Source organism: Pinus tabuliformis, chromosome 7, assembly GCF_031772625.1.
Source record: "Pinus tabuliformis cultivar Carrire ecotype Pingquan chromosome 7, CPIR1, whole genome shotgun sequence".
Lineage (NCBI taxonomy): Eukaryota > Viridiplantae > Streptophyta > Pinopsida > Pinales > Pinaceae > Pinus > Pinus tabuliformis.
Window position 1 is genome coordinate 400533011 of NC_142293.1, and position 72089 is coordinate 400605099.

Genomic DNA, 72089 nt, shown 5'->3' on the forward strand with positions numbered 1-72089 from the left:
CCTTTATTGAAATAGCTTACAAGAAAACACAAAAATGGTCAATTGTTTATAGCAGAGAGCAATAAGCTAATTCTGATACACTTTTGACTATTTTACCATTTAGATTTAAGATCCATGAAACATTGAAACATGTAGAAAACACATAAAATTACAACGATAGAATACTTATTTGTGATCACACTGCACAAGAATATGATGAAATGTCTTCAACTTTCATTCCTTTTCCATCAAATAATCCAAGTTTTATTACAAAAGCTTTATGAGCTTGATAGCATAGATTTACAGAAACGTAATAGAATCCACCCATAATACTTCGAATGGAGAAGTATTTATACAAAAATTACATCAAAATATCTCGTAACTATATGATATTTATTCTAGGAACTACAAAATATCTCTACAAAAATATAGAGGCAGATGGAAAACTGATTGTTGTTGTCCCTTTATTCATGCATGAGCTGGAGTTTGAAATTTGGATTTGTCTCTTATTGTTGCTGTGGTGGTTATGTGATGGATCTTTGTTTACTTATCCCTATTGATACTCTTTACTTGTTTATCAGCCTTTACCTTAGTAAAAAATTTCTAGTTACCTAAGAATTACCATAGTAAATTATAGGATGTCTGTCATACTAGACCAACATTCATTATTTGGTATCTTCATCCTAATTAATTTCCTGTATATTTCGTCAACCTCAGTGTATTTTTCAAAATTGGGCTAAATAGTAAATAGGTGCTTCACTTCATGTTCAATGTAAAAAAGGTTCTCCAAACCATCATAAAACACTTTTCCTGTAGGCAATGCTTTCACTGTGGAAGAGCTGGCTTGACTCTTAGCTTGCTTGTGTAGTTTCTCAACATAGTCTTCACGAGTCATTAGTTTATCATTTATAACCATTGGACTTGGTAGGCCCTTTTCTCTTAGAATGCCATATTTTAACATGAAATCATTTATGTCCTCCTGAATGCTTTGGCATCTTCTTTCTAGGTTCAACATTAAGTTCTTTTCGTTAAGAAATTTTTTAATTTCTAGGATAACCCCAGTCCTATCCTCAATATCCCATTTTTCTAGCTGTTGCCTTCTTTTGCTATTCAAAATTGATTAATTTGTTTGCCTCTTCAAGCTTCTCTCCCAATTCTTCCCTAGTCTTCTTTATGGCCACAATAGCTAGCTTTACTAACTCAGTTTGTTCAAAGATGATCTAAATAAATGACCAAATATCACTGATAGAATCAATGATATTGCTCCATAAGATTTCTCTGATATCTCTCAAAGGCTTTTCCATGGTTAAATCATTCTCTAATGTCCTAATTCTTTCTGTCATCCTCATGTTCTTTCTTTCTTCTTCAGTGTAATTAATTTGTGACAGTTCATAATTACTTTCCAAGCTGCTAACCATTTCTTTCAATTTCTTGATTTCAATTGCTTGGATTTTCATTTCTTCTATGGAATTTATTAAGTCCTCTGTCTACTTTCCTAGGTCTACTGTTGTTTCTGATGTACCTGCTGGTGTTGACACTAGCTGAGCTGTTGCTAAAGGAATGTTTGCTGCCAAAGCTAATGTAATAGTAGATAGCACTACTGTAGAAATTATTGGTATCATAGTTGGAGGCAACGTGGTCGACTCACCCTGTTTGGACTATAAAGCCTTTTCTAGCTCTTGTTATATTTCCTTTAACTACTCATTCAACTTAAGGACCAAGTCCATAAGTTCTTCCTCAGTTTTCTTTTCAATTACCTCTGCTACTTGTGGATGTACTAGGGGAGGAAGTTTGAGCTGTTTCCTAAGTGCAACAATATCATCATTCTTTTTCTTTATCAGTTTTTCTGCTGCCTTAACATATTTGGGATCATGTCCCAACTCAATTACCAGGTCTTCCAATGATTTGATCCTAATATCCTTAGCCTAGGAAGAGGCTCTTTCTAATTGTAGCTATGTTGTAGTATTAGTTAGAGAATTCTCCAACTGATGTGCAGTGATGGATTTATTGGTTAGTGTTGAATAGACCATCTCACCCGTTTGCTTATGGAGCTCAATCTGATCAATTGGGTGGATGCGTTTGGCAAGCACTTCAAAATTTGTTCTAAAATAATCAGCCATGGACTTTGGCTATTGTATCATTAGTTTCAAAAAACTCATTTGCATCTTTCCCTCTTTGACATCAAAAGCTGACATCAATCTGGTCTGATTTGTAGGTGCCATTTTCAAATAATGGGCATAGGTTTGAGCTTTGAGCTTCTCATTTGTAGCCTTAATTTCTTTGTATTTCTCCTTTAAATCCTCGCTCTGTTTTGAAGCTTCTCTCATTGATGACACTTCTACACTTTAATGTCTACTTAATGCTTGTGTTTGGGACGTAGATGGTGTCTCCCCCACTAATGTAGTCTGCACTGTGTCACTTCTGGTTTCTTGATATTCCTCTTGAGACAGAGGATTCAATCTTTGCCTTTTTACATACACATGGTCCAATGGTACTGTAGAGGGGCTGGCCTCATTTCTTCTTCTTTTCTAAACTCTTTCCTCATTAAGAGGAGTTTGAAATATTGGAGGATTGCCCATGTTTGTATCATTTTGGGTCAATTCCTCAGAAATACTTTGGGAACCTAAATCTCTTTGTTGTACTGAAGTTTCTGGTTGTCCTGATGTCTCTGGCTGTACTGAAGTTTCTACACTATGCTCCTGTGTTGGCCTTTGTGATGAATCTTCAGGCACCTATTCAAAGGAATCTAGATAAAGTCTCTTTTCTAAATCTTTCATAACATTTTCTACTTCAACTTGAGTACTATCTTGATCTATGAGTGTTCCCTCCACCCATTCATTCTGATTTGCATATTGTTCTATCTCTGGAATTCTATGATGAATATAGGGGGATAGTCTATGTTTCTGTCTTCTGTCACATATGAAGCTATGGGGATCATAAATCCATATGAAACTCTTCTTTAATCTCATTCTCTCAAGGATTTCCTCTGCCTCTTTCCCTGCTTTTCTGTTGTTGCAAATGAATGGTCCTAGGTGATCTTTTATTCTTAACTGGGATTTCTTCTTAGCCTTCATGAAGTGGATTTCATCGGAGTTGATCATTTGCTTGTATTACTCGAGGGAAAATAATCTCATGGAAAGGTACTCAGGCAGCTTAAAGGGAGGCAATTCACATCCATAAATTCTAATCTCAGTATGGTTCTGGTATAAATACCATACTCCAACCTTGTATTGCTTGGATAACTAAAGAATTATTTTGATATCATCACTGATTCTAGGAGGGGGACTTCCTATCAACATGGTAGTGACTGGATGCACAAAGCTATCAATAAAATATGTATAAGGATACGGAGAAGAAGGTGAATTGTCGAAAATGGATGTCCAGAATATGACTAACCCAGGGTTCCCTCTGGTGTCAAGCTTTTTCACAGATAAAGGGAATTTATCACTCTGATAATAGAGGAAAAGATGATAAAGGACTGAGGAATATTTAAATACTCTCTCATTCTCTAACCTCATGAATTGGTCATGCATTTTGTCAACAAGGAATGTGGCATAGTCAAATTTGAATGCAGGAGTTTGACTAGGGGTGAAAGTAGACATGTAGGCCAAGGTCAACTCATCAACATATTCACTGGTAGTAAAACCCAAAATGCAAGAAATCATGGTAATGATATCCTTGCCTAAAGTTGTAAAGAAGATTGACATATAAGGAAGGGGGTCTTTGGGCCCGTATTTTTCCTCCATGAAAGTCTGATAAATTTGGTTGATTTTAGAATTGGACAACCTTGAAGATTTCTCAAGTAATTCAGCAATAGAAAGAGGATTTTGGTCCTGACCAGGATGTAGCTACAACATCTCATTTATAGACTCTGTTGTAATAGTAAAAAGGATTTTCTAGTCAAGGGACATTACAACTCTCAAATTTGGATTGTAGTTTGAATGGCATTGGTGGACAATTTCTGGGAAGATATGGACAGTGGGGAACTGATACTTAGGAAGGTTTGACTCCCAAAGTCCTATTTTATCATCATTATTTAGATAGTTGTCCCGGTATTTACAAAACCGTTTCAAGGGGGTTTCTTCAAAGGTAAGGTCTTTGATCTGAAAATCTTTATTGGCTAAGGGAAGGTGGTCCAAATCCCTGTGGGGAGTAGTGATTGGAGTGACATTTAGGGCAACAAGAGCTTCCATCCTTGGTTCTTGTGTATTCAAGGAAGAAAGTTTAAGTTTTTCAAGGTTTTCAGGTAAAATAGGTGTTTGGGGAAATCTTGGGACCTAGGAACAGCTTAATTATACTGAATTACTTGACGTTTAGATTAATTGGGAGGAATTTCAGTAGAAATTGGGGTTTCTCGGTAGAAATATGGTAAATACCTAGTTTTGGTGGACTGTAGGGGCAAACAGTTGTCGTGAAAGCTCTGCTGGGTTCACACAGTAGTCTGCAGTGGCTCAGAGTTCAGCAACTGATGGCGATTGGTGGTGGGAAGACAGACACTGGTCTGGACGTACTTTGTGCATGCATGAACAGAAGTTTCTTTTCCTCGGAAAAAAGAAAAAGAATGAAGATTTTTTTTTATGCACAAAGTCAATGACTTTTGGCGGGTGAATGAGCACAAAGACAGCCGACGTCAACTCACGATGGGACATTTTGTCGTTTATTGGAGGTGGTAAGCGGGATTGATTGCATTGCTTATGGGAGGTTGGTGGTTTTAGCGGAGGGTGGTAGGATGCCACAAACTAATTGACACGTAGCATCGGCAAAAAGGTCAATACCACTTGTATATCGTGGTTAATGTTTGGCCAAAAGGTCCGCATGATATGAGGTGAGGACCATTGGATGAGGGGAGGGAGATCGTATGGTAGTCGGGGGTAGAAAATGTTAAGGAATTAACGGTGGGGGCCCAACGATTTAATTATCATAATTAAATGACGTTAATTATATTGGGGGTAATATGATTGGATGAATAAAGGATTAGGAAACTTTAATGATATTGGGGATGACATGATTGGTGGAGAGACTATTAATTAATCCAAATGATTAATTAATCCTGTTTTAATATGGCGGGAGTTTGGCTCTTAATTAATCGAGGTCCGATTAATTAATCCAAATTAATTACCTTTATTGGTGGCTTATTTTTCAAACCTTTGGGATGGGGATATATATTTATTTTGGGGTTTTTATTAATAATATATACAGGAAAGGGCAATTTCTTTGGGAGTTAAATAAATAATAAAAATTAAAGTTAATATGACTATGAAAATGAAATTGTGCTAAGTTAATGTTTTCGGAATACACATTCATCTTTTAACATTTTAACTTAGGCTAAAATGTATTTTGGGGGTTTTTGTGAAGAACCTTCATTTTCCTAAGTAAAAGAGTGATTTTAACTTAGGAAAATAACTGAAAGAGAATGAATGAAATATGGAGGGAGTGAATCTTGATGAATGGGGCTTTGGCACTTAGGCCTTACAAGTTATTGGGCTGAGGATCCGGTCCCTCTAGAAGTCAGAGAAATGCTCTGAGCCGCTTTAACTTTTAGGTTGTTGGTGCTTTTAGCACTTATGGGAAATTAGTAAAATTTAGGGAAAAATGAGTGAGGAGGTTAATTAGTTTGACTTTCGTCCATGATGTAAATGTCTTCATTGTCATCCATTTCTTTGCCAAAGTAATGTAATGATGAAATCAAATGATTTTGAGCCTTTAACCTAACCATTCATCATACATAATTCTGCAACCATTCATCTACTTACCCTACCTACTTATCCTACCATTTTTACTTCTCTTTATTAGGGTGCACTTAAACTGGAAAACCCTTATCAAACGTTTCTTTTATTTTACAATATAATTCTATCTAAGTCTATCATTATTACATCCAAGGGCTCGGATTAAACTTTTGAGCTCCTTTTATTCACTCTACCTATCTACTTATCTGCCAAGATTAAATAGTTTGGTCAGACTTTATTCTCTATCTCTAAGCATGAAATTCAAAACATGAACTAACCAAGATTAAACTGTTTGGTTACCATGGATTGTGGCATAAGTAACAAATTGCACACAATCATTTATTGCACAAAAAGTAAAATATTAGTGGCAATTGGACTTGCACACTTTCCTGGTCTTTTTTTTTTCTTAGGGTTCATTTTTCATCTTTTTTGACCTTTTTATTCTTTTTTCCCTTTTATTTTTCTTTTAGGGCATACCCTCTTTACATTTTTAATTTTTTTGAATTTTTGAATATGGAAAACATTTACAACAAGTAAAGATATGTACATATTACAGAACTAAACCAAGTCAATCATGATATATGACACCTATTGGTATAGGAACATAACACAATCTATGCCCAACAACATATTATATGGTCCTAATGGTAATACATTCAAATGTGTTGAGGTAGGCATACTATTCAAATCAAATGTACAATCTCTTACCCAGTGATGAAATCTCTTCTTAGTACCTGTAGCCAAATTCACTAACCAACACTCTGCATGCACTTCTTTATTCAAACCACACTTATCCACCTGGTCATGATTAACAAAACTATAATTAGATTTAGGTTCAACCAAAATAGAAACACAAATCTTACATTCCATCTCAATGATAGATACCTAATGTTGTTCCTGCCTCTTGTCTAGCATCGCATAGATATAAGGAATGATCTATCCAACATCCCCAATAGTTTGTGCCTCTTCTGCACTATAGATTTGTGGTCTACCACCCTGATGTTGTGGAAAATATCTCCTACAATTATCTCCTTCACATGTCTAATGCCACATAGGTTCCTTATTTACACCCTTATTATGCTCCTAAGACTGAAGTCCTTGTCCTCCTCCAAATGTATTGAACTTCTTAGTGGTGCAACATTCTCTTTATTACCTAAATCCTGATGTCTTGCTCACTTCTTGTCCAATTTTCCTTCTTATCATTTCCCTTTCAATTTTTCTTAGTCTTAGACATGCACTTCAATTGCTCATAGCAATTATTTAGCTTTCAAGTGGCCTCCTCCAATGATCTAGGCTCGTTGAACTCAATCATGTATTTGAATGCAATCAATAATCCACTAATGAATCTATGAATCTTGTCCTTCGCCTTCTTGAAGTAAGGCACATACCTCAACAGCTCTAAGAACCTACTATTGTACTCCACATCTATCATCAATCCCATCTTTATCTCATAGAATTTATTTTTCCTTGTCATTAAAGTATCTCTCTGATAGATACTTCTTTCGAAATAGCCTCTTGAACTCACTCCAAGTCAAGTAATCCTCCTGAATGCCTCTGACATTCTTCACATCTTTTGAAAAAATATTTTCTTTACCTTTGAGACTGAATGCATCTATTTTGGCTTTCATGTTCTCTAAATAGCCATGCAACTTGAAAAACTTCCTCAGCATCCTATGATTTCTTCATCTCTCCAACAAATGTAGGTGGCTTTTCTTTCTTAAGCTCATCATCTAAATATCCCCTTTCACTCCTCCTATAAGTATGATAACGATGTTGATCATAATGCTTGCTAGAACCAGAACTAGAATGGTACATGCATCCATCACCTCTCCTATTCAAAGTATCCAAGGACCTTCCAAATCTGATTGTGTCCTCTCCATCCAACCTATAATTACCAATAGACCTGCTACCATATGCCCCATTAGTTATGTCCTTCTTCTCATGGATGATTTGAAGTGGTCCTTGTCGCTGCAATTCTGATAAACTCTAAAGTATCACTACATTTACCTCTGCTTGTTTCTCCTGTGCTTGTATGATTCTATCATTGTCTGCCTTACAACTCCTTATTTATGTCATTAATCTTCTCATTTTGTCTACTGAAATAGAAGAGAGCCCAATGCCACGTTGCTCATCTCATACACAGGGAGAGTTTAAGGAACTATAGTCTACCATCTTGCTAATCATCTTTGATATTCTTCCTGCAAGATATATCATGTCAGCTAAACCAAATCATAATAAACCAACTTAGATTAGCATAATTCAGGGAGGATGCCTCCTCTACCAGATCAACAAATTAGTGTAATACATGTGTAGCATACTCATGACAGCATATATAAATATAAAACGTAAGCATATAACCATCATTCTAGCTAGGGTTTTGTCATCAATGCATGACCATATCAACTACACATACCATGACCTCATGCATGACAACAACCACCACATTACTATATAGTTGAACACATTTGAATACTAACGTGCATAAACAATGCATAATCAACCATACACTCATGGAAACACACTCCACAATATCACCATCAACTTCACATGATCACTTCACTGCAACCATAACCCATACCATACAAATGCAACAAGCACACAGTGTTACAACACAAGAAAAAAATATGCAACTAAGATGAATAAATGGCCAACACACAACCCATCTAGTCTCAGAGGTGAACCATCCTTTAATACCACCCTGTAACACCCTTTCCCACATTTACGCAAGTAACCTGCCAACTAGGGTAAACATATGATCAGAAGTTACTATGATATGATTCGTCTCCCTATGTGTCAGTTAAGGAAGTGAAACTGGAAGAACATGTCACACGGACCTTCCACATTAGCAATAGAACTCCCAAGAGCCATCCCAACAACTCAGGTAACTAGCCTTTGAGACCTCTAGACAATCCCTTGATATGGACCAAGGTGCATCTAGGAGGCTCTAGATGCTCCTATAACAAGGGAAAGGGAGCGTCTAGGAACTGTTTTCCCCAATGTTGTGTCTGCACCTTTGGGATTTGTGCCACGTTTTCAGGCCCATTGCCCATGTCACTACCTAAAACTCAATGACACCTTCAGAAAGGAAATTTCATAGTAGAACAAATATACATTTGTAAAAACATCAACAAGGACTAGACTAGACCCTTACTAGCCATGATAGGCATTTCGTCAAACATGTCACAAACATGAAAGCTACAGGTCTTAATAATAGAAATGAGCCTAGGGGTCTCATACTTATTTGAGAACCACTAAGAAGCATTGATATCTCAACACATTAGTTGTAATTTCATCTATTAGGCCAAAGAAATATTTTTCATTCATTTACAAGTAAAAACATGATGAGAGCCATACATAGCCACTATCATAATACATGTTCATAATTAGCATAATAACAATAGAAATACCAAGAAAACAACAACCATATAATCCACATATAGATCAGTATAATACTCATAAATTAACAAGGAGAAATAACCTCATATTAATGATGCAAAGGCCAACCAGGTTTGGAACTTCCACGAACCACCCAACCATAGACATGGATGAGCCAAATTGATCTTTAGTCAGTGACCCCTATGCCATATTCCAAGCATGAATGTGGGATCTCATGGAACAATCCATCAAAACCAAACTAGGTCTTCTCGAGGCCAAACAACCTCAACCCACCAAATAGGGATTCCACCTCACACTTGGACATTGTAAACCATCACCAAATTGATCTTTACCCATGTTATCTAGGGCTCTAGAGAATTTGTTCCAAAAAAGGCTCGAGGAATAGTAACTGAACCCACAGATGTCACCCAGATCTGGAGCATTTGTCCAACCAAGGATACAAGACTAGTAACTCAACCCACCAAGGGCTCTAGAGTGTTTTTCCAACCAAGGCTCCAGGACTAGTAACTCAACCCACCAAGGGTGCCAGAGCGTTTATCCAACCAAGGATCCAAGAACTAGTAATTCAACCCACAGCCAAAGGAATATGAAAACCAACCAAAAAATAAAAGGAAAATGAACCCACAACACCATGGCTATCTAGGAAATGGCAAGGATAGGAAAATTCAATCTCAATGTAGACAATCATCCACGCCAATGACATATCATAACCAAGAAACCACATCCATATGCCATGCATGCGAAAACTAATGAGGAAAACTTACACGGAACTTGGTACCTACAAGAAAAACCCATTGTAGTGGTTGATCGCAATGTCCTGTTGATATTTCCTTCTCTTCCTTTTCCTTCTTGCTCCAAAACTCCAAGTATGCCACACTCCTCCAAGAGTTCTCCATGAAACTCTAAGTGTCCAGAAGTATGAGAGAGAGAGAATAGAGAGAGAGATCCAAAACTGAACTGATAAAATTCTGTGAACTGATCTTCAGATGCACTTTTATTAATGAGGCTTATATTTTATTCATTTTCCATTATTTTCCTTCTTTTCCCTCCTCACATGCAACCTATGACTTTTCACCTCCCCTTTCTCCTCATTTCCATTATTTTCATAAATAAATGTGCCAAAATGCCATTTTGCTTTTCCAAATCCTTTGCCATTGCCTTTGCCAATTTCCTTAGCTCACCAATGATCTCCATCACTATACTTTTTCCCAACATTCAGCTAGGAATATGTGTCCCATGACCTTGGTAAATATTTTTCCTTTATTAACTTTTACATATATTTTTTACCACGGTTTTTACATTAGTAATCCTTGATACCTAGTTACCCTTTTTTTTATTATTATTTATTTGATTCAATAAAATTCAAATACACCTTTAATAAAATTCATCGTGGCCAATTTATCGAGACATTATAGGGTTTATCCCTAAGTATATGCATCGACAATTGGAGTGTTGGGTGCTTAAAGGTGTCTTTTAAAACTCCTAATTACCTCACATTAATTATCAACCTAGGTAAGTCTTTTTGTTTCAAGAGTGTACACAATATATGAAAGCTGTAAATCTAGAGAGTAATTCTTTTTAACTTGAACTATAAAACTTTATACAAGAGTAAACGGATGCATTTATACAACTCAAGCTACAACTGTTAACGGAAATATACATCCAAGCATCAAGACTTAATCTTCAACTGGAATCATAATCAAATCTGAAGCAAGCAATTCAATTGAAGATAGCATCAACTGAGAGCATAGTAGCATTAACTAATCTCTTTTAGTTGATTCTATATGAATCACACTCTTTCTCAATTAAGCAATTCGAATGGAAATGATGTCAAACGAGAGTTTAGTAGTATTAACCAATCTCTTTCAGTTGATTCTATACTAACCACACTCTTATCATAATAAACCAAAAATCAATGTCTTAACTGATAATTAATTAAACTTTCAATGAGCACAAATGAAATCAAATGGAAAAGTTGCGAAGTACATGAGATCAAAATAAAGGAAAGTAAACTAACTGCAATGTAAACTCACAGGAAATCATAAGATATCAAACAGGGTAAACTTAGCAGAAAATGGAAAAACACCAAACTAATTAGACTCGCATAAATTAGAAAGATATAACACGAAGGATAATAGTTTGATCCACCAAAGGATGGGCCCTAGCCACCAGTGAATACTACTGATCTACTTCAGAGAATATGAATGAACAGCAACATAGATTATGTATTAACCATTGAATTCAATCCTCATTACAATACGATCTCCTTCAGAATCACATTATATATATTGAAATTAAAATTAAGGTCTAGAGCAAAAATATAAATCTCTCCATTAGCCCCTTTCCTCTTATCCTATCATATCCTATCTATCTCTGATCTCTATTCTCATTTAAATACACAGAGAGAAAAGAGAAGTTACAATTGAGATGATTAAAATATGAAACCCATTACAAAATTGGATTTTTCACAACAAATTGATCAGTGAGATCATATCTGAAATATCTTTCCATCAACATTCAATAGGAACAGGTCGAATTTGGTATTGCAACCGAGCTAATTTGGAAAACGGCCGCAATAGTAAATCTAAGAAAATTTTCTTCAGAAAACCTTCTGTTTCCCTTAATATGGACCGAATTTGAGAAAACTACATAATATAAAACTAATTTGGTCCATTCTGGACAAAACCCATGTTTCGGATTTTCCAAATTCTTCTCCATTTGCCCAAAATGTCCAATACAAAACTGTCACTTCTTATTTCAGTGAATTTCTAAGTTGGAATATTTAATGATGAGCTGGAGATCAAATCTGCAATCTGGAAAATATCTTGGAGGCTAAAATGGTGAGTGATGTTACAAAAAATTTATTAATAAACCATTATTGGTAAAATCATGCATAATAATAATTAATTTATTAAAAATAAAGGAGAAGAAATAATTTTTGTCCATAAGAGCATAAATAATTATAAAATTGAATTATAAGATAAACCATGATAAATGACATGATAAAGAATGGTAGAAATAGATGAAATGGGCATTAAAAAGTGATAATAATAATGATAAACTAGCAACCCAACATACCCCCAAACTAAATATATTGCATGTCCTCATGCAACCCAAAGACTCTGTATTAACCAGGCAATAATAGAGGAATTGTTCATCCCAACTCATGAAATGGATGGGACAAATGAATTCTTCCTCAAATAATGAATATTCAATTTTAGCAATGTTGATGAAGACGCAACAATTTTTATATTGATGTTAAACTATATGTATATGAAGTTGTTGCAAAATATGATATAAGTAACAACAAACTTCATTAACCATTTTCTCAAAAAACTACAAACTAGATTTTGCTGAAATTTTTCAAGTAGATTTCTACTATATTAATGCTTCTATAATCCAAAAATCAAATCGTTGTGGTGCATAGATCATGAGATATAAACAAAATGATTGTAGGTGACAGTGCATGATTTCTTAAATTTGACAAACTAATTTAACTTGAAATTTTCTAGGTTTGTGTGTTTTGATGATACCTCTTTGTTTTCTAGAAATCACAAGAATTCAGTTCATAGTTTTAAAGATATATGCAAATCAGTATCTGCACTGTATGAAAATGAAATTGTATGTCTTAAATGATAAACAAAGTAGAAAACATCCATCATGTGTAGCAATTCCTCCCCCAAACTGGAGAATTAGCATGCCCTCATGCAATGCAAGAAAACAAATGGAGGTGGTTGCTACAAGTTGTTGAAATCTATGCTTGGTGTAAAACAACATGGAATAAGGGAGGTGTTGAGAATGAATAATAAGAGCAATGGATGATAAATAATAATAATGGTATGGTCATAATAAAGAAATAAATTAAAGGAACACTCCCCAAAACTAAAAGATTATATGTCTTTGAAAAATGGTAAGCGGTAAAGATGTGGAATGAATGATGATAAATAATGCTCAATGGATTTTCATTAAATTCTCCTAAATTTTCAATAAATCATAAACTTATGCTATTTTAACTCAAGTTTTACCTTTGAAAAGATGTGGAATGACATGTATGGACTGGCATTTTTTGAAGCTGATGTATGCTGAGTTGATGTTGAAAGTGATGCAAAAGGTGGAATCTAGGCAAGCACATCATGTCTGAACAATTGTTCACATTCGCGAGTTGCTTGAGCCTCTGTTGTTAGGTGCAATAGTGTGGCCTTGCTGCGAATAGAGTTTTCTCCCATACTTGTTGTTCTCCTGTAAACAAATCACTATTTTGCATGCAAATTTCTTGAATCCATAGTTTTAGTTTCGAATAGCAATAGATAAGCCGCATGCAAAAATTTCAATTAGAAAAATGTTTGTATAAATGTAATACTAATATTTTGTCAAATCAACAAGTTATGGCAGAGTGCAGTAATTATATCGCATGCTATCCCATAATGCATACCTTCCCCCTCCAATTGGAAAAGGGCGTTCATGACCATAAAGGATAGGAAAAGTGTTGTTCTGATGGCAAGGCAAGGGAATGAACAGTACGGTAGTAAATTAAGTAGAGTACACATATCAATGATAGAACAGCAAGAGGTATAGTTATAATGAGAGTGGAGTGTGTAAAGATAGTTATGAATAAGATATAGGACACTTTGGATCAATGATAAGTTATGTAAAAAAAAAAGGACAGCAATGTTCCAAAAAGATGCTTTGCTGACAGTATTCTAGCCGAGAATGATGCGATTGATCGGAAAATAATTTCTCATGCATAAAGGTTCAAAACAGGGGAAAATTAAGGAAATAACTTCTCCAAGAAAAAGAGAGAATAAGAAAAGGGTATTATATTAATAATTGATGATAAGATATAACCTCAATACCATAAGCAGAGCCTCTACAGCCAACAGGCATCCATAGCCTCGGCAGGGTTGCTTTTTAACCCATATGAGCCAGGATCCTCAATTTATAAATGGAGAGTTCCAATGTTGTTTTACAAAAGAGATCAGTGTGTTGGCATGGTAACCAGATAACCACACTGCCATTCACTAGGGTGTAGCAAAAGTGATCAGGTCGGCTCGTGCTGATACTTCCGGTACCAAGGATATTTTGGCTATCCAATGGATCATAACCCTGGTGTGGTGGCCATAGTGGGAATGCCACTTCGCTACATCCTTATGAATATGGTAGGATGGCTCTTGATGAGACCCCCTATCCTCTATCTGTAGACAAAATTTTGTTGTTATTACACATTTTTATGATAAATAGGGGGAGGATCAGTACTCCTTAGGAGTAGGGATGGTGGAAGAAGTTGAACATGTCAATAGAAAAAAAATATACCCATAATCTCATTTATTACATACAGAGAAGATTATAACCAGGAAGGGTGGACCCAGCATGGTATTAAGATGATCAATTAATATCATGTACAGCAGAAAACGATGTAGTAAAGTAGTATATAAATAATTATGTCCCCTTTTAAAAGAATCTATCATCAAGGAGCTGTCCTCTTAAAGATAATAATGTGAATGATATTAACTCGCTTCAATAGAATCCATAATTCTTGTCCTCATAAAAGTAGTGTACTTCATGCCATGAAAATGAATCAATAAAATGTGGTTGAGATAAACTAGGAATAATCCCATAAGAGGAAGGAGGTGCTATTCACAACACCAAAAACTTCACAAGAAGAAAAAATGTTGTTTCGAAGAGGGAACAACAAAAATACTCTAAAAGTGTTGTTCCCTAGAGGGAACAACAGAAACTCAAAAAAACACTCAAAAAAGAGTTGTTCCCTAGAGGGAACAAAAAAAACTCTAAAAGTGTTTTTCCCTTGAGGGAACAACAAAAAACACTGGAAAAAAAGTGTTGTTCCCTTGAGGGAACAACAAAAAACACTCCAAAAAAGTGTTGTTCCCTTGAGGAACCAACAAACTCTAAAAGTGTTGTTCCCTTGGGGGAACAACAAAAACACTAAAAAATGTGTTGTTCCCTTGAGGGAACAGCAAAAAACACTCCAAAAAAAGTGATGTTTCCTTTAGGGAATAACAAACTCTAAAAGTGTTGTTCCCTCAATTCCCTTCAGGGAACAACAAAAAACACTCCAAAAAGTGTTGTTCCCTTGAGGGAACAGTAGTTGTTCCCTGGAGGGAATAACAAAAACACTCAAAAAAGTGTTGTTCCTTTTAGGGAACAACAAAAAAACACTCAGAAAAAGTGATTTTCCCTTTAGGAAACAACAGTTGTTCCCTAGAGGGAACAACAAAAAAACACTCGGAAAAATTGTTGTTCGCTTTAGGGAACAACAGCTGTTCCCTAGAGGGAACAACAAAAAAAACACTTAGAAAAAAGTGTTGTTCCCTCCACTATTCCCTGGAGGGACAACAAAATAACACTCAAAAAAGTGTTGTTCCCTTTAGGGTACAACAGCTATTCCCTAGAGGGAACAACAAAAGAACACTCGAAAAAGTGTTGTTCCCTTTATGGAACAACAGTTGTTCCCTATAGGGAACAACAAATCAAGACACGAAAGAGTGTTGTTCCCTTTAAGGAACAACAGTTGTTCCCTACAAGGAACAGTAAATCAACACACAAAAATGTGTTGTTCCCTCGAGAGAACAGTAAAAACACATGGAAAAAGTGTTGTTCCCTTTAGGGAACAACAAATCAACACATGAAAAAGTGTTCTTCCCTAGAGGCAATAGCAGTTGTTCCCTGTAGGGAACAACAAAAACACATGGAGTTGTTCCCTGTAGGGAACAACAAATCAACACATGAAAAAGTGTTGTTCCCTTTAGGGAACAACAAATCAACACACGAAAAAGTGTTGTTCCCTTTAAGGGAACAACAAATCAACACACAAAAAAGTGTTGTTCCCTAGAGGGAACAACAACTGTTCCCTGTAGGGAAAAGAAAAAGAAAACAGGAGAGAAAAAAACACAGACAAGCAATCATCCCTAATGCTCTAAACAATAGAGGGGCAATGATACAGAAGAAAGAGAGACAATAGAATAAAACAGGAAAAAACAATTGTATTTACAGAAAAAACAAAGAAAAGAAATCATATTTACAGAAAAATAGAGAAAAGCAATCATATTTATAGCAACAAAAAAATAGAGAAAAACACGTAAAACAATCATATTTACAGTTTAAAAAGAAATAACTTTTTACAGAAATGAAGCTGCCGAAAGATTGCCTTCTGGAACTGAAACTTGCATGGTGGGGTCCTCATTGTTCAATTACGAATGGAGCATAAACTACAATTTGAAGGAAGCAACACCTTTGTTTCATTAAAATTTCTTTCAAGAATCGCTTGTCCATAAATTGACCTTCTTTATTCTCCTAAGACCTGCAAAAAAACGAGTGTCTACATGCAATAAAACATTAAATCATGGACAAAGAGAGGTGATCAGGCTCCCCTAATCCAAGAATTATGCAAAAAACTAACAAGTAGTTACTCTGTAAAACAAATCCACAGAAAAAAAATAGCAAAGTAAAATTTATTTGTCACCTGCGGGAGAGCAGTGGCCAACCATACAAACCAGTAGTGTTTTAATCACAACTCCTTTGTTTTTGGCCCGATTCGAGTGATTCAAAAGTCAAATGAGAGCTAATTCAAAGATATATCGCTGATAGAAACAAGTTTTAAAAATTCAATGATATGATATGTCAATTTTACCTAGAACAACCTACATAACAGAGTCATTTTCAATTTCCCCACTTAGAAAAACAAGTGATATTTTAAGAATAGATTTTTCATTTGATGACGGATTCAAATTATTCAAATTCAAAATGAAACTAGATTCATTTATTTATCTCCAATAGAAACAGGTTTTGAAAACAAAAAACATTGATGGGTCAAACACTCTAATGAACAGCCGGAAAAAAGAGTTTTAAGAGTGCTGATTTACGATAAACAGTCAGTATTTTGGTCATAACCTTCTCATATGATATCAAAAATGAGTAATTAAAATTTCTTTGTAAACTAAATTCATAGGGGAATATACCATAGAAATATATTTTCAAAATATAGTCATTTAGGTCTCCAAAAATGGACTATCTCAACTCTGTTCCTAAGCTGCCTATTAGACACCATGTCAATGTTTTGGTTATAAAGTTTTTGTTTAAAATCCAAATTGAGTGATTCAAATTGGGTTGGAAATTAGACATCAAGGACTACTTATGATAGAAACATGTTTTAAAATTATAGTCATTTACGCCTCCAAAACCTGACTGTCCCAACTCTGTTCCTAAGTTGCCTACTAGACACCCCGTCAATGTTTTGGTTATAAAGTTTTCGTTTCAAATCCAAATTGAGTGATTCAAATTGGGTTGGAAATTAGACATCAAGGGCTAACTATGATAGAAACATGTTTTAAAAATATTCCCTTTTGGTCCTTCAAAACATGATTGTCCTGACTATGTTTTCACAAATTTCATCAAGCCCACAAGCCAAAAAAATATGATATTCAGGAATTTTTTCCAAATTGGTGATAAAAATGAATATGAATGTTTGTACAAGTCTTATTTCCATTATAATTCATCTATATATACAAATAAATTAAAACATTTATCATTGATGTTGACTTCCACAGCGTGTTGCAACAAAAATAACTATATATATATATATATATATATATATATATATATATATATATATATATATATATATATATATATATGTTTATTTTATTTTATACAATAACCTACTCTACTTTGAAAAATGAATATGATTACGTATAAGAGTACTTCCAGTCAATTCATTTTCAAAATAAGGCATCAAGTGTATATATACCCAAATTTGAAAAATGTATGTTCATGAATATTATGGTATGAGAAGCCAACTTCCCTTGAAAAGATGGTGTCAAAAATTGTTGAAGTATGGAGTGATGCTGCAAACAAATGATTGAGTGAAACTAATCTTCAATATATCCTTTACTTTCCTGATTTCCCATAGGCATCATATCATGAAGTTCTTGAGTTTCTATAACGACTTGTTGATGCAAACTAGAAGAAACCTCATTTTTCTCCATAACCTCTACAATTTTTGGATTTGAAACATTCTTAATCTCAGTATAGGTTTTCTCCAATGGTGTATGCGAGATAGAATGGGTGGAAAAAATGGCTAACTTTTTCAGTTCAACACTATAAGCATGTTGTACTAGTTTATTATGATGATGATGCGGAATGAGTTGAGCAATAAATTGTGTAGGGAATGGATCATTTTGATGATGTAGTTGATTGGGTTGAGTAGATGATTTTGATAAGCAAGCAAGGTGTTGTGGAAGAGCTGGTGAAGAATATGGAGGATGTCTTTGTGTTATAAGATGAGGGAGAGTAGTCATGCAATCATAAGATGAACCATGCCAAACTTGTAGACAAGATTTGTGGGGGTTATATTGAGATTGACATGGCTGCCCTGACACATGAGTATTCCATAATGGATTATGCAAGTAAGAATATGGAGAGGAAGTGTTTTGAACCATACCTGTAGGCAATGATTTCCATGTTTTTGACCTTGTTGTAGCTTCCTCATCTCTTTGATATGCTACTTCCATCTTAGATAAGGAAGAACAATTATCTATGGGATGCTCCTTTCGGTAATGAGGGAAAAACACTTCTTCAATTTCTTGATTTTTCTGAACCTTCAAAACATCCAATTTTGAATTTAGAGAGCTAATAAAATCAACTTTAAAATTTTCAAATAAAACATTGATTTCAACTCTTGTGTCTCCTGTTCTTGTAGCGGATTTGGAAAAGAAAGAAGAAAATTCTCTAGAATTCTTACCAACCTTGGAGATTCCTCTTGAATACCTTATGCACAATTCACAAACAACATCATATGATAACTAAAAAACATCACCTTTTCCTATTAGATTTAAGAGTTCTAAAAACTCATCTTTGATTCCTTTGAGTAGGAGTGTTTTTAAGATCTCTTTTTCCAAATACTTGTGCTTTGATTTTTGAAGGTTGTATCGAAATCGCTCCACGTAGTCCTCCAAGATTTCATCTTTCCCTTGTATCATATTGAAAATATCTTCATTGGATTTGCAGTAGTCTTGGTATTTCTTCAAGAATATGTTCTTCTTGTCCTCCCATGTTTGGATGTGGTTCCCACCTAGGCTCATGGACCATCGGAGAGCTACTCCTTTTAGAGTAAGCGAAAACACTTTCAACCTTTAATCATTAGTACAATAATCATATCCTCTACAAAGTATTTCTAACTCAAATAAGAATGTATTTGGATCTTCATTTTTCAAACCATTAAAATTTGGTAGAGAAGATGGGGGAATTATGTGCATTTGTGTCACTCCTCCTAGATCTTTGATAGGGAATTCAAAAGTTTCAATGTGAGCCATTTCATACCATAATAAAAGATGTTTTTCATGTGTTTCTTCGAGGCTTCTACTTAAAATGTTCATGTCAATTGGTTAGTGAAGTGGGTGGTGCTTACATCACCACTTGAGTGGAATTATGAGATTTTTTCAAAAATTCTACCTCTAAATTTCCTTCTTCAATTCCTATGAAATTCTGTTGAAAAGTGGGCAGAGGAGTAAGCACTTTACTTACTCCTTATGCAGGTTCTAACCTCCTGGTTTTAATAACCAAATCTCTCACAGCAGACAAACATCAAACACCTACTTCAACTTCTATGCAATTGTGCTGAAAAGTGGGCAGAGGAGAAAGAACGTTACTTGCTCATTACGTAGGTTCTTACCTTCCATTTTTAATACCCAATTCTTTTCCAGTAGCAAAATATCAGACATACATCACTCTTTGTGAAATGGCAACACTCTCCCCGGCAACGACACCAAAATGTTGGGTGCTAAAAGGTGTCTTTTAAAACTTCTAATTGCCTCACATTAATTATCAACCTGGGTAAGTCTTTTTGTTTCAAGAGTATACACAATATGTGAAAGCTATAAATCTAGAGAGTAATGCTTTTTAAGTTGAACTATAAAACTTGATACAAGAGTAAATGGATGCATTTATAAAGCTCAAGCTGCAACTATTAACGAAAATATTACATCCAAGCATCAAGACTTAATCTTCAACTGAAATCATAATCAAATCTGAAGCAAGAAATTCAATTGAAAATAACATCAAATGAGAGCATAGTAGCATTAACTAATCTCTTTCAGTTGATTCTATATGAATCACACTCTATCTGAATTAAGCAATTCAAATGGAAATGATGTCAATGTTAGGTCCCTATAATACTAGTGATTACCCCATTACTATTGTAGTTGTATCCCTTATTAATATTGTTGTGGCCAACTCGGTCACAGTGTTGGCATTTTATAATCTGTTGTTGTTGTTGTTGTGGAAGAGGAGTAGACTCTAGAACAACTGGATGTGAGTTGTCATGAATGAATCCAACACTCTGAAACTGAATGGGCTTTGAGTAGTCTGGAATATGAATGGACAAGTCCTTGTCATATCCAAGACTGGTTCTGTGCTTGTTGTGGACAAGCTATTCCCAAGGTCTGATGATCAGCTTGGGAAGTGCAAACTGAGTTTCTGCATCTGCATGTACAACTGCTGCTTTATGGGAGTATGTTTCAATCTTCTGAATAGAAACAGGTTGAGAACGATGACTCCTCCATTTTAATTCTTCTTGTTGTAGCTGAGTTTCGAGCTGCAAAAATTCTATCTTCTCTTGTGGATTTTGCAGACAAATTCTAATGTCAGCCAGAGAGGATTTGTTGATTTTTACTATGTCATTAGTAGTAGAATGTATCAGAATTTTCAAAAACTCTAATACTTCATAAGCTTTCACCATTTTCTCCAGTTCAAGAGTGCCAAGAAAAGTGCAAAATAATGACAACAATTTTAGGCACTTGAATGCTCTAGAAAGAAATATGTAGACACTTGCAGCAGGGTCGATATAAAACAATCTTGTGCCCTTTGAAATAATTCCCTTCCTCCTTAATTTAATGGCTTCATATTTTGAGTATTTGAAGGAAATGAACTGCTTGAAGGAGACATCATACAAAGACTGAAGTGAACTGCTAATACATTGGATGCATGCTGTAACAAAAACTTTTGCTGCAAAATTTTACTCTTAATGGGAGAAAATATAATTCTGATATGACTAGTCAACAAATTCAACTGGACAACAAATATCAATACCCGAGACTACAAAATTGTATAGCGTACTGAACTAAGGTATATATAGCGCTTAACATTTGCTAATATATAAATAAGCAATTACAACTGTACAAGAATTAACATGCTTATGTTTTCATCCAAACATAAAATGTTATCTAGCAACTCCCTTTGACTGCATTCAACATTTTCAATGCCAATTCAACGTAATACTCAAAAACTAATCAGCGTAAATGTATGTATGGAGCAGCGTTAAAGATAATCAATCAAGAGCAATGCGGGTGTATACCAACAGCGTGCAAATGCGAGATGCATCTTTACATTTCATTAGTCGATATCATAATTCAATTGCAATCACTGGAATCAGGCGTATACTCTCCTCCTTCAGGTTTCGAACCCTCAACCTTTTACCGTCTGATACCAAAACCAGTGGTACAATTACAATGTCAGTTTGTACTGTAGTGGTCGGCCATTTTCTGGGTGTCCAGCTGATGACAGCTCAACGAAATCTAGAATAGGAGCAGCCTCACTCAGCCTCACTGTCAGATGGAAGTCTTGATAGTATGGACATAGGAGCATATCCACCAAACAAAATTATATATATACCACTGCCTTTTTATAATAAGATTTGACATTTAATGAAGGATGTAAACAATTGTACGCATCATTCTTCAAAATATGTGCCACTACAACATGGAATTCTCACCACTAAACCATGAATTATTTCAGCCGCCTAAAAATTCGAGAGTTGACAGGTAAGATACCAAATAGTAATTGGGATTACCATTTACGACCCTTCAACTATCCTGCGCACGGGGATCCTGTAAGTGCATTGGTCATAGCACATGATATAATATTTGTTGTTTTTGTTGAAGGCAACGAATCGTATATTATTCCATTCGGCCAAAAGTTTCAAAGCATAGTTTACAGTCTTCAAAACACATTCAACACATCTCTTGCTTGATGGATCCTTCATAAAGATAAATCTCGACCTTCAACACTTCACCCACGTTCGCCATTTTTTTTTGAAGAATCACCACAAGAAATGAATGTCGGTAGCTTTTCTCAATGTCAATGCCGAACCATTGCCTTGGAGGATTTCGGATCGGAATCCGGGAGCAGACTACCGATACGCAAGTCTGGAAATGGCGAATGGAAAATACCCAAATATGGTAATGACGACAACATTCATTCTCTTGGTTGTTTCAAGAACTGCCAGTTCAGAAGAATGCTGTATTCATCTTCAATTACGCTGTCTGGTGGGCCCGAAAAGAAGGGAAGATCAAGCTATAGAGTTGTTGTTCATGCAAGTTCATTGAAGGAGGATATGTATGGAGTAGATGAATTAGAAGCAGGGCGTCGCAATCCAGAGCTTTCAGGAAACTATCGCCCAGTAACTAAGTTTAAGCCGAATCCCACAGTGCTGGAAGCCGAGGCTCGAATCTGTACCGGGCCTACTCAGACGAGACCCCTCAATGAACAACAGGCATTTAAGGTTCTTGACACCATCCTAAGAGGAGAGCTTAGAAATGAGGAAGCAGTTTCAGCGACACAACTTGGGGCATTCTTTGCTGGAATGACAATCGAGCTAATGCTTTCCCTGGAGCTACACAATGGAGTGAGGGAGAAACACGAGCAATGGGACTGTGACAGTGGATTGTGAGGGCCGAGGGAGCATTAATACCAACGTTCATACAATCCAGGCCAAGATAAACTCATAACTACATCCATTCGATTCTTCTGCTACAGCTTTGAACTGTGCTCAATGCAAAAATGGGTATTGATTTGACACAGAGAGAATCAGGCAGAGCTATCAGATACGTTAGGGTGGCAAGGAGAAGTTTCGTGTGTCTGAGCAACAGAAGTCAGAGAGACGTTGAGTAGAGTAGCTGGCAAAGGAACGCTAATGGAACGTTAACAACACTATAGGAGCAGGTATTCGATGGGAATACCAAGCGTTACCCATTATCACGGAGAGAGAAAATTATTACGACTGAGCAGATTCAGAATGGCAGAGAGACGCCAAAAATGGCGCCGTAGAAATGATAGGCTGCAACTAAAATTTAGCTGAGAAAATATTCATGAAATGATCTGCATATAACGCCATAAAACAAATGGCTCAAATTAATTATGCAAGGCAGGAATACCCCTGCTCTGATACCACGTTAAACACACATGGACAACAAGAATAATCTGAAAGATAAAACATAAGAGTGAAATTTTTATTAACAAGAGATATACACTTATAGTACATTATGTGACCGTTTGGTTTCACATCCCAAGGTCTCTTGGACTGCTTTTGTCTATTCGGCTTCCACACTAACCCATTGAGGATTAGGTGTCCAACAACTTGGGCAATTTTTACGGAAGAATTGACAACACATTATGAGGATACAAAAAGAAACATTTTTTTTAGCCAATTGATAAGTCTCAAACAAAAGGGTTCAATAATGGAACACATTGAGGAGTTCCAAAAATTGAACATAAGGGTAAAAAATATTCCAGAGGAGCATAGGATTGATGTATTCATAGACTTTAAAGGATAATATCCAACATGATGTTCGCCTTTGGGAACCTGATTCATTAGAGAAGGCATTTAGGTTAGCAAGAAAAATGGAAGGAAAAATTATGTCAACCAGGAAGCATACCACTCACAACTATAAAGATGGAAGTGTTGTTGCCCCTATTCTTCCACAACCTATAAGGTTGACACCACAACAATTGGAAGAAAAAAGAGAAAAAGGGCTTTGTTACAGTTCTGATAGCAAATACACTAAAGGTCATAAGTGTGCTGAGAAGAAATTATTCTACATATATTGTGAAGAGGAAGAAGAAAAGGAGCAAGAAAGGTCAAAAGAAGAGGATATACTCCAGGAACAAAGCCTGGATAAAGAATAAATGAATCCAACCATATCTTGTAATGCATTGGCTGGAATTACCACTCCTCAAACCATCAAGATAGAAGGACAAATCAAGAAGGAAAAGGTAATAGTGTTGATTGATTCAGGAAGTACCCACAATTTTATTCATTGTAATATAGCAAAAGAATTGAATTTCTTCCTATATCCAGCACCAGAGTGTCAAGTGATGGTTGCAAATGGAGGAACGATAAATTGCTCTAGAAAGTGCCATAATGTCAAGCTATCCATGGGAGAATATGTATTGACTAGCCCAATGATTTCCATTCCAATGGGAGGTGCTGATGTTGTACTAGGAGTCCAATGGCTACAATCCTTGGGTACAATGGCTTTTAATTTTCAAGAACTTTTCATGAAATTTTTTGCAGAAGGAAAGGAAGTTGAATTAAGGGGTATTGCAGGGAAACTAGGAAAGATAATTAGCTCTAACGGTATAACAAAGCTTCTAAAAAAGGAACAAAGAGGTGTAATTGCACAATTATGTTCGCTAGATGTTTCCACATCGAAATCATCTATTTCTCCAGATCTCCAAAATGTCTTGGACAATCATTCCAAGGTATTTGAGACTCCCAAAGATCTCCCACCTATTCATGATCATGATCATGCTATTCATCTAATTCCAGGAAGTGTTCCTCCAAACATCAGGCCGTACAGATATCCCTATGCCCAAAAGAGTGAAATAGAATGTATGGTTGCAGAAATGTTAGAGTCTGGTATAATTCAACCTAGTCAAAGTTCTTTCTCTGCTCTAGTAGTATTGGTGCACAAGAAGGATGGATCATGGCCCATGTGTCCAGATTATAGGGGGTTCAACAAGCTCACTATTAAAGATAAGTTTCCCATTCCTGTCATTGATGAATTATTGGATGAATTGCATGGATCAATTTACTTCACCAAGTTGGATCTTCGTTCAGGATATCATCAAATCAGAATTAAGACTGAAGACATTCCGAAAACAACATTTAGAACTCATGAGGGTCATTATGAATTTTTGGTCATGCCTTTTGGCTTTACCAATGCACCTTCTACATTTCAAGGTTTGATGAATTCCATTTTCAAACCCTTCCTTAGAAAATTTGTGTTAGTATTTTTTGATGATATACTAATCTACAACAAGTCTTAGAAGGATCATGTTGAACATGTGGATAGGGTGCTACAACTATTGGAGGAGAAACAATTATATGCAAAAATATCCAAATGTTTCTTTGGAGTACAAGAATATCTGGGTCATATTGTATCTCATGAAGGAGTTAAGGTAGACCCTACCAAAATTAAAGCCATTAAGGAATGGAAAATCCCCACATCCATAAAGCATCTACAAGGATTTCTCGGGTCGACAAGGTATTATCACAAGTTTGTTAAGAATTATGGGAGAATAGCACCACCTCTAACAACATTATTGAAGAAAGATGCATTTTCATGGACTCCAGAAGCAACAAAGGCCTTTGAACATCTTAAAGAGGCAATGTGCCAAGCACCAGTCTTAGCTACACCAGACTTCACAAAAACCTTTATTGTGGAATGTGATGCTTCAGGAAATAGAATTGGTGTTGTTTTAGTGCAAGATGAAAGACCCATTGCTTTTGAAAGTCATCCAATCAAGGGAAAGTTTTTACACAAAGCTATTTATGAAAAGGAAATGTTGGCAATACTACATGCACTTAAGAAATGGCAACCCTACCTAATGGGAAGACACTTCAAGGTAAAAATGGATCATGATAGCCTTAAATACTTTTTAGAACAAAGATTATCCTCTGAAGAGCAACAAAAGTGGGTCACAAAGATGTTGGGTTATGACTTTGAAATCATCTACAAGAAAAGGAAGCAAAATGTGGTGGCAGATGCACTCTCAAGAAAGGATGAGGATGTGGAAGCATTGTTGTGCACCATTTCTATTATCCAACCGGGTTGGATAAACAAAGCAAGGGAGGAATGGAAGAATGATGAAGAAGTGTGGGCACTTATTCGAAAGTTACAACAAGATTCCAGTACATCTAATACATTTAGCTAGCAAAATTATTCGTTATGGGACAAAGATCACTTATACTTCTATAAGAATTCCCAACTCAAACAAAAGATTCTTATGGAATTGCACACTTCTCCCTTAGGAGGGCACTCGGGATTTTTAAAAACTTGCCACAAGGTTAAGAAGGAATTTTTTTGGGATGGCCTTAAATCGGATATTCAAAAGTTTGTGATGGAATGTTTGGTTTGCCAACAAAATAAAGTTGAAACAATTAAGACCCCGAGTCTATTACAACCTTTATCCATTCCAAGCCAACGTTGGGAGGAGGTTTCAATGGATTTTATCATATGTTTACCCAAGTCTGAGGGAAAGAGTGTCATCATGGTGGCAGTTGATAGACTTACCAAGTATGCACACTTTTGTGCATTATCACATACATTTAAAGCTAGTACAGTTTCTACTGCATTATGGAAACAATTCAAAAGCTACATGGAAACCCAAAGATTATTGTAAGTGATAGAGATCCCATTTTCACTGGAAATTTTTGGACAGAATTATTTTCTTGTCTCGGTACTCAGTTAGCTCATAGCTCATCTTATCATCCTCAATCTAATGGGGAAACTAAGATAGTAAACAAATGTTTGGAAGGATATCTTCATTGCTTTGTATATGATAAATAGACACAATGGGTCAAATGGTTGCCTCTAGCTGAATGATGGTATAACACATCCTTCCATACAGCAACAAAAATGACCCCATTTATGGCACTTTATGGATATCAGCCACCATCCATCACATCATATTTAAGAGAAAATTCTAAGGTTCAAGCAGTCGAACATCACATCAAGCATCAACAACAAGTCCTCCAACTCTTAAAGGATAACCTCATATTGGCGCAGAATAGAATGAAACAACAGGCAGATCAACATCGTAGCAAAAAACGTTTTGATGTAAGTGATTGGATATTCCTACGGCTACAACCATATAAAAAAATGTCCCTCAAGAAAGCTAAGAAGGATAATAAATTATCACAAAAGTATTATGGTGCGTACAAGGTGTTGTAAAAGATTGGTACTATGGCATACGAATTGGAGCTTACTGCAGCTTCTCGAGTGCACCCAGTTTTCCATGTTTCATGTTTAAAGAAGGTTATACGCGACAAACTCCCAATTCAAACAATATTTCCAAAACTTGATGAGGAAGGAAAAATTATATTGGAACCAGAAGCAATCACAGAAACAAGAACTCGACAGCAATGAAATCGATCAATTTTGAAGTATCTCATCAAGTGGAAGAACTTATCCACTGAAGATTCCACATTGGAGGATGAGAATTTTATACAGAAGCATCCAAAACTACTCAAGCATTGAGGACAACACTTTTTTGAAGGGAAGGGGCATGTTAGGTCCCTATAATACTAGTGATTACCCCATTACTATTGTCATTGTATCCCTTATTAATATTTTTGTGCCCCTATTGTCCCCATATTGTTATTATTGTGCCCCATAGAATCCCTCTATTGTTATTTTTGTTCCTTTATATTATTATTGTTAGGTCAGCCAGGTTATATTGTGACTCCTTAGACTCCTATATATAGAAAGGAGGTTTTGTCATTTGAATCATCAAGGAATCATTCATTTTTGTAATGTAAAGGAGGTTGCCCCCTCGAAGAGGCTGAATTCTAAGGCGTTGATCAATCTTTTCTATCTTTTTGTGAGCTGGTTTCATAACAGTCAATCGAGAGTTTAGTAGTACTAAGAAATCTCTTTCAGCTGATTCTATACTAACCACACTCTTATCGTAATCTACCAAAAATCAATGTATTAACTGATAATTAATTCAACCTTAAGTGAGCACAAATGAAATCAAATGGAAAAGTTGCGAAGTACACGAGATCAGAATAAAGGAAAGTAAACTAACTGCAATGTAAACTGTTATCGGGAAATCTAGTGTCTATGCAGAGCTGCTAGTCCCACTCAGGCTGGTAGCTACCTTAGAAACAAACAAACTAAAACCACTTTGATTTTCCTTTATGAGAAGTAGATGAGAGAAGAATAAAGTGTTGAAAGAGAGATTAACTCAGACAAATTACAGAAAAATCACATATAAAAATCAGAGACACAATATTGACGGAAAAAGGCTGAAGCCTCATGTATTCTCTCTCTCATTCTTTTCTACAAAATAATTGAAATAGTGTTACAAATAAATAGATGAGAGATATTGGTCTCAAGATAGTGCGTGCTATCTTGGACATCTTTGGTTGAGATAATTTCTCCTTTGGTTGAGATAATTTGTCACCAGACACACCAATATAGGAGTTACCTAAACTAACTCCTATCTTAGAGGAACAACCCAAGAGTTAGGCACAAATTCCTAACTTGGAATATTTAATTAATCAATTTATGTTTGGATTTATTATTGTTTTATAAGAGAGTCTAACATTCCCCCCCTCAATGATAAATCCAAAAAGGAGAACCATCTTCCAAGTTCTCATGTTGATCCTCAAAAACATTGCCTGAAAAAACCGCCAAAACTGGATGCTGGAAAAAACTCAAATCTGAAGAGAACATGAATCAGCTGCATGCTTGATTCATCTCTGAAGGACGCTTGACAACTCCATCATGTGCCAAGCCGCAAAAGGATCCAACTGTCCTTTGCTTGAAAACAGCATCCGGTGTCCACTGACACAATTTGATGATGATTGCCCACTGGCTGAAGATGTCGAAAAACAACTCAATGTTGCTTTTGCTATGATGAAAGCTACTCACTACTGCTTTGGCTGTCGATCGCCCACTGGCGAATTTGCTGATGCTCACTGCTGATGACAAATGCCCACTGGCTGATGAAGATGCCCATTGGCTGATGAAGATGCCCACTGGCTGCTTCGCTGATGTTGTCGAGACTTTCAGTCTGACAACCACTTGTCAATTTCATTGACATTTTCCCCCCTTTGTCAGCTGAAAGGAGAGACAATCTGCTCCAAAATATATTTGAACTCCCCCCCTTCAAGTGTAGGAGAGTTTCACTGTTGTACTCCCTCATTCAACTGCATGAGAGTACCATCATCTGTTCACTGCTGGCTGCACTATGTAAGATTGTAGTCGGTTGTAGAACTGAGACAACCGTTTGACTGTGGATGACCATTCCCAAGGATCAATCCAGTCATAATGTATCTTCAATCTGCCTGATTTTTGGTGGTTGCGACATTTTGCTGAGGAATGATTGGGCTTGCCACAATGGCAACACGGATGGAGATCAAAACACTGATCTTCCAAATGACCGGCTCTTTGACAATGAGAGCATTTCGGTTGAACATGAACTTCAGGTTGCATGCAATTTTGTTTGTCTACAACTTTCTCAGAACCTGCTGAGGTGAGTGGTTCAAGAAATCCTGCACTCACAAACTTAATTGGCTTGGAATAATCTGGGATTTGTAAGTTGGTGTCATCAGGGACATATCCTAAGCCACGTCTATTCTTGTTATTTTGAATTTCTTCCCAAGGCTTGATGATGGGTTTGGAAGAAATTTTCTCATGAACAACTTCGACACTTGAAGTTGTTGGGATGAATGACTTGGAATCAACATTGTTGTCTTCATCTGTATGGTTGAATGACTGGGAAGATGCACTCTTTTGTTGTAGCTCATCTCTTTGTAGTTGCGACTCAAGCTGAAGAAACTCAATGGTTTCATGCGTTTGCTGTAGATGTCGTGAAATATCAGCAAGAGTTTCTTTGCTGACGTGCACCATGTCTTCATCACTGGAGTTGATCAAACTGTGAAGAATGTTTAACAACTGAATATGTGGCGCCATCGGAACTTTCTCACTTGAAGTCAGGCTCTTTTGTCGAAGATGCCGTGCTTTGAACGATTGCACTTGATTTTTTTACTTGGATGACAGGCTCGCTTGCTTGAATGGCACGCTCGCTTGATTTGTTGCTTATTGTACCGGCTGAGAACACTTGCTAGAAATTTCTGGAATTCACGCTCGCTTGCAGGAGATGTGAACTTGTTTCTTATTTGCTTTAGAATGAAAATTCGTGCATTCAATAGAGTCTGCTTAAAAGAAGGGTGTCGAACACTGTCGAAAATGCACCCAAAAAAGCTTACAATGGTTTTAATGAAACAAGAAATTCACTTGTCTTAATTTGACTAAGTTGAAGAGAATGAACGTGCTTGACTTATGAAAAAATCAAAACGTGGGTGTCGGTTTCAACCGAGAATGCACCCGTACAATTCAATTGGAATTTGATTCACAAGTTCTTAAATTTGTTTGCAAGAATGTTGATGTAGACTTTGCTTTGAAACAGTGAAGTTTACAAATTCATTAACTTGATTGAATTTGCTTGTTGAAGTAGAATGTCGATGTTGAAAACTTTGATGAGTTGTTGTATGTGTGGAGCTTAATTATCCTTCCTTGAAATTATTTCGATATAGGTGTTGTACTTGCTCTTTGTATTTTATGTGTGCATGAAATGAGATCATTTATGTGTCAAAACTAGACACAAATCATAAGCAAAAAACATGAAGCATGCACCATCATCAACACACTCTTTGTGTACCTAAGATCCCCTTATTCAATTTCAGGCGGATCTAGGACACAATCACCACAAAAAATGATATCTTTATTAAACTTTGGAGTACATAATCGCCCAACTTCATAACATCTTCATGGAATCAGAATCTTAGAACTTTTGAAAGAAAAAAATGTCTTCAAAAGATTACCTGGACTCACTCACTCTCAAGATCTCTCTCTCAAAAGATCTCTCAAAATAAGACAAGACTTTGAGTTACAAATTACACCAAATACTATGCACCTTATTACTCCAAAAATTTCAAAATATACTCCTTATTTCTTCACTCCTTATCTCTCCATCAAAAGGTTAATGGCATTTCTTATCTCTCATCATATTCACCATTAATTCTCTCTTCGTCCCAAATATTATTCTCCACTAACTTTAACACACTAAAGTTCATGAAACATTAAGTGTTAAACTTCATTATTACCCAACTCATTCTCTCACATTCCACTTATTATCTCTCATCATATATTAAAAACTACCACGCTTCATTATAAACCATGAGAATTTTCACTCATTTTTTTTTTTTTTGTGATTTGTAAACTAATGTGTTGAAAATTTAATGAACCAACGAAACAATAAATAAATGATGATCCCAGGATGGAGTATTTGACCACATAATGGCAGAATGGGCATAGCTTAGATTCGCAGAAATTTGATGACGATGGGCGCCCACATAGTTAAATCCAATTTCCAACTTTTCTCCAGTCCCTTGTCGTGCTGTAGAGAGCAGCGTTTCAGTTTTAGCGATTGTGCAATCCATGGGTTCTAATCAAAGGACACTGAATACTGATATACCGAGAAGACATAGCCATGATTTACAGAGCACATCGGATGTTCTATGCTGCAGCTGAGTGGAATGCACTGTATGACGAACTGTATGGCGAACTATTAGTTAAAGAGCAGATCGGATGTCCAAAGCAGTGCTATTATTTAAAGAGCAGATCGGATGTTCAACTGACTGCAGCTGAGCGGAATCCAATGTTTTGACAAACTACAAGAAATGGGATTTTACAGCTTGGAGGCAATGCTTGATAATGATGTACTGTGAAGAGAGTTGATTTGGATCTCTTAACAGCCAAAAGGACTGCTTCTTTGAAAGCGGTTGTTCAATGGCTCGCCTTTTAGGTGTCCAGATTTAGGATGTGGTTCTCAATGCAGCGTTGGGGTTATGAGCCGCATGCAGCCCATCGTTACAGCGGTGTCGGAGTATCATCCATACGAGGACAGATTCCGCTAGTAGATCTGTTACAGAGCTCAGATTTTGCTGTTGCAGAGAAGAAATGGGTACCAAGGGGGTTTTATCTCAGAAAGAAGCAGACATTCAAATGATGCTGGCAGCAGAAGACACGATTGGAAAAGATATTGGGCTTTGCTTACAGCAAGCAATTTCTCAAAAAGGGCTGAATATGCGAGTTGTAGCTTTGGTTAATGATACTGTTGGAACACTTGCTGGAGCACGCTATTACGATGACGATGTGATGGCTGCAGTAATTCTTGGGACAGGAACAAATGCATGCTATGTAGAGCGAGCAGATGCAATAACTAAATGCCAACTTGCAAGATCTGGTAGCATGGTAATCAACATGGAATGGGGAAATTTCTGGTCAGGTCATCTGCCACGGACTCGTTATGACGATTATTTAGATGCAGATAGCTTGAATGCAGGCGATCAGGGTTTTGAGAAACTGGTTTCGTGAATGTATCTTGGTGACATTGTGAGAAGAGTGATTATCAGAAGATAACCCAACTTCAGAAAAGATATGAAAGTGGAAAACAGAACATATAAACAAATTATCGATTCATGAGAAACAAAACCATCAACTCCTCCATTAGCTGCCTACATGGCTTACACTAGCAGTGCAATGTAAGCTACTAGGAAGATACCTGTAGCAGTCGCGGTATCATATCCTCTCCTTTCACTGTCTGACAGTATTCGTCCGGGAGAGAACGTCATCCAAGTGCGTCCTTGCCAGCAGCATGCTTCTTCACACAACTCGCTTTCAATGTTTGAACACCCCAATACACAGTCTCTCAATCCCAAAGTGAAAAAAACCGTAAGCTCTGATACCACATGTTGAAAGAGAGATTAACTCAGACAAATTACAGAAAAATCACATATAAAAATCAGAGACACAATATTGACGGAAAAAGGCTGAAGCCTCATGTATTCTCTCTCTCATTCTTTTCTACAAAATAATTGAAATAGTGTTACAAATAAATAGATGAGAGATATTGGTCTCAAGATAGTGCGTGCTATCTTGGACATCTTTGGTTGAGATAATTTCTCCTTTGGTTGAGATAATTTCTCACCAGACACACCAATATAGGAGTTACCTAAACTAACTCCTATCTTAGAGGAACAACCCAAGAGTTAGGCACAAATTCCTAACTTGGAATATTTAATTAATCAATTTATGTTTGGATTTATTATTGTTTTATAAGAGAGTCTAACATAAAGGAGACCAACCTCAGTCTTGCGCTTGGTTCCTTGCTCGATTCCTTTCCCTTCTGACAGGTCTTTGCCACTTGCTTCCTTGTCTACCCAGCTTCAAAGAGCACCTGTAGAATCAAAGCAGCATAACACTATCTAAGAACAGAGATCTACTATCTTAAACAATATAGGACTAGATATATATTGACCACACAAATGCATAAATCATCATTCATACAAGAATGTGGACGAAAACTTGAATAGATTTATTAATAATCAAGAAAGAGCAAAGAGGATTACAACCAATTATTCTGACCCAAAATCATCCTCTCAGCAAGAAAGCCCTTCTTCACCTCATGAAAAGCTTAGATCACCCAACACTATGATGTTGCACCAAGAAACCAGTAGCACTTCCTTACAAGATACAAAATTCCAGCCTCTGGATCTCTGGGATGAGGGATCGATATATAGATGTTTGCAAGGGAGGTGAGTTAGCTTCTGAGATTTGATTAGTGTCCTCTCAAGGATAGTTCTTGATTCCACTTGGAGATTGATGATCTCTTACTCATCCTTGGGCGAATGCAGAGAGGCAAGTGTCACAGGAGAAGTTTCTGGAAGATTCCATGATCCTCCACCTTGCGGATTGACCCTACCATTTGTCCACTCTCGCCCATCGCACCCCATAGAAGGGCTTTTCAACATGCATCACACCTACTGTGTGTATTTAGGTTAGATGCAATGCACTTTGACCATGGAGCAGGTGAAATGGTCCAGTTTTGACTAGTTCTGAGTAGTTTTTCATGGAGAACTTCTGGGAGATGCTATAATCAGTTGACCTTGTTATTTTAGGGGTTGGAACAACACTTTTAGGGACTTAGAAGCCCTTGTTTTATGGACATTTATGATTGGGGTTGCAGTGCCCAAAAATGTCTATAACAGTTGCCCCCTAAAGCATGAGGTCGTTAATCTTTTGATGTCCGGTGAAATGCTTTATCATGAGGATCCGAAGTTTTTTCAAGCTCGAAGGCGACCTGTAATAAGACACAATACAATACATTATCTTCATAATATTTTCATGATCTAGCTGAGGCGGACATTCCCATGCTCAGCTTTATATATTCATTTTCATGTACATGAGACAAACAATCGTCTCAGTGTAGAGTGATGATTCTGGTAGAGCGATCATCCCTTAGATTGGATGATTATCTGGGCAGCAATGATGTACATTTGATGTCTTTATTTTCCTGAATATATATTGCAGCCTGGATGGATGAAACTAGATCCGAGGTATTCAATCTCGTTCGATCTTCACTCAAAGTACAAGTTGCTCCATGTGAGAGATGTTCTGGAGTCGAACATGGAAAGACATCGCCTGATTACCAGCCAATGATGTAAGCTATTAACAGGCATGAGAGGAATCACCGATAATGTTGATGACCCTCAAGGTACTATAGTACAATTCACATGGTGTGAATAAAGGACTTGGCGTCAAACACCACGCAAAATATTTTGGTCAAAGGCCATTGATGTAAACCCATCGCCGGAAGTGAGAAACTTGCCATTGAGGCATGCAAGCTTCAAAGTACTGAAAGGGTTGTTCCTAGATTGACTTCTTGGATAATGAGCTGATGTCGACAAGAAGTGATCTGTCATAGGAGGGCCTTAGTGAATCCCACATCAATGACACGGAACGGGGCAAATGATTTTAATGGAGGTGAAAATGATCTAGTGATATAAGGTTCAGGGTGGCGGTCATGAAAGAATGGAGCATAAATGTATTGTAGTGGGTGAGACACAGGTGAATTCTCTGAGCGACTTCTCTTGAACATATCGGCGACACTGACATGATGGATCAGTAGCATTAACCCCAAATATGGATGGTGTGACGGAACCATGGTGATGTGACCAGTGAATGGAACAACCCAACCTGACTCGGATGAAGAGTGAAAGTGTCATGTTCAAGAGCGACTTGCTACCAATAAAGTTTCTTCAAGTTTTCTTCCCAATTTTTCCCCAGTCATTGCTGACTAGTACCTCTTTATTTTTTTCAAGCTTGAGGAGGATAACATATGCTTGTCCTATAATTTTCCCTTTGGGCAAACCCATCGCTATGTTTTAACAGGCCTAGCGATAATGAAACTCATTCTTGTCTGTATGGACAAGTTTGTCGCTATTCGGTGTTAATGAGTTTAACGACAAAGATAACTCAGTCCTTTTCAATTTTAGAGAGTCTGAAAATGGACATAAAGGAAACTACAAAAATCCTTTTTCGTCATATAATCCCTTGAGTCCGAAAAAGTATAAAACAATACAAAAGGGATGAATTTTCGGTAATTTTAACAAGCTGAACAAAACAAGCACTTGATCTTTTTATGTAATAATCCCTCAGGTCCAAAAATATTAAAATCTAAAGGAGGGATAGCACTTCCGGTCACTTTAACGAGCTGGAGAGGCCAATGGCTCGCCAATCTTTTCATATTTTACGAGTCAGTTGAAAAGAGCTTAAAGGAGACTTGTTTTTTGAGGAACGAGTGATAGATTCAAGTAGCAGCTGATTCCAGGTAAGATTTGGAATTTTCCAATCACGGTAGTGTCACAAGGGTGGCTAACAGGATCACTCTTCACAGCTGTTCCTCAAAAGGGGTAAACAATAAAATGGGTGTGAATGATCAGCCAATGCAGAGTGGAGGGGATGATGAGAACACGACCAAGGCTTCAAAGGTTGATGATAACACAATCACGATGGTTATTTACCAAAAAATGGTTCATTTTTTAATGAGCTTAAACTCTGGGGGAACATTTGCTCATTTCTTATGTTTATTTTTTAACGAGCTTGAATTCCGCGTTAAAACTACTCGATAATCCAGTCATATAATAAGGATATCTCCTATAAAAATGACATTTTTTCAAAGCTTTTCCCCGCATCCTTTCTTTATGCAAGTTAGGAAACAACCAATCCTACGAGTTTAAAGGGTTAGAGGACCTATAAATTTAAAAAATAAATGGTTGCTCTTTGCTTGCATGCCAAAAGGTTTGCATGCCGCCAGGTATAGCGAAGTAGAGTTTCCAGGTTACCCTTCAATTTGCAGAAAAAACATTTGTTTTATCGGGAAAGGCCTACCTCTTCAGGTTACCCCTCAATTTGCAGAAAAAACATTTGTTCTATCAGGAAAGGCCTACCTTAACAGAGGTATCTTATTCTGGTCTAATCCCATTTTCCAAAATGGACGGGTGTGTCAGGCCATTCATATACTTTCCACGGAAACCTACCCTATACCCAAGGTTCTTCTGTCGAAACAGGCCAGGTGCATCCCCCCTGGGTTTCAGTCATATCCTCTGAATCACTCGCACTCATCAGGAGGACGGACTGGGGATTGATGAGACATTCCTTGCGTGAAAAGACCATTCAGGGTTGGTATATGACTATTTGCTACGTGTGAACTGGGGAATGAAAGCTGGTCTACGAGCTTGACCACTCTTCCTTCGTGCAGAAAACACATTACTCTAAAGAGTGAGGAGACAATGGCTCTCATGCAATAAATATAGTCTCGTCCAAGGAGTAGATTATAATCCAGGGGTCCTTGGACCACCATTACATTCATGTGAACAGTTTTCCCTCTCAATGTTATCGGCACATTGGGAAGGATCCCTAACGGTCGACTTGTTCCTTTGTCAAAGCCTGTTAGATTTCTCATCTCAGGCAAAAGCGATGGCGAACCAAACGCTTTCTAAGCAGTTGAGGAAAGGATACTCACAGAAGCCCCTTCATCTATGATGGTATCGACCATGACCATTCTATATATTTGAGCAATGATTCGAAATGGTACACTAGCCGGTAAACGGGGTCTACCTAGTAGATTCTAGTCAAAGGAAACAACCAGGTTGCTTGGAGGTGGGACCGAATAGACGGTCGGATATGACTCTGACGAACTTCCTTCCTGCGGTAAAGGAATGGGTAGACTTCCCCCATGTTCATTGGAGTCTGTGCTTACGAAGAGAATTTGGACGGTGTCATCCTTGTTCTCTTCGGTGACTGTATCATCTGAAGACGGATCCTCTGAAGGCAAGACTGGGTCAACTGCCACCTCGACCTTTTGACTTTCGTCTGGTATGGATTCAGATGGTTTATCTTCAATGATAGACGTTTCGGCTGACCACAAGGGCATGTCAGCCAGATTTTAAACTAGTGACAGACTCAACAAGAGTTTCTTATATCCAGGAGGAAGCCGTAACGGTGAAACCAGACAGTCTTCCAAAACTCTTTTAGCTTAGTCTAAGAAGGGACAATGGTGGACGGCGTGATCGCCTTCACACAATTTAAAAGGAAATTTATATTTTCCTTTTTGTCCAGGGGCTTCACTTTCACTAGTTGACGGTGTACTTCCAACATGATCATCAGAGGTTGATGACACCGGATTGTGCAAACGAGGAGACCAGTCCCTTAAGATCCGAGGGATGCAAGGACAATCTCGATGATAGTGGTCTCCTTTGCAAATGACAACTGGTGATTTAGGCCTGAATGGTGTAGTGTGTGGATTTTCGCTAAATGATGCCTAGTCGCCCCTTTTCGCCTTTGGCTCCTTCTTCTCCTTCTCTTTCTTCTTCTTCTCCTTCTTCTTCTCGGTTACTTGATTTTTGGCTTTACCAGCTTCATCAAGCAAAGAGGAAGGAGGAGAGGAAGAATTGGACGAAGTAGAGGGTTGGGGGGTAACTTTGGTATCGTTTAGTTGCTGACTTGATTGTTCAGGAATCACGGTGTTCTGAACGACAGAAGTTGAGAAGATCCATACGGGCAAGCCGATTGTCAATCCTGGAAGAGACAATGTGGCCATATGGGGTGCACCAACATCTCCCCAAGAGGAGAAGGGACTAGGATTTCCTCCAAGGGGAACTCCTTGGTTGGTGGACTCCATTTTTCTCAACCTAAGACCAACATAGGAAAGGTGATGTTTATTCCGATTAAAATAAATTTTAGACGCTTTGACACAACTTGTTTTTTCAATTTTTAAGAGTCGAGAAAAAACAAAAGATGACTTTGGTCACCTTCGATTTTTAATGAGCTTGAAGTGACAAGTGCTCAGATGGACCTTTTCCTTTAAGGAGTCTGAAAAGGAACAAAAGAGACTGCTCTGGAAATCTAGACAGAGGGATTACCAAACCAATTGCAAAACTGCAGAATACTTTTTAAGGTACAGCAGTCAATCTTCCCGAATGTTGTGTTCAGTGCATTGCGATCGATAGGGCGGTAGACACGGCTTCCTATGGATAAAGGATATAGCCTATTGTGGTCTCCCAAAATATACTTGACGGTATGTGGGAGCACAAGTCCGTACTGGCACTTATCGTCTCAAAGTGGAGGAATCACCCAACCAACAGTGAAAACAACAGTTACCAGGCTTTACGACGCCAGAATACGTCTCTAGCCTAGACTTCTAGATGTTGTGCATTAGGTTCCAAAGCGTTTTTAGATTCATTAAATTTATTTTACAGTTGATCTTGCTTAAGAAATTTGCCTTTCAGGTTCACCGCGTGATGTAGATGTACAATTCCTAAAATGCAATCTAAGATGATAAACAGTCGTTTAATCTTCTTTTTGCAATGAAAATCCTAGCTACTAAGGAAAGAGAGATGATGTTCTTTCAACAAAGAGCAGAGAGCACACACTATATGCACTATCCTAAATCAAACCAACAAACAGTCTAAATGCAAATGCACATGCATGTATTTTTTTTCAGCCTTATTAATGTGTGAATGATAAAAAGAAAGCTAAGCGCAAATCTGAATTATTTTTCAAAGCGACAATTACTAACAAGCTTCTTTTCAAAACAAAAATGAAGACAATGACGACACTTTGTTATTTGGAATTGAAAACTTGCTTTCGACACTTGAAAAACTACTAATTCAAATCAAATACAAGAGTAACAGTGTAATCGACTATCAAGAACAATCAAATTCTCTTCTATGACTGAAAACGACACTTGCGACACTTTCAAATCAAGAAACGACAGTTCAATTACGCTACTTCTTTGTAAAAGAGAACTGAAAATGGCTCAAAATACATAGAAACATTTACAGTTCTTTGCACAATGGAGGCAGAATAATGGCAAGGAAGGGGGTTTCCAACAGAGGTGTACTAACTACAGGTAGCAAAACTCTTGAATAGAGCTGAAAAGAGTGAACACAGAAGCCAAAATCTAAGAGCATAAGAGGTATGATTAGCGCACCTGTAGCACAGGGAAACTGAAATGCAACGAACCTACTACACTCTGGAAGTGCGATGCATTCAGGTTCCAAAGAAGAGACAGTGCGATGGACTAGGGACGAGACTTTAGCTGGGTTCTGGGTCACAGTTTGCAGCTCAGTTCAGGGATTTAGGCTGAGCAAGTGGTAATCAGTAAATCAATCATAGGGGTAGATCTAAGGAGGTTACTAGAGCCACCACAAGGGAAATTAGAGAGCTTGTAAATCAATTGTTTAATTCATAAACAAAACCCAGAGATAGACTGAAGCAACATTGATCTACTTTGCACTTGCATAGTAAATGCAGTTCGAAGGCTAGCTGGCTTGACTTCAGACTCCTTTTGTAAGTTTATAAAGTAAACAAATGTAGATAAACAAACAATCTATTCGATCCCCAGCAGAGTCGCCATTTTGTTATCGGGAAATCTAGTGTCTATGCAGAGCTGCTAGTCCCACTAAGGCTGGTAGCTACCTTAGAAACAAACAAACTAAAACCACTTTCGTTTTCCTTTATGAGAAGTAGATGAGAGAAGAATAAAGGAGACCAACCTCAGTCTTGCGCTTGGTTCCTTGCTCGATTCCTTTCCCTTCTGACAGGTCTTTGCCACTTGCTTCCTTGTCTACCCAGCTTCAAAGAGCACCTATAGAATCAAAGCAGCATAACACTATCCAAGAACAGAGATCTACTATCATAAACAATATAGGACCAGATATATATTGACCACACAAATGCATAAATCATCAATCATACAAGAATGTGGAGGAAAACTTGAATAGCTTTATTAATAATCAAGAAAGAGCAAAGAGGATTACAACCAATTGTTCTGACCCAGCATCATCCTCTCAACAAGAAAGCCCTTCTTCACCTCATGAAAAGCTTAGATCACCCAACACTATGATGTTGCACCAAGAAACCAGCAGCACTTCCTTACAAGATACAAAATTATAGCCTCTGGATCTCTGGGATGAGGGATCCATATATAGATGTTTGCAATGGAGGTGAGTCAGCTTCTAAGATTTGATTAGTGTCCTCTCTCTGATAGTTCTTGATTCCATTTGGAGATTGATGATCTCTTACTCATCCCTGGGCGAATGCAGAGAGGCAAGTGTCACAGGAGAAGTTTCTAGAAGATTCCATGATCCTCCACCTTGCAGATTGACCCTGCCATTTGTCCACTCTCGCCCATCGCACCCCATAGAAGGGCTTTTCAACATGCATCACACCTACTATGTGTATTTAGGTGGGATGCAATGCACTTTGACCATGGAGCGGGTGAAATGGTCCAGTTTTGACCAGTTTTGAGTAGTTTTTCATGGAGAACTTCTAGGAGATGCTGTAATCAGTTGACCTTGTTCTTTTAGGGGTTGGAACAACACTTTTAGGGACTTAGGAGCCCTTGGTTTATGGACATTTATGATTGGGGTTGCAGTGCCCAAAAATGTCTATAACATAAACTCACAGGAAATCAAAAGTTATCAAATAGGGTAAACTTAGCAGAAAATGGAAAAACATCAAACCAATTTGACTCTCATAAATTAGAAATATATAACACAGAGGATAGTAGTTTGATCCACCAGAGGCTGGGCCCTAGCCACCAATGAATACTACTGAGCTACTTCAGAGAATACGAATGAACAACAACGTAGATTATGTATTAACCATTGAATTCAATCCTCATTACAATATGATCTCCTTCAGAATCACATTTTGTATATTGAAATTACAATTGAGGTCCCAAGAAAAAATCCAAATCTCTCCATTAGCCCCTCTCCTCCTATCCTATCTTATCATATCTATCTCTAAGTATCCATCTTTGATCTTTGTTCTCATTTAAATACATAGAGAGAAAAGAGAATTTACAACCGAGATGATTACAATATGATTCCCATTACAAAATTGGATTGTTCGCATCAAATTGATCAAAAAGATCATATCTAAAATATCTTTCCATCAACATTCAACAGGAACAAGTCGAATTTGGTATTGCAACTGAGATAATTTGGAAAATGGCCGCAACAACGAATTTAAGAAAATCATCTTCAGAGAACCTTCTATTTCTCTTAATACAGATCAAATTTAGGAAAATTGATCATTATAAACTAACTCGGTCCGTTCTGGACAAAACCCATGTTTCGGATTTTCCAGATTCTTCTCCATTTGCCCAAAATGTCCAATGCAAAACTGTCACTTCTTATTCCAGTGAATTTCTGAGTTGGAATATTTAATGATGAGCTAGAGATCAAATCTGCAATCTGGAAAATATCTTGGAGGTTGAAATGGTGAGTGATGTTATAACAAATTTATTAATAAACCATCATTGGTAAAATCATGCATAATAATCATTAATTTATTAAAAATAAAGGAGAAGAAATAATTTTTATCCATAAGAGCATAAATAATTATAAAATTGAATTATATGATAAACCATAATAAATGACGTGATAAAGAATGGTAGAAATAGGTTAAATAGGCGTTAAAGAGTGATAATATTAATGACAAACTACCAGCCCAACATGGAGCAAATAAAATAAAAAATATAGAAATCTGTAGTAATTTACTAGGTAAGTTCCATAAATAGAACACCAAAGGACACCACTCGCAAACAGATCACATATCAGTACACCAGTATTCTTAACATGGTTTCCTCAAAGATGGAAACATTCCACAGCCTGAGCCAACGTGGCCACTTTAGGAAATTTATTAATGTAAAAGAAATAAAATTTACATAAGCTTCTCTCATGAATGGTCACCTAACAAATGACCCTCTGTGCTCTTTAAATAGAGATCATGGACCAATCAAGTGTTAAGCCACGGATCAAGTGTTAGTAATACCGAGGAGAGAATGAATCGATAGATCACTTCATGTCTAGAACATATCACGACCTTCAGATTGTAAGTTACAAAAGGTACATACTAAAGAAACACACTTTACCTAACTATACACTAGACCAAGTTGTACTTAATTATTTCCTATGTGTTGGAATATCTAACATGCCCCCTTAAGAAAAACTTGGGATAGGATTGAAGGATGTACAAAGATGACACAATGGGAGAAGGAATAAGGCATTAGAGCCTATCCCCCCTTAGTGACAACTTCCTAAACTCCAACCATGAATCAAAGTTTAGTAAACTTTGCCTCTGTGAGAGCCTTTATAAATATGTTTACAACTTGGTCATCGGTTGACCAATATTGTACTTCAATAAAATAGTCATGAATGAGATTTCTAATGAAGTGTATGTGTAGTTCAATGTGTTTTTTGCACTGATGTTGGACTGGATCTTTGCATAGTTTCATGGCACTTTTATTATCACACCAAAGTGTAGTTGGATGTTGCTTCTGAAAACCAAACTCTAATAGGATTTGATGAAGCCACAAAGCTTCCTTACTAGCTTCAACGGCGCAACGATACTCTACTTCTACTGAAGAAAGAGAAATGGAACTTTTTTTCTTGCAAGCCCATGTAATAGGTCAAGAACCAAGAGTGAAGATATAACTTACAGTAGACTTTCGATCAGCAAGGTCACCAGATCAATTAGAATCACTGAAACAAACCAATAGAGAAGATGCTTATGCACTGTAATGAATCCCAAATTGAACTTTAACTTGAACATAACAAAGTATTCTTTTAGTTGATTTCTGATTACTTCCATGTGCGTTTTGCATAAACCAAGAAACAAGGCCAACAACAAAGGAAAGGTCAGGGCGAGTATGGGTCAGATACAAAAGTTTTCCAACAAGTTGATGGTATAAGGTGGCATCAACTTCAACAAAAGTAAAAGTGACTGAAATTTTGGCTCTAAACTAAAAGGGAGAAGGGGATGGCTTACAGTCTTCCATGTGAAAGTGGCATAGAATATCATAGCCATTCTTGGATTGGGAAAGGCAAAATATCTCCTTTGGATTGCAAGACTTGAAGACCAAGAAAATAATGCAAGTGTCCTAAGTCTGTTAGTTCAAAATGATTTTTAAGGCTAGAATTCACATGGTTTATAAGGTTGGGATCACTACCAATAAGGATAATATCATCAACATAAAGAACAAGAATGATAAGAGACTTACTGACTTTCTTGGTGTAGACAGTATTGTCAGAATGACACCTAGAAAAGCCAGTATCTAAAAGAAATCCATCCATTTTGGCATACCAAGCCTAAGGGGCTTGCTTGAGACCATAAAGGGATTTATTAAGCTGACATACAAGGATGGAGTATGTTTGTATAGAGCAAGGTAAAGAACAAGGAGATAGAGTTTAGTTTTGAAATAGGGGAGAAGGTTTTATTATAGTAAATTCCTTCAAATTATGAAAAACCCTTAGCAAAAAGACAAGCTTTATGTTTATCAACTTTTCCATCTGGTCCAAACTTGGTCCTGTAAATCCATTTTTATCTAACAAGTTTGCGTCCCTTTGGAAGAGGAACAAGGGCCCATGTATCATTTTCCAATAGTGAATGGTATTATTCACTCATAACTGCCTCCTAATTGGTATGGCCTAAAGCTTCTACAAAGGTGTCAGGATCATAATTGAGTGAAGCTTGAGCCAGTAAAGAAGAGGCTCTATTGAACTGAGAACGTGTACGACACTAATCTATAGGATCACCTGTGAGAGCACCTATTGTGTCCTCAGTGATGCGGACCTAGTTTGGAAGCTAAGGAGCTAAAGGAGGATCCTGAGAAGGTGGGTGAGGATTTTCATCCTCGTTGTCATCATCTAAAGAAGGAATATTTTCAGAAGTAAAAGGGATAGAGAGTGGTGGCACATCCGTCAAAGTAGGCTTGTCGACCGATATATTTTCAGTAAACTTTACATCTCTTCTAATCATTAAAATTTTGGATTTAGGTTGAAGATGTATATATCCTTGACATCTTCATAATATCCAACAAAAATACATTTTTCACTCTTAGGTTTTAAGGCTTTATGTTTCTCATCTAAAATATGGGCCCATGCTTCACTTCCAAAAAGGAAAAAGTGACTTACATCTGGTTTAATTGATCTCCATGCTTCTTCTGGAGTGATATTCTCTAAAACCTTAGTAGCAGTGTGATTTACTATGTAATTTGCACAGTTAATTGCTTCTACCCAAAAATTAAGACTAAGTCCTTTAAATTGAAGCATACAATTAGCCATTTCCTTTAAGGTGTGATTCTTCCTTTCAGCTACACCATTTTGTTCAAGAGTATATGGAACAGTATGTTTCAATTGAATTCCATGCTCAATGCGAAAGTTGATGAATTTGTTGTTAACATATTCTCCACCATTATCAAATGTTAGCTTAAGAATTTTATGTCCAAATCATTTCTCAACAAAGGCCTTAAAGGCCAAGAACATGTTAAAGACTTCACTCTTGAGTTTTAAGTAGTTTACCCAAGTATGTCTGGATAAATCATCAATGAAAGTTAAGAAATACTTATAGCCAAAGAATGAAACAACTGGAAGTGGACCACATAAATCACTATGCACAAGTTGTAAAGGGGCTAAGGCATGCCAAGAGGCACATTTTTTAAAACTATCCCGATGATTTTTTTTTAGTACACATCCAGAACAAACACCATCTCTGCAAGATACCATAGGAAAACATGTCACCATATTTTATTTAGATAGATTTTGAAGGGAGTGATAGTTTAAGTGACCAAATTTCTCATGCCAAAGTTTTCTCGCTTCATCATTATAAGCAACAAATATTGAGGGGAGAGTTGACCACCCAAAGTTGTTAAACTTATACAACCTTGTAGAATTATCAGCAATGCCACTAGCTAAAATCTATCTAGGATCTCTTAGGTCCTTAATTACAACATCATGAGGTAAAAAGTCAATGGTTTTACCTTCACCTGAATAAGTTATCTAATATACATATAGAATATTGCAGGATAAGGTAGGAACACATAATACATCATTAAATTGACCATTTTCTAGATGAATAGTTCCAGTCCCTACAACACTAAGAGATCTATCATCCCCAACATAGATATTTTTGGTGTTACAATCACTTAAAGAAGAAAACATGGCTTTGTTTTTTGCCATGTGATAAGAAGCTCCAGAATTAATGAACCACTCATGAGAGTGAGAAGAAGAAGACACATTTAGTGCATATCCAGACTGAGATGCTTGACAACCACATGCAAAAAGTGTTATTCTTGAAGATGAAGAATGCTCCAAATGGATGTTATGCTTCCCCATTGTTGTTTCCAAGACTTCCATCTTCTTAAAGCATTTTGATTCTAAATGGCCAACACGATTACAAAAGTTGCAATGTCTATCAATCTTCTTCCCTTTGTTTTTATTTGTCTCATCATTTTGTTGAATTGATTTTTCATTTTAAGGCTAAAATTTCATAGGACCCTTGTTTGGTTTAGGACCATTCTTTTTAGGATGTTTCTTCTTAGGATTCTTTGAATTTAGTTGTATCTGGGTTGCTAAGGCTTTCTTAGAAGAGTTTCCAGTATTAAGAAGGCCAAGATGTAAGATTTTTTCTTGTTCGCTTATTAAAGAATCACAAAAGGAATCAAAAGAGGGGGACTTGTAGGATTTTCCTTGAGAAATAAAGGCTTATGTAGTAGAATGGAAGGTGGAAACAAACACAGAGTAGTCTAGTCCTAACTTAGTAAGAATAGAATAGATAAGGCTAACATCTTGTTTCTTAACCTTAACACCTTCCAAGAGAAGTCTAAGGGTCTTGAACTTGGACAAAAAATCTTCCATGGAAGGAAAATTATTGGGGTCCAACATAAGCAACTCATTTTTGAGTTGATGGGCTCTAATTTAATTTTTAATTCCAAAAACTTTATTCAGTTGTTTCATTGCTTCATCGGGGGTATCAATTTCTATGATATGGAATCTAATGTTTGGATACATAGACATCCCTATCAACCCACGTGCTTGATATTGATTATTTTCCCATTTGGGTTTCTTATCTTCATCTTCAGGTTTAGACTCTTTTCCTAAGGCTATTCTATAAATACCTTTACTTCTAAGTAAATCCACAATGTATGATAGTGATTGGAAGTAGTTGGTGATATCAAGAATAACTAGACCTGGAATTTCCATTTTAAAATAAATTGAAGCTAAATATGATGAAATTAAGTGTTCCAATGGAAATATCTCGAAAAATTAGGTTAATTCGAAAAAACAAATCTCTAAAAATGACTTCCAGATGAAGAAGTTATGGCTTTTTGAAGAAACGTTGTTGACAATGTCGGCAAACCATGTGAATGTTGGGAAGTGAATGATAATGTTATATTTAAAAACCAATCCTCCTCCTTTCCAAACCTAATCTAATTAGCTCACTTTTAAAAAATATTGCTTTCTGTGACCCACTTTTATAAATAAGTGAAAGTCACTTTTACAATGGTACTTTATGAACTATCCACTAAATTGTAACTTGAATAAAAGATAAAGTGAATTTACAATTATAAGTGACTCACTTTTTATAATGGGTGAGAACACTTTTACATAAAGTAACTTTAAAACCTAAGTTACACGTTCTTTTGAAAAAGTAACTCAGTAGAAGGAAAGACTTGAACCCAAGACCTCTATTCTCATAAAGTAACTTTGGACCAAGTGTTTTTTTTTTTTTTTTTTTATCACTGAAACTTTGGAGTGCTTGTTTACTTGAAAAACATTTTTTTCATACAAAACAAAAAAAACCACACAAACCAAAATGAACGTGCAAAAGTAATCCAAGCCTTATGACTTAAAGTTAGATTTGGCCAGAAACTATATATTTTCCTTAATGTTTCTAATTTTCCGAGATCACACTAAGGAGCAACAGAAAAGAGCATACACATGAGAAAAATCCTTTATTTCTATTTCTAGTTTTCCCAGATTGCACAGGGTCACAGGGCAAAGAGCATACGTAGAAATGAAAGGTATATATCCGGCAATAAAAATAGAGAGATAAATAAACCGAAATAAATAGAGAGATAAAAAAATAAAATTGCAAATAAATATTGTATACCTCCAAATATTAAAAATGACATAGCTAGGGCTACCGAAAACCTTTTCGCATGAAAAGGAAGGGGTTCCTCACTGGAACAGATGCTCCTAACATAATAGAGTAACCCTCTCCACCCAAAATTGCTCAAAAACAGTAGATCTAGGAAACAACAGTTGAATGCGGCCCTCGAATAGATCTAATACCATGTAGGAATTTATAGGGTAAGTTTCTTACATAGAACACCAATAGACACCACTCACAAATAGATCACAGATTAGTACATTAGTATTCTTGACGAGGTTAAAACCCTGAAAGAGAGAAATAGTCCATGACCTAAGCCAACATAGCCACTTCAGGCAATTTAATAATGTAAAAGAAATAAAATTTACATAAGATTCTCTCATGAACGGTCACCTAAAAAATGACCCTCCATGCTCTTTTAATAAAGATCATGGACCACTCAAGTGTTAAGCCATGGATCAAGTGTCGGTAATACCAAGGAGAGAATGAACCATCAGATCACTTCATGTCTAAAACATATCATGATTGTCATATTGTAAGTTACAAAAAGTACATACTAAAAAAAACACACTTTACCTATCTAGACATTAGACCAAGTTGTACTTAATTATTTCCTATGTGTTGGAATATCCTAAAAAAAATCACAAGTTCTAGAACCTCAAATCAACCTGAGACATATTGAATAGTAGAATTAGAAACAGTAGAAACTGAAATGATTCAGCCACATAGAAGAGAATCAGATATAATTCACTCTGGACCTTAAGCTACTGACGTTATTCGAGGAGAATTTGATACCAGAGAAATTTCATATACAAAACTAACTAAACCAAATTTTGAAGAACCTAAATCCTAAGTTTCTAAGCCTGAGTCACCTTCAGTTGTCATAACCCATACTCCTGCACCGACTTCACCCCGAAGGAAAAATTTGTTTACCTCTTTACCTTATAAATATTCAAGAGATTATTGAAGGAGAGGAGGAAGAATCATCACATACCCCTTTTACTACTGGTGATCCACTAGCTTTTCGCAAGACTTTCTTTTGATCCTTTTCAACCAAATCTTTGGTATTTTACCCCCTTGAATTATTTAGGTCAACTTCTTCCCCATTTACCAACTCCTTTCTATTTTTCACCTAGAAAAAATATGTCAGAAACTCCTTCGATGGGCCAACCTACTGAAACTTCTATGTATGCACTCCCTCTAGAGTCTTTACTATATAATGGTTCTTCAATTCCCGCAGGATATCAGTCACTTTCTGGAAATTTTTCGAGAGCCACTCCTTCCCCTCAAGTTTCTACTTGACCATTGTTATAGGGAAAAGTGTCTATGCAGAACTGCTAATCCCACTAAGGCTGGTAGCTACCTTATAAACAAACAAAGTAAAACTACTTTCATTTTCCTTTATGAAAGATAGATGAGAGAAGAATAAAGGAGACCAACCTCTATCCTGCGCTTGGTTCCTTGCTTGATTCCTCTCTCTTCCGATAGTCCTTTGCTACTTGCTCTCTTGTATACCCAGCTTCACAGAGTACCTATAGAATCAAAGCAGCATAACACTATACGAAAACATGGATCTATTATCATAAACAATCTAGGATCAGATGTAAATTGACCATACAAATGCATAAAACATAAATCACACAAGAGTATGGAGGAAAAATTGAATAGCTTTATTGATAATCAAGAAAGAGCCAAGAGAGTTACAACCAATCGTTCTGACCCAACATCATCCTCTCAGCAAGTGAGCCCTTCTTCACCTCATGAGAAGCTTAGATCACCCAACACTATGATGTTGCCTCAAGAAACCAACAACAATTCCTTACAAGATGCAAAATTCCAGCCTCTGGTTCTCTGGGATGAGGGATCCATATATAGATGTCTGCAAGGGAGGTGAGTCAACTTTTGAGATTTGATTAGTGTCTTCCCTCTGATAGTTCTTGCTTTCACTTGGAGATTGATGATCTCTTACTCATCCCTGGTCGAATTCAGAGAGGCAAGTGTCACAGGAGAAGTTTATGGAAGATTCCATGCTTCTCCACCTTTCGGATTTACACTGCCATTTGTCCCTTCTCGCCCATCGCACCCCATAGAAGGGATTTTTGAAATGCAACGCACCTACTGTGTGTATTTAGGTGAGATGCAACACACTTTGCCTATGGAGCAGGTGAAATGGTCTAGTTTTGACCAGTTCTGAGTAGTTTTTCATGGAGAACTTCTGGGAGAAGCTGTAATCAGTTGACCTTGTTCCTTTAGGGGTTGGAAGAACACCTTTAGGGACTTAGGAGCCCCTGGTTTATGGACATTTATGCTGGGGGTTGTAGTGCCCAAAAATGTCTATAACAGTTGCCCCCTAAAGCATGAGGTCGTTAATCTTTTTGATGTTGGGTGAAATGCTTTATCATGAGGATCTGAAGTTCCTTCAAGCTGGAAGGAGACCTGTAATAAGATACAATACAATACATTATCTTCATAATATTTTCATGATCTAGCTGAGTTGGGCATTCCCATGCTCAGCTTTATAAATTCACTTTCATGTACATGAGACAGACAATCGTCTGAGTGTAGACAGATGAGTCTGGTAGAGCCATCATCCCATAGATTGGATGATTATCTGTGCAGTAATGATGTACATTTGATGTCTTTATTTTCCTGAATATATATATCATAGCCCGGATGGATGAAACTATATTTGGGGTCTTCAATCTCATCCGATCTTCACTCAAAGTACAAGTCGATCCATGTGAGAGATGTTCTAGAGTCGAACATGGAAAGACATCGCCTGATTACCAGCCAAGGATGTAAGCTGTTGACAGGTGCGAGAGGAATCACCGATAATGATAATGATCCTCAAGCTATTGCAGTACAATTCACGTGGTGTGAATAAGGGACTTGGCATCGAACACCACACAAAATCTTTCGGTCGAAGGCCATTGATGTGAACTTGTCGCCGGAAGTGAGAAACTTGCCATTAAGTCATGCAAGCTTCAAAGTACTAAAAGGGTTGTTCCTAGATCAACTTCTTGGATAATGAGCTGATGTCGACAAGAAGCGATCCATCATAGGAGGGCCTTAATGAATCCCACATCAATGACATGGAACAGAGCAAATGATTTTAATGGAGGTAAAAATGATCTGGTCATGAAAGAATGGAGCGTAAATGTATTGCAGCGGGTGAGACACAGGTGAATTCTCTGAGTGACTTCTCTTTAACATATCGGTGAAACTAACATGATGGATTGGTAGCATTAACCCCAAATGTGGATGTTGTTATGGAACCATGGTGATGTGACCAGTGAATGGAACAACCCAACCCAACTTGGATGTGGAGTGAAAGTGTCATGTTCAAGAGCGACTTGCTACCAACAAAGTTTCTTCAAGTTTTCTTCCCAATTTTTCCCCAGTCATTACTGACCAGTACCTCTTTATTTTTGTCAAGCTTGAGGAGGATAACATATGCTTGTTCTATAATTTGCCCTTCGGGCAAACCCATCGCTATGTTTTAACGAGCCTAGCAATAGTGAAACTTGTTCTTGTCTGTTATGGACAAGTTTGTCGCTATTAGGTTTTAACGAGTTTAACGAAAAAGATAACTCAATCCTTTTCAGTTTTAGAGAGTCCGAAAAGAGACGTAAAGGAAACTCCAAAAAATCCTTTTTCATCATCTAATCCCTTAGGTCCGAAAAGCTATAAAACAATACAGAAGGGATGAATTTTCGGTACTTTTAACAAGCTAAACAAAACAAGCGCTCAATCTTTTTGTGTAATAATCCCTTAGGTCCAAAAAGATTAAAATCTAAAGGAGGGATAGCACTTCCGGTCACTTTAACGAGCTGGAGAGGCCAATGGCTCGGCAATCTTTTCATATTTTATGAGTCAATTGAAAAGAGCTTAAAGGAGACTCGTCTTTGAGGAACGAGAGATAAATTCGAGTAGTAGCTGATTCCAGGTAAGGTTTGGAATTTTCCAATCATGGTAGTGTCACAAGGATGGCTAACAGGATCACTCTTCGTAGCTATTCCTCAAAAGGGGTAAACAATCAAGTGGAGGTGAATGATCTGCCAATAAAAAGTGGAGGTGATGATGAGAACACGACCAAGGCTTCAAAGGCTGAAGTACTACATTCACGATGGTTATTTACCAGAAATTGGTTCATTTTTTAATGAGCTTAAATGCTGGGAGAAACATTTGCTCATTGCTTATGTTTATTTTTTAACGAGCATGAAGTCTGCGTTAAAACTACTCGATATAATGGTCATTTCTTGACTTTATCATTAATAGCTTTGTTCCTTCAAAGATTGTACTGCATGCTCAATTGCTTCATCAAACTAGTTAGAAATGAACAATATATGTTTGAAAAATGAGTTAGGACACTAATATTTTACTCAAATTACGTAAAAAGTAATTTAAAAGTGATTTTACCTCTCATTTTACCATTTCATTTGAACTTTGGCTTGTTGGAGCTTTGGAGGTGCTTTCCCCCCTTGATTTTCACCAGCTGATTCTGGGAGATTCTGTGGACGATTTTCGGCGCCGTCTGGACTCTGTAGGAGCTAAACCTGAGCTCTTTCATTTCATCCTTTCCATTTTGCATTCTGAGCCTGATTTCTGTTTTTCTGAGCCTCTGGGGTTTGAAAAACTCACCATGGCTCCATCGCACCCTTTCTATATCGAAAAATGCGTTGCATGTTGGCCTGTCCACTGGCCAATTGACATGCAACACACACAGAACACTACTATAGGTGCGATGAGCACAAGGAAGGAAATTTATGCAGAGTTTTCAATGGAAATTTTTGCTTGTTTCTCACCAAATCAGGATCTAACTCTTCTCTTGTTTGTTTTCAGAGATTTATTGGAGCAAAATGACCATTATATGGCGAGAATGTGAGCATGAAGAAGATGACATGCTTGCTTTACATGACCCGGTTACAGTAAATGCACTGCGGAACTGTGGCCTGCTGAAGTTTTTCTGCATCTCTAGCATGAGGCAACAAATCAACTTGTTGCAGTATTTGCTCGATGCTTGGGACCCTATCAACCAGGTGTTCCAGATTAGGGGCAAATCCAAAATACCGAGAATAGTGTCTATGCAGAACTGCTAATCCCACTAAGGCTGGTAGCTACCTTAGAAACAAACAAAGTAAAACTACTTTCGTTTTCCTTTATGAAAGATAGATGAGAGAAGAATAAAGGAGACCAACCTCTGTCTTGCGCTTGGTTCCTTACTCAATTCCTCTCTCTTCTGATAGTCCTTTGCTACTTTCTTTCTTGTATACCCAGCTTCACAGAGTACTTGTAGAATCAAAGCAGCATAACACTATATGAGAACATGGATCTATTATCATAAACAATCTAGGATCAGATGTAAATTGACCATACAAATGCATAAAACATAAATCACACAAGAGTATGGAGGAAAACTTGAATAGATTTATTGATAATCAAGAAAGATCCAAGAGAGTTACAACCAATCATTCTGACCCAGCATCATCCTCTCAGCAAGTGAGCCCTTCTTCACCTCATGAAAAGCTTAGATCACCCAACACTATGATGTTGCCTCAAGAAACCAACAACAATTCCTTACAAGATGCAAAATTCCGGCCTCTGGATCTCTGGGATGAGGGATCCATATATAGATGTCTGCAAGGGAGGTGAGTCAGATTTTGAGATTTGATTAGTGTCTTCCCTCTGATAGTTCTTGCCTCCACTTGGAGATTGATGATCTCTTACTCATCCCTGGTCGAATTCAGAGAGGCAAGTGTCACAGGAGAAGTTTCTGGAAGATTTCATTCTTCTCCACCTTGGATTAACACTGCCATTTGTCCCCTCTCGCCCATCACACCCCATAGAAGGGATTTTTGAAATGAAATGCACCTACTGTGTGTATTTAGGTGAGATGCAACACACTTTGCCTATGGAGCAGGTGAAATGGTCCAGTTTTGACCAGTTCTGAGTAGTCTTTCATGGACAACTTTTGGGAGAAGCTGTAATGAGTTGACCTTGTTCTTTTAGGGGTTGGAACAACACCTTTAGGGACTTACGAGCCCCTAGTTTATGGACATTTATGCTTGGGGTTGTAGTGCCCAAAAATGTCTATAACAGTTGCCCCCTAAAGCATGAGGTCGTTAATCTTTTTGATGTCGGGTGAAATGCTTTATCATGAGGATTCGAAGTTCTTTCAAGCTGGAAGGAGACCTGTAATAAGATACAATACAATACATTATCTTCATAATATTTTCATGATCTAGCTGAGTCGGGCATTCCCATGCTCAGCTTTATAAATTCACTTTCATGTACATGAGACAGACAATTGTTTGAGTGTAGACTGATGATTCTGGTAGAGCCATCATCCCATAGATTGGATGATTATCTGTGTAGTAATGATGTACATTTGATGTCTTTATTTTCATGAATATATATCGCAGCCTTGATGGATGAAACTAGATACGGGGTCTTCAATCTCGTTCGATCTTCACACAAAATACAAGTTGATCCATGTGAGAGATGTTCTGGAGTCGAACATTGAAAGACATCGCCTGATTACCAGCGAATGATGTAAGCTATTAACAGGCGTGAGAGGAATCATTGATAATGATAATGATCCTCAAGGTACTGCCGTACAATTCAAGTGGTGTGATAAGGGACTTGGCATTGAACACCATGCAAAATCTTTCGGTCGAAGGCCATTGATGTGAACTTGTCGCTGGAAGTGAGAAACTTGCCATTGAGGCATGCAAGCTTCAAAGTACTAAAAGGGTTGTTCGTAGATCAACTTCTTGGATAATGAACTGATGTCGACAAGAAGCGATCTGTCGTAGGAGGGACTTGATGAATCCCACATCAATGACACGAAATAGAGAAAATGATTTTAATGGAGGTAAAAACGATCTGGTGATATAAGGTTCAGGGTGGCGGTCATGAAAGAATGGAGCGTAAATGTATTGCAGCGGGTGAGACACAGGTGAATTCTCTGAGTGACTTCTCTTGAACATATCAGAAACACTGACATGATGGATTGGTAGCATTAACCCCAAATGTGGATGGTGTGATGGAACCATGGTGATGTGACCAGTGAATGGAACAACCCAACCCGACTTGGATGCAGAGTGAAAGTGTCATGTTCAAGAGCGACTTGCTACCAACAAAGTTTCTTCAAGTTTTCTTCCCAATTTTTCCCCAGACATTACTGACTAGTACCTCTTTATTTTTGTCAAGCTTGAGGAGATAACATATGCTTGTTCTATAATTTGCCCTTCGGGCAAACCCATCGCTATGTTTTAACGAGCCTAGCGATAGTGAAACTCGTTCTTGTCTGTTATGGACAAGTTTGTCGCTATTAGGTTTTAACGAGTTTAATGACAAAGATAACTCGGTCCTTTTCAGTTTTAGAGAGTCTGAAAAGAGATGTAAAGGAAACTCCAAAAAATTCTTTTTCGTCATCCAATCCCTTAGGTCCGAAAAAGTATAAAACAATACAGAAGGGATGAATTTTCGGTACTTTTAATGAGCCGAACAAAACAAGCGCTCGATCTCTTTGTGTAATAATCCTTAGGTCCAAAAAGATTAAAATATATAGGAGGGATAGCACTTCCAGTCACTTTAACGAGCTGGAGAGGCCAATGGCTCGACAATCTTTTCATATTTTACGAGTCAGTTGAAAAGAGCTTAATGGACACTCGTCTTTGAGGAACGAGTGATAAATTCAGGTAGCAGCTGATTCCAGGTAAGGTTTGGAATTTTCCAATCACGGCAGTGTCACAAGGATGGCTAACAAGATCACTCTTCGTAGCTGTTCCTCAAAAGGGGTAAACAATCAAGTGGAGGTGAATGATCGGCCAATACAAAGTGGAGGTGATGATGAGAACACGACCAAGGCTTCAAAGGCTGAAGTACTACATTCACGATGGTTATTTACCGAAAATTGGTTCTTTTTTAATGAGCTTAAATGCTGGGGGAAACATTTGCTCATTGCTTATGTTTATTTTTTAACGAGCATGAAGTCCACGTTAAAACTGCTCGATATAACGGTAATTTCTTGACTTTATCATTAATAGCTTTGTTCCTTCAAAGATTGTACTGCATTCTCAATTGCTTCATCGAACTAGTTAGAAATGAACAATATATGTTTGAAAAATGAGTTAGGACACTAATATTTTACTCGAATTAAGTAAAAAGTAATTTGAAAGTGCTTTTACCTCTCATTTTACCATTTCATTTGAACTTTGGCTTGTTGGAGCTTTGGAGGTGCTTTCCCCCCTTGATTTTCACCAGCCGATTCTGGGAGATTCTGTGGACAATTTTTGGTGTTGTCTGGACTAGGTAGGAGCTAAAACTGAGCTCTTTCATTTCATCCTTTCCATTTTGCATTCTGAGCCTGATTTATGGTTTTTCTGAGCCTCTGGGGTTTGAAAAAATTGCCCTGGCTCCATCGCACCCTTTCTATATTGAAAAGTGTGTTGCATGTTGGCCTGTCCATTGGCCAATTGACATGCAATGCACCCAGAACACTACTATAGGTGCGATGAGCACAAGGAAGGAAATTTATGCAGAGTTTTCAATGGAAATTTTTGCTTGTTTCTCACCAAATCAGGATCTAACTCTTCTCTTGTTTGTTTTCAGAGATTTATTGGAGCAAAATGACCATTACATGGCGAGAACGTGAGCATGAAGAAGATGACATGCTTGCTTTACATGATCCGGTTACAGTAAATGCACTGCGGAACTGTGGCCTGCTGAAGTTTTTCCGCATCTCTAGCATGAGGCAACAAATCAACTTGTTGCAGTATTTGCTCAATGCTTGGGACCCTATCAGCCAGGTGTTCCAGATTAGGGGCAAATCCATCCCCTTGACTGTCGTGGACATCTATTTTTTGACCGGCTTATCGAGGTGGGGTGCCCCCATCTCCTTATCAGGTTCGGCCCGTGGGGGTGAATCTGTGAGAGATTACATTCGTAGGTATTGCAAAGAGGGATCTCAGCCGAGTAAGGACGGCAAGATCATCATCCGAGATGTCACTGACAGGTCCCTGAGGACCATTTTGTTCACCTTTGGTAGGATGGTTGGTGGTGTGGTTCTTCATGTGGCCAACCGGTCTTATATGCAGTACGCCTTGGAATGTCGCGAATCGAAGGTGTTCAACTGGTGTGATGCAATACTCCTTGTGATGAAAGAACAGTTGACCAAGGTGAAAAACAGAAGATTGAAGAACTTTGGATATGGTTCTATTTTGACCACCTTCGCCTTGGAAAAGATACCACTGATGCAGCCGCAGTATATTGCACTTGGTTTACCTCCACCGACTGAACCACGTATGCAGAGATGGGTCAACCATATGTCTAGGCATGCTGGTCAGTCTCAGATTTCCTTTTCTGATACCTTCTTCGGGTGGTTCGAGCGTCAGGAGATGGTTTATTCCGAGTATGCATATGCTGGTATGGACTTCCGAGGTGACCCGGATTTGGTACTGCCGGCTGGCAAACAGTGGGGTGCCATTGGTAAATTCTTGACCATATTTATGTTTATCATTTTTCTTTTATAATGTCTTTGTGCTTTACTCTATCAAGACTAATCAGAACTCATGTGCTCATGCAGATGTTGGTCCCGTTCGGCCAGTAGTATGCCTGAGAGTGCCAGCTGCCGCTCCAGCAGGAGAGGTTGTGGGAAGGGCTATCCTTCGCGACCTTGATGTGGCCGAGACTCTTTCAGCATTACAGGATCATGTCGAGGGCCTCACTCTCGGTATTCCAGATGTGAGGACTGATGAGTTGCCTTTGAGGTTGCAGCGACATACTACTGGTGTGCGAAGTCGATGGACTAGGCTTTTACGCATGATTGCACAGGCGGTGACTTGTTATCACCAGCATCATTAGACTAGGGTGCCCCCTAACGTTTTTAGTTTTGGGTCATTTGACCAATTTTGTCTTGGTTACAGAACATTATGTGTAAACCATAAACAGTTATATATATATTTTTGATTTTCGGAGTTTTATTTTGGTTAAGTTACATGATCCTGATGCAAATATTGATGAGATGCTTCTTTTTATAAATGTTGCAAATGTCTATCTAACACATAATTTGCCAATGAGTCAGTTAATGTGTTTAAGCTTCTGGAAATATGCTGATATTGAATAAAATCAAATTGCCTTTCCAAAATCTTGACCCTTAGGAACATGCGATAGATAGCTGGATTTCGGATGGAGTAGATACTAGTGAGCTGTAGTATGATGAGCTGTGAGTCTAGCCTGACGACCAGTCGGTGTATGCCATGTGTGATGGCATCAGAGGGAATTTCTATCAACACGCTATATTCAACGATGTTATTCGTTGATCGACCAATACATACCCCTCTGAAACTTACTAACTCGCCGCTTGGATAAAAAATGGCCCAGGCCGCAGAAGATAGGTTCCGCGAGCTACGACTTGCTCCGTCGGCATATCCAACAAAAGATTCCAATAGGTTCAACATGTGCGACAAGTGTAAAAAGCGGATTTACTTGACCAAAACAAATACTTTAGCGAAAACAAAAATGTAACAAAAGAATATAGGTTACCACACTGAATCATGCATAGTAACGCTTAAGGTACAACCCATTCCGAGGTTGTGCCAGTGGAATCTCGTCATAATCCATTAACTCATAGGCTCCTTTTGCTAACACTTGCTTAACAATATAGGGGCCCATCCATAAAGACTTGAATTTACCTGCTCCCAATTTATCGAATTCTTGGTCATAAAGCAAGAGCAAGTCACCTTCTGAGAAGACTCGGGGTTTGACATTCTTGTCGAACTGCACCTTGACTCATTTCTTATGGGCTTCGTTAGCCAAAGCGGTATCACGATGGGTTTCATCCAATTGGATTAGTTCCAAGAAACGAGCCTTCTCTTCTGAAGTTCCGGGGAGAAGGTCGATTGCAAGTTTGAGGGACGAGATTTCACACTGAACTAGTAAGATTGCTTCTAGGCCATACACCAGTTGGAAAGGTGTAAACCCGGTTGCGTTCCTTACCGATGTTCAGTATGCCCACAAGGTTGAGTACAGGATCAGGTGCCAACTCCTTTTGTGGACTCCAATCATCCTTTGCAACATGCGTTTCAGGACCTTGTTGATTGCTTCAACTTGTCCATTGGCCTGCGGGTAGTATGGAGTAGAGCTGTCATGAGACAACCCTAATTTGGCAGCTAATTTGGCCATCATGTGATTGCGAAAATGCGATCCATGATCTATGACTATAGCCTGTGGAATGCCAAATCTGGCGACTACATGATTGAAAAAGAAAAGGGCAGTTGTTTCACCAATCTTATCTAATGTAGGCATCGCCTTGGCCCATTTGGTAAAATAGTCCACTGCGACTATGATATACCCATGCCCCCCGGTCGTGGTGGGGTTACAAGTCATGAAATCAATGCCGCATTTGGCAAATGGCCCAACAACAACAATTGGCTGCAGAGGTGCAAGTGGTCTTCTAGTTTTGCTATCGAAAATTTGACAGGCATGGCAACTTCTGACTATGGTTATGCAATCTTTGAACATTGTTGGCCAGAAGTATCCTGCTCATAAAAAAATTTGCGCCGTAGCGTAACCGGATTGATGCCCCCCACACGCACCTGAATGGCAATCATTCAGGACTTTTTCGGCCTCCTCATGGGTGAGGCACCTCCTTAGAACTGTATTGACACCACGACAGTAAAGTGTATCACCGATGATCATGTAGTCTTTTGACTGGTATCGAATGCGTTTTTGTTCAGAGCGGGAGGTATTAGACCTATATTTTTGTATTTGGAGATAGATGATTATATATCGATACCATGGATTGCTTGAAGATATCAGAAACAAAGATTCATCCACGATTGCTTCTTTGGATGTTTCATCGTTGGACGACGATGGGAGATCGCGTAATAATTCTGCGAAAACCAAGGCTTTCTTTGACTTGGATTTTACAAATTCCAGATCAAACTCTTGTAGAATTGTTATCCATTTTGAATATTTTCCCCCCAACAATTGTCGCGACAATATATAAGTCATGGGGTTGCAATCTGACAGAATGGTAGTTTTTCGAAAGAGGACATAGTGTCAAAATCTGTATCGCTTGAACAGCTGTGAGCACTAGCTTTTCAACATAACAATATTTTCTTTCTGTATCATTTAAGTTCTTACTCAAATAATATATAGGATGTTCAATTCCGTTATCTTCTTGAACTAAAACCATTGCGATGGTTGTATCCGCTGTAGCCAGATACAAGTTAAAGTCTTTTTGATAATCAGGAGCATACATTAATGATGCTTTCATTAGGGATTCTTTTAAAGCATGAAAGGAAGCTTGCGCAACCTGATCCCAGACAAAGGGCACTTCCTTTTTCAATAGACGTGTATAACCTTTAGCAAGTTCGGCGTAATTTGGAATGAACCTCCTCGGAAAGTTTGATTTCCCTTGGAGTTTCTAAATCTGAAGCAAATTCGAAGGTGGAGGCAAATTAATGATTGCCTGAACCTTATTTGGGTCGAGACAAATCCCATCTTTTGAGACTACAAAGCCAAGTAAATGGCCAGAACTGACACAGAACACACATTTGTGTGGATTGAGTCGTATCTTGTAGTGTCGGCAACGTAGAAATATCGCTCTCAAATGCTACGGATGATTAGTCTGCTTTCGCGAATGAACCGGAAGGTCATCGAGATATGGTTGAACGATGTTTTTGATGTCATGGAAGGCATAATTCATTGCCCTTTGAAATGTTGCCCCTGCATTCTTTAAACCAAAGGGTAATTTTGCGATATGCAAATGTGCCCCACGGACAAATAAATGTAGTTTTTGACTGGTCCTGTGGGCGGATATTTATTTGATTATACCCAGAGAATTCATCCATAAATGAAAAGATTTCACATCCGGCGCATTCATCAATTATCTGGTCTATAAAGGGTGTAGGGTAGTTGTCTTTTGGACAAACTTGATTTACATCCTTATAATCTACGCACACTCTAATCGTTCCTTGTTTTTTCATAACAGGAACAATGTTCGATACCCAAGCGGTTAGAGGAACCGGGTAAATGAAACCAGCATGGAGGAGCTTTTCAACTTCCACCTTGATGGCAGCGGCTTTTTGGGGTGCACCTGTCGTAGCCATTATCGTACTGGTTTGACATCTGGATACATCTTGATTTCGTGTTCAACAATACTCGAGTCAATGCCTGGTATTTCATTATATGACCAAGCAAAGACATCTCTAAATTCACGAAAAAGAGCATTATATATTTCCAGTTCTGAAGGAGAACAACATTTTCCAACATAAATATTCTCTACAACATCTGTTTTGGTCGAGATATTTATGGCGATAGTCTCTTCAATGTTGGACAAGTTTCGCTTGGAATCCACCGTGTCTACAGTATTTGATAGAAAATCAAAAACTGAAGGTTGATGAAGGTCATCAGGAGTATCTTCTTCACAATCCGGAAGAAGGGAACGATGGTGGTAATCTTCCCATGGTGCCCCTTCAATTACCATTGATTGAACAATTCCTTCATCGGTGTAATGCACTTGCGACCAAGGATCTGAAGGGGTGCCATATTCCTTAGACCTATCTATCCAAAAGCTTGATGAGCGTTGATTTGGGTTTGCCTCCCATGCTAGAAAAATTGATTGCTACAATATTTATATTGGGCTTGGAGGCAATACCTGCGTATGATCCATGTTTATATCGTTTTCTAAGATCCTTTCAATCGAAGATATCATATTGCAGGTTCCTACTGATGCTATTTCCGCCAGATTGATTGGAGGCAGAAGGGTAAAAGTTCCCATTAATATAGGGTCTTTTAGTAGGCCTACTCCGATATTTTGAAGCGGATGGAGGCTTCCATGGATCATTGGAATGCTTCCCGTAACTTGGGAACCATTGGGGAGGAAAGTTTGTTGATCGACGATTGTAATCCCTCCTTGAAAGGGAAATGCAATCTTCCTAAAATATGTCGACACAACAACAACCATAGCATATATCCATGGTCTTCCCAGCAGGATGTTGTAATCGAGGTTTCCGTCGATTACTTCAACATCTATTTCTACCGTTTTCCCCCCTAGTTCAACTTGCAAGTTACTTAGAATACCATATGGGGTATATGTTCATCCGTTGAATGCTTTTAATGTAGCCTTTATCGATTTCGTGTCTGTCGTGCCAATCACTCCATCGCCGGCATGAGATTCATTGTTTGATTTAGGAGGAGGGGGGACCAAAAATTCCGATCTGGGAGCCTCAGGTATTTTATCATAGAGCATGCCAGACTGAGTTTAAATCAAGTCTAAATATTGCGCACGAGCGATAACTTACTCTTCGGTGACGACTCCCCCTTTTGCCACATCTTCTATGATGGAAGGCAATAATGACTTAATAAACCATTCAGCTAAAATCTGATCAGGAACATACGTTTTTACCATTCTACGATGACGTCGCCACTCATGTATATGATCGGATATGTGAGTGGCCGTTGTTTGCTTGAAATTGGTAAGAAGTTCTGTTCCTGTTTCGTACCTTATCGGTAACTGAAAATGGGTTAAAAAGGTTGTGGCTAGGGTACTGAAGTTGTCAAATGAAGCTCTGGGAAATTCGATATACCATTTTGCTGCCGGACCAGTTAACGTCCTTTGAAAAAGGCGAAGCCTAATCGAATCATCATTTAGGGTGTTTGATGAACACCACAGATGAAAGGTCATCACATGATTCGACGGGTCTTCACCTGGATTTCCATTAAATTTAGGAATATCTGACGGAAGTTTATGTGGAATCGCTGGCCACTAAGGGGCGTAAGCAATTGGATCGTTTGTTAACCAATTTAGATCCGGTAACTCTAAAGTCGCCACGAAGGGTAACTGTTGATTCAAGTTAGGTGAAGCATACCCAGGATAAGATGGAATCGCCTGAGCAGTTGGTCTTTGCATACCAGTGATGAGCCCCAAATTTGGTAACATTTTGGGCTCATTTGGCCTAACTACCCTTGCTCAATCCTTCATTTTTCATAACTTATGCATCATTTTTTAGTATGTTTATGTCATTTGTACGAATAAAGGCAGTCACTATTCCTAGGTGGCTAACACATGCTCATTTCAGGTTTTTTGACACATGTTGGAGCAAAACCGAGTAGATAAGGGCTAGGAGACAGCCAAGATGGGGTTGAGCATTCGTAGGAGGGTTGTCCACGGCATTAAATAGCCTTCCTCGGGATCTTCACCCGCAACTCCGAGCTCCAAAAGCCACCACAACCGGATCTAGAAGGCAGCCAAACAGATTTTGTGGAAGTAGCTGTTCACTCCCAGTTTGGTCAGCCAAGTCCCATAGATTTAGGAGGCCAGCTTGGGGCCTCGTGATGTATAAATGATAAGGCTTCAGCCTTCGAAAAGGACTTTTGGAAAAACTGTTGCACATTCTGCACTACGAGCTGCCAGCTCTGTTTTTGCTCTTTTGTAGCCATCATTGGCATACCTCTTGACTTATGATTATTATTTTTTAATGAGAAGCAGTCAGATTTGATCTCAGCTCTAAGTTTCTAGAGGAGCCATAGCTCTCGGGGTTGGGCCCAACCTGAGAGCCTAGGGCCTCCTTCTTTGTATTGATATCTTTTCTTTCAGCATTATGATTTTCTTTACATGCATTTGAAACGCAGTTTGTTGAGTTAGATTTCGTGGTGTGGTTAAGTAGGTCATTGTTAAAAGATAGAGTTGCTTCAGATGTCTAGAATAGAGTAATGAGATAAGAATTGATAAGAGTTCCAGAAAAGGGTTGCCTGCACTCTCATTTTCACCTCTTTCTAGGGGCTGGAATTGCAGACAGTGCTACCCAACAAAAACACTAGTTTGCGTACTCATGCAATCTTTGGTGCAATGTTTTCATTTGTAAAAGTTATCCATGTGCTCAGACCTCTTGGAATGTTTCTTTGCTTCAGTACCATACATGGTTCTCTTTAGAAATAACATTGTTGTTCATTGGTTTCATTAACAGTTAGGATAGATTAGTTATTATTTTGATTATGTGCAGGACGTGGATGATTTGGTTCAGTTTACACTGTGCAGTGCATCTCCATCACTCTCTCGTCCATCTAAGCTTCGTCCAGGCCAACTGCTCATCTCCAAATTAGATCCCTCGTCTCACAACTACTCTTCTGCCCACGTCACCCTACCTTCTTGGCCTTCCATTTCCTCTACCCTTTTAAGACAAGCTAGCTTTCCACACCCTCTCATCACTTCATCTCTCTGTCACTAAGTCATTACAAATCCTTATCCTACTTCCCTATCCATCCATGCATCCTCTTCAACTCATCCATCACCCAAAATCCAATCGTAGGACATCCTGTAGGAACTTCTGAACATCCTGTAGAAATTCTGAAACATCCTGTAGAACCCCTGCAGACTTCCTGTGGAAGCTCATAAACGCGGTTTCTTGGTAGCCAAACTTTGTGAAACTCTCTGGAAGGATGTTAGGGACTCGTTAGACCCTCTCTGAACCTTCCCGACCTCTTCCAAGCATTTCTCCTCTGTGATCCGCCTCTGCACAGTAAAAAGCCAGTTAAAAGCACATGCATGATAATTCTAAATAACTTATTCAAAAATACAAAAAGATGTTTTCTTCAGGTAGAAGTAGTCTAGACACATGTATCTTACCTTCATAGAAGTAATGGCATCTCTTTCAGTAGTCTGCATTCCCATCTTTGCATCAGTAGGACTAGCTGGTAGAATTAGGGTTTGCTAGGGTTTGCGTTTCTTTTTGGCTTTCAGTTTCTTTCCGCAAGTAGATTAGCCTCCTTTGAGTCAACTTTCATCCATCAGTTAAAAAGCTTCTTCTAAGAGCTCATAGAAGTTGGCTTAAGCCCCTAGCGGACTTGTGCCAGCTGACCAAGTGACAGCTATAGCAAGAGCTAGTACTTGTGCATACAGCACCGTCGCTTCCAAGTTTGTTACGAACTACCGGGTTGATAAAATTAAAGAAGGGAGTTCCAGGAGTTGTAGCATTATTGCTACAATACTGGAGCCCACCATATTTTTTGCGCCATTGCCGGGGAAGCGTCAGAGTATTGGTGATTGTTGCTTTTCTTATATTTTCCTACTCTCGCCTTCTGCTAAGTAGTTTATTTCATTTCCATTCTGCAATTTCCCTTCCGCAAAAGTAGCATAGACATTTCCTACTTTCATAGATTAGCATTTCAATTCCGCAATTTCATTTCTGCAAGCGTAGATTAGCATTTCAATTCCGCAAGCGTAGCCTAGCATTTCATTCCTGCAATTTCATTTGAGCAAAATAGATTAGTTCTTTCATGCTTTCATTTCAATTCCGCATTTCCATTTCAGCAAGATAGTTAGTTGCAGATCAATCTATTTTAGTTTTGCAGGTACCAGAAAAAAGAACAAAAGCAATCAAAAGTCTTTCCATTTCATGCCTCGTAGAAATCGAGATAAAATAGGCAAATTCTTACCCAACACCCCCACCACGTCACTGAGTCACCCTTCTCTCTTCTTTGGTGACAGTGATCCAGAAGAACCTATAGGCGAGCCTCCTGAGATATACGAAGATCCTATAACAGAAGAAGAGTTAGAGAACACTCCCTCTAAAGCCATGGCTGACAATAGGGGAGAAGATGAGAGAATAGAAGGTGCCTTCCCCATCCGAGAGACCAATGGAGACATGAAAATGAAAAACATAAGCCCCTCCGCTTTACCTCACTTCCATGGACTGACTACTGAAGACCCTTACCTTCCTGTTTGAGTTTGTCGTCCTTTGTCGAACCTATGACTATACCGAAGATGAGCAAAAACTGAAACTCTTCCCCTCTACCCTTAAGGATGCAGCATTACACTGGTTCATGGGCTTACCTGGGAACAGTATCACCACTTGGGCTCAGATGCAACAAGCTTTCAATACCAAATACCGAGACTACTGTAGGTCCAAGGAAGCCAAGGGAGAAATCTTTCGGATGACCATGGGGAATGATGAGTCTTTAGAAGATTACGAGGAAAGGTTCCAACTTAGCTATAAACGGGCCAGGTGCACACTTGACCCCGAATCTCTCAAGTTGGTCCTACTCCGAGGAGTCCCTGAAGACCTTTTAGATACCCTTCACATGCTAGCTGGAGGAGATATTTACCAACTACCTTATGAGGATATAAAGACTGTGTTTAGAAACCACTCTAGGGCAGCCCGAAAAAGAGGTAGAGGAAACCTCCTCTCAGCTAGTATTCCTTTCTCCAAACATGAGTTTGCAAATCAATTAGAGGACCTCAAGAGTGAGGTGAGACAAACCATTGCCATGCAACTTGATACATTCCGAATCTAGCAGAAGAAAGAGGAAGCTGAGAGGGCTTTGGTTATCTTCTGCCCTAGGTGTACAAGGAAGCACCCTAAGAACGAGTGCCCATTACATTCGGTTGAGGTATGTTTCGTTTGTGAGGAGGACCACCCCACAAACAAATGTCCAACCTTACCTGGGCTTAAAGCCATGTACCAAGGGATGGAAGCGCCCACTGAACCTCTCTATTTCCTCAACCAAAGGAGGCCACATGGACCTAGAACTTACCAACAGGGGATGCAAGGGACACCCCAAGCTTATTATAGCCCCAACCAATCTGCTCCTATGCCTTCCTGGGGTCCCCCTGCTCATCCTTCCTGGTCTGTGCCTCCTCCATGGTCTTGCCCACCTCAGTACCATACTCAGCCCACTACTCATTCGTTTCACTCATATGCCCAGCCACAGCCTCAGTGGAATGCACCTCAACCGGGGTGGAGGCCCTAGTACAATACTCCTCCCGCCATTTTGCCTCCACCACCAGCTCAACCACAACCATTACCTCCTGCTCCTCCAAGGCAACTATCAGGCGGAAAGAGTCGATAGTGCGGACACAAATCAACCTCCCTAGGAGCCTAAGACTCTCTAGTGACAAACAAGACAAACAAGAGCAATCCTTCTCTAAACATGCATTTACTATATAAGAAATCAAGTGTTTAGATCCTACCTGTAGTCCAACGCTGTTGTAGCAGTCCAGCTCTGCGGATCCGGATGAGCTCCTCCTTCACTTTGAAACCTGCAACCACTAACAATCAAACGATTAAATAGCACTTGATAATCTCATAGAATAAAACATATTTAACACATAGACCAGGGAGTACATGAAACAACTCATAAATAACAAGTTATTGAGAAGAATGGACTCATTTGCATTAATAGGAAACAAAAGGAACAATTACAACCTGAGCCTTGGTGTTGTGCAAGTCCCTCCCAGGGTCCATCAAGAGTTCTCCTTTACTTTGACAAAGCTCACCCACTTCCAAATAGAACAAGTAAAGATGACAATCTCTCCTCACAAGCTTCTAAATGGGAGTCCTAATTCCTGCAGCATCTACCCTTAGAAATGTTTAGCTTTCAACCTCCCCTCCTTCTGGCCCAATGCCTGTATTTATAGTGCTCTAGAGGAAGTTATTCAGGTCCACCATCAATGGGATAATCCCCTCTTTGGATGGGATAGCTCCCTTATTGATGGGATAAGTTCCTCTTTGGTAGGGGTACATGAACCATCTGGAGGCGCTCAATACACGTCGAACAACCTTCTAGAATGCTCTAGAAATGACCACAAGTAACTTTTTAAAGATGAAACTTGCGCATTTTGACCTTTACAGGGGGACGCACCTGCCCCTTTACATACAGAGCGTACAAGTACGCAGTTTTTGTGAACATTGGGTGCGTACCCACAGGTAAGGTTGAGAGAACCTGCGTACCCAGAGATAAATACATTTATAAAGACTTTCTCTCTTTTTGGAGTTTGACATGGAGAGCAGAGGCATAAGACTTGCCCAGGAGGATAGCATGACTGTTGATAGAGCCATACTAACTGTAAATAGTCATGGTGACATTTTTTAGTGTAACAAATTGCCCCCTAAAGTGCGAAGCCTGTAATAGATTAGGGTTTTGTTTTATCTAGGAAGCGTGAAGCGCTTTATCATTTCAAGGATTATCTCATGGAGAGCCTGGTCAGAACCTGCAATTTTCAACACAAAATACATGTATAAGATTATATCATCACTGAGGTAGGCATTCCCATACTCAGATCAAAACTTTAACTAACTGACTAACTACTCTGATACAGGAATGATCTTGCAGTACATCATAATCATAGACTTTTGTAGACACAGTATGGGCGCAACCATCTGTTTATGATTAGTCTACTTAGATAATGAATACAAAACTCCTCGCAGCTTGGATGGTGGAAACTAGAACCAGGGTCTTCATTTCGGCTTCCCGAATTGGTACGATTCTAGCCATGCGAATAAATGAGTTGATGTCGAACATGGTAGAAACCACTCGATTACCAGTCGATGATGTAAACTGTTAACAAGTGTGAGAGAGACCACCAGTAATGTCAATGGTTCTCAAAGTACCCAGTACAATCCATGAGATGTGAATGAATGAGTTGATGTCGAACATTTCACGGAATCCTTCGATCGAAAGTCAATGATGTAAACTGACGTCAAAGGCGAGAAACTTGCCATTGATGCATGCAGATTTCAAGGTACTGACGATTTCTAAGTCATCTCTCTAGATAATGTGCTGATGTCGATAGAAAGCGACCCGTTGCAGGCAAGCCCACAACACGAAATCATAGATCAAGTTGGAGAAAATGTTGTTGTAAGGACTGACTCAGGGATGGTCAAAATGGATGACAAGTATTTTGCAGATGAAAGTTTTGTTTGCAGACCTCTTGAACACATAACGACACAACAGATGGCTTGGTAACGAATGACTCAAAGTTAATCCCCGGAACCCGGCTGAAGACTTTCAATGTGGTTTGATCAACTGTGAGGCAAAGGATTTCCCAACCCAGGTGAATGAAAAGTGTCGTGTTCAAGAGTGGTAATAAGGTTTCTTCTGAGACAAAGGATAACAAATAGGCTCATTCTTCTCTCTTTTCCCCCACCATTTCTGGCAAGTACCTCTTTATTTTTTACAAGCTTGAGGAGGATAACATATGCTTGATTATAAGCTCATCCTTCGGATGAGTCCAACCTAGTTTTGAATCGAACCCTAGGAAGGAGTGGTTCGTTCCTGTTTGTAATTGAACAGGTCCTTTACTGTGAAATTTTAACGAGCCCAGTATAGGAGAAACTCGGTGTTTTTCAATTTTAGAGAGTCTGAAAAACTTAAGAAGACTCCAAGTTGAACTTTTTTGTAGATTTGTGTCCCTCAAGCCCGAAAAAGTATAAAATAATACCTGGGGGAACCGCTTGATCTTGCGACCAAGGAGTACTTTCATGATTAGTGCCTTTGACCTTAAAAGTAAAAAGCGATCAAGGACACGTCGTTTTATTTCCAATATCGAATTTGAAACGACAAAAATCCGGCAATCTTTTCTTGTTTTTACGGTCAGAAAAGGGCTATAAGAGGACCGTCTTTTAATTCCATTTTAACGAGTGTAAAAGAAACGCTCGGAAATCTTTTCATGTTTTAGGAGTCAGAAAAGGGCTTAAAAGATGACTCTGAGGTTTCACTTTTTCGTAAATTTTAACGAGTTCGAAAAAATGACAAAAATGTACTCATGGTTTTCACTTTTTCGTAAGTTTTAATGAGTTCGAAAAAATGATAAAAATGTACTCATATGGCCGACTTTCAATTTAATTTACGAGCAGGAAAAGACGGAAAGAACTCGGCATTTTCATTTATTTTACGAGAATGAAAGATAGCAAAATAATCTCGGGATTTTCATGAGTTTAACGAGTCTTGAAAATAACTGAAATTGACTCGAGATAGGTTTCATTTTTACAAAAGCTTGAAACAGAGAAAAACTATGCTTCAGAGTAGTTTCATTTTTTCACAAGCTTGAAACAGAGAGAAAACTGTGCTTGATGCCCCCTAAGCGTAACTGCTAGAGCGCATGCCCCCCAGCTTCATTTCATTCAACCAGTTGGATGAAATGAAGGTTGAGTTACGAGATCATTTGAAAGACTCGACCTAAAACTCTAAGAAAATTATGCAAAAAACTGAAATAACTAACCTAAATATACAACTTAACATCTACGAGATCTTGGCAAACTCTCGACTCAAATAGAGGAGGATTTGTTTCATTTTTTAACGAGCTTGACACAGGAAAAGAACTATGCTTGGATTCAGTTTCATGTTTATGCAAGCTTGAAATGAAAAACTATGCTTGTTATAAGTTCGCATGCCCCCAGCATAATGACGCAAAACGAGGTACATGCCCCCCAAGCTTCATTGCATTCAATGAGGTGGATGGAATGAAGCTTTACTTTCAAGATCTTGGAAAGACTTGTGGGAGATGTTTCATTTTTTAGTGAGGTTGACACAGGAAAAGAACTATCCTCAAAACCCTTGTTTCATTTTTTAAACGAGCTTGACACAAGATAAGGAACTATGCTCATAACTACTCTCTACAATCTACCTAACAAAAACTCTACTCTAAAAACCTTGATTCATTTTTTAACGAGCTTGACACAAGACAAGGAACTATGCTCTAAAATCCTTGATTCATTTTTTAATGAGCTTGACACAAGACAAGGAACTATGCTCATGACTACTCTCTACAATCTACCTACTTAACCTACCCTTGTTTCATTTTTTAACGAGCTTGACACAAGACAAGGAACTATGCTCAAGACTCTTTGTTTCATTTTTTAACGAGCTTGACACAAGACAAGGAACTATGCTCAAAAAGTTCGCATGCCCCCAGGATAATGATGCAAAGCGAGGTACATGCCCCCCAGGCTTCATTGCATTCAACCGGCTGGATGAAATGAAGGTTTACTTTCAATATTTAACTTTAAAAGGGAGTTGTTTCATTTTTAAGGAGGTTGACACAAGAAAAGAACTATCCTCATACCTGATTCATTTTTTAACGAGGTTGACTCAGTAACAGGAACTATCCTCAAACCTGATTCATTTTTTAACGAGGTTGACTCAGTAACAGGAACTATCCTCATACCTGATTCATTTTTTAACGAGGTTGACTCAGTAACAGGAACTATCCTCAAAACCCTACTTTCTACAATGTACCTATATAATCCTAAAATCTACCTGATTCATTTTTTAATGAGGTTGACTCAGTAAAAGAACTATCCTCATGCTAGCCTATTTCATTTTTTAACGAGGTTGATACAGGGAGAAAACTATCCTCGTACACACTGATTCATTTTTTAACGAGGTTGACACAGTAAAAGGAACTTTCCTCACACTCACTGATTCATTTTTTAACGAGGTTGACACAGTAAAAGGAACTTTCCTCACTTATACTGATCATGGCTTCCAACTGGAAGAAAGACATGTCAATGGACACACCTTGATCATGGCTTCCAACTAGAAGAAAGACATGTCAATGGAGACACCTTGATCATGGCTTCCAAAAGGTCTTCATCAGAAGCAAGAATAGTTCTTTGGAAGGAACACATGTCAAGGGACTCAAAAGGGAAATGCAATCTTCCTAAAATATGTCGACACAACAACAACGATAGCATATATCCATGGTCTTCCCAGCATGATGTTGTAATCGAGGTTTCTGTCGATTACTTCAACATCTATTTCTACCGTTTTCCCCCCTAGTTCAACTTGCAAGTTACTTAGAATACCATATGGGGTATATGTTCATCCGTTGAATGCTTTTAATGTCGTCGAAGATCGCGACAAGGTTGGAGATCCTAAAGTTTTCCAGCAACTCATCGACATAATACATGTAGATGCCCCCTCATCAATAATTGTTCGATGAACAGTTTTGTTGAGGGCTTTCACTTGAATGAGGAAAGCTAGTTGAGCTGGTAACTGAGGATCATATCCTTTATGATTAAAGGACACAAGATTGGAATCCTTTGGGTCTATCCCACCGATAGCTGATAATAAAGCCTGCTTTTGGGATGGGCAATTTTGCAGTACCTCAAGTGTTGACATAGCGGATGGCGATTGGGCCAGATCTTCCACTATATTATAATGTTGTGCTGCTCTAGCACGAGGATTAAATATCGACTTGTGTACTACTCCCTTTGGTGGTTTTATTGTCAGCTCAGGAATCATGGGCGGCGCAACTTCTGTCGAAGTTGTTGTCGAACTACTAGGTTGATCTTTATCTTTGTTGTTCGACAGCTATGGATTCCCGTAATCTTTGTTCCTTGTCGATATCAAAGCATCATTTTACTGTTTGGAAACCGACAACATCAGCACTTGAGATGGGGAAGCATTTCCACTGTCAACCAGATTTGTTCCTAGATTCGGAAACTGATCAGTTAATACTGCCGAGGTTTTTGAATTCTTGAAGAATCTTCTAAGCTCAGCTCTGTGTGGACAATCTGATGTCCAATGATCCTCATTGCATATAAAGCATGGATTTTTTGGTTTCCTATTTCCAGTAGGGTTTGCAGAAGATTTTTCAGGTGATGATTCCTCCTGTTTCTTCTTCTTCCCTTTGTTTTTCTTCTTGCCTCCTGGTTGCTTGGTTTCTTTGCCTTTATTAGTCGAGACGGAATTTACTTCTGAGGCAAGAAGTTCTTCTTTTTCATTTTGACTGGAAATCTTATGGACCTTTTTAGATGTAGCCTTTATCGATTTCGTGTCTGTCGTGCCAATCACTCCATCGCCGGCATGAGAGTCATTGTTTGATTTAGGAGGAGGGGGGACCAAAAATTCCGATCTGGGAGCCTCAGGTATTTTATCATGGAGCATGCCAGACTGAGTGTAAATCAAGCCTAAATATTGCGCATGAGCGATAACTTACTCTTCGGTGACGACTCCCCCTTTTGCCACATCTTCTGTGATGGAAGGCAATAATGACTTAATAAACCATTCAGCTAAAATCTGATCAGGAACA